The sequence below is a fragment of the Meriones unguiculatus genome, chromosome 12 (assembly GCF_030254825.1).
Source record: "Meriones unguiculatus strain TT.TT164.6M chromosome 12, Bangor_MerUng_6.1, whole genome shotgun sequence".
NCBI lineage: Eukaryota > Metazoa > Chordata > Mammalia > Rodentia > Muridae > Meriones > Meriones unguiculatus.
The window spans coordinates 52,442,570-52,496,765 of NC_083360.1; the positions used below are offsets into that span (position 1 = coordinate 52,442,570).

Here is a 54,196-nt window from a genome sequence, read left to right on the forward strand (position 1 = left end):
ACCTATGTATAATATATCATTATTGTTTCCTGTATAAAGTTACATCTTTATACATATGCCTGTATCTAATTGTAACAGACTATATTGTAAATAAGGACAGTTTCCATGAATCTCTATTTCCATTCCAGGAAGCAGGTCACTCAAGACAGCCCTAGAAGAAAAATGATAGACTAGACACTAGAGACAAGTCATGACACTCTCCCTCAGTTCCATCCATCCCCCACTTTGGAGAATGTATTTCACTTTTGGTGAACTCCTGATCAAAATGAACCTTGGTGTTTTGCTTGTCCTATGTGTGACCTGTTGTGAATTCTTCTCTTTCAGGAAGACAAGAAGCAAAACTACTGCCAAGCTTGGGATCTGGTAGAAGACAAGAGGAAGCCTCTTCATCCATTTCAATAAAACCTTCATCTCAGGACACATGTCATAAACAAAGAAAGAAATCAGTCTAAGTTTTTTGAAGTGGGACTTGTAGAGTAGATGATGTCTTAAATTTTAAGACTTGGAGATCTTGGATGTAGCAAGAGAGCAGAAAGCTACACAAACAGATTTCCAAAAGGAATGTTGTTTCACATTTAAGAAAGCACAGTAACTGGTTATCTAATACCAATGATCAGCCCTGAAAGCATACATACAATAGCATTATGCAAAATGAGTATGTACTTACAAATATAATATGTATATATGTATATACATATACATACACATGCATACCTATACATCTGTAACAGTAAATAATGGGGGGGAAAGACAGTGAATTTGAAAGAGAACATGGAGAAATATATGGGAAAGTTTTAAGAGAGTAAAGGAAGGGGAAATGGCTTAATTGAATTATTTTTTAACTTTTTATTGATTCACATCATGCACCCCAGTCCCACTCACCTCCCCATCCCCTCATATCCACCCTCTGCCCTTGCAACACCCCCCCCAAAAAAAACACAGAAATTAAAAAAAAGAAGCAAAACATAGCACAGAAAACATCTCATCATGGAAACTGTAGTTTGTCAGTGTGTCCACGGTATATTCCTCACCCACACATATTCACTTGCAATATTCAGTGCAATGAGTAATGATTGGTTTTGTTCTAGGCCTCTGGCTTCTGTGACACCATCAATATTGGATCCTCACCAGCACTCCTCGGGGTTACGCTGTTGTTTCCCTGTGCCATGAAGATCTTGCAGCTTTGGACCTACGGAACCAGCTTTTTCACATGTCCTAAGAGTTCAGAGATGAGGTAGATTTGGGGTTGGGCTAACTCAAAGCCCTGAATATGGGCCAGGTTGGTAGCTGAGCTGGTTAGTCTAACAGCTTTCCCTTATGTGCACCACTGGGGTGGGTGAGCTCTTCGGCACTGTTCAGACTACACCACCGCAACTTGCCACCATTGGTAGAAGGCAAGTTCAGCTCTCCTGCTCTCATGCCCTTGGAGCTGGTGCAACTGCACCGGTGTCTCCAAAGCCAGCTCCACTGTGCTGCCTAGTCAAGGCGCAAGGACTACTCTCCCAAGTGCTGCAGTCAGTGAGGGGCTCTTGTGCTCGCAAACCCTTGGAGCTGTCTCCCTGGTAATTTCGCCATCAGGGCCTGCTCCACTGCGTTGCCAAGGTAAGAGCTCTCTCTTTCTCCCAAAGTGAGGGGCAAGGATAGCTCTCCCACTCTCATGACCTTCGGGCCAGCTTTCCCACATACTGCAGGTGGTGAGGGGGGTGTGTATGGGATCACCTTCACCCTCTCCACAGCAGATGAGTGGTGGGACCAGCTCTCCCATGCTCAAAAATTAAAAGAAATAATTTTTAAAAAATAATCAAGTATGTGTTTGGAACTGTAGGAGATAACAGTGAATGACCCTGCTTATAAAAATTGGTGCTGTTCTAAAATGACAACAATGCAAGAGATTTCATTGTAGTTTTTTATTTCTGATTTGGACATTTTTATGCTATCAAATCTGAGTTAATTTTTAGAATAAGTCTGCTTTTTATTCCTATTAGGCTAATTATTTCCTATCTCTGCTCCAGTTTCTCAAATATTTTTTTATCCTCAAAATCATCTTCTTTATTTAGGATTTTAGTTTATAAGTTATGTTGAACTTAAGGGTTATACGCCACTTATGCGGAAATACCTAAAAAATAAATTAAGGCTCACATCAAAGAAAGATCAGTTGAGCTTGTGAGATGCAGGGCCCATGAGGCAGAGCCTGGAAACCTAAGTTTGGTCCTCATAATCTATGTGGTAGAAAGAACTCCTGCAGGTTTTCTTCTGACCTCCACATGAACATCATGTGTATGTGGGTGAATGGGTATGTGTATATTCCCACAAGTACACACATATACACAAGTAAAGTTTTGTTTTCTTTTGTTTTTTGCTTTTGCTTTTTGTTTGTTTTTAAAGAAACAAAGGCATTGTTTGAACAATAGAGGCAGTAGAGGAACATGCTAGGAAGTAGTAAGACCTTGACCTTTGTAGGCTTTCCTTGCAACCTTTCCCCATTTCCTTCCTACCATCATCTTTGCCTCCTGTCTAGAATTCACTTCTTTCCATCCACTCATTTACCATACTTCATGCATAAAAATCTGTGTGGCTGAACACATTACCCAACCTCCTAACCACCTGGTCTCAGATTGTGCCTAAACAACCTTTTTTTTTTTTTTAATGAAATCCCAAGAAACAAAACAACCCTTCTAGTTCCTGCCCAAGCTAATACAGTTTCTAAGGTCAAACACACTTTCCAATAACTAACTCCACCACTTTGATTTACTGATTTCCAGTGGGAACCTATTTGCTACTCCCTTGCTTCTCCTAATCAAGAGTACTCACAAACTTTGCTCATCATTCAAGCACAGGACATCATGCGATTGAGTTTCCAAATTTATAAGAGGGGCCACTGCTGAAATACCAATAGCCTTATCCCTAGAATGGATATCAAACAGACCTGTATGATGAGAGCAATGGCTCATAACAAAAGAAAAAAAATGTAGACACTTGAACAACTGATACAAGAGATGCTGAAGGCTCAACATATAAGAGTTTTCAAGCTCAGAGAATTGCCCTGTGTTTGTTGTAAAAAAGAAATTTAAAAAAAAAAAAATGGAAGACGATAATGGATTCAAGAGCAGTGAATAGAGTCAATAAATGAGGCCTTTATAGCCTAAAATTTCTTTCTCTTCCTTATTACCTAGGTCATGGCCTGTAATTGTAATTGACTTAAAAGATTGTTTTTTACAATACCCTTGCAAGAGCAGGATAGGGAAAAGTTTGCTTTCTGAGTACCTACCTATGAGAGGTTCAAAAACTTAGAGTTAATTCCTGGGACTAGGGTAATATCACAGTCTTTTCAGAGCAGAGGTCCAGCAGCAGTCCCCCACCCAGATTAACCTTAGGGTGTGACTAGGGTCAAGTAGTCCTAAGAAAGCCCATGGAGTGTGTTAACTCCCCCTCCCCTACAGCCTAACCTGCACATAGGGTGCGGGGGTCAGGTGTCCTCAGGTAGCCAGACCTAACCCTTTGCAGTTTTGGTGCCTAAAAATAAACCAATCATTTTAAAGGTCAGCTCCCCTAGAGACTCTTTCACCCAATCCTGTACCGACAAGACCTGCATTTCCTTCTTGTGTTTTGTCCCCTTAAAAACCCTGTTTCTGATTGGCCTGCTCTTTGATCACCCTCCCCCTCCCCCGAGGGGGGAGCAGCCTTACCAGGCCACAGAGGAAGACAATGTAGTCACTACTAGTGAGACCTAACAGGCTAGGATCAGAAGGAAGAAAAAGAAACCCTCCCGTACCAGTGGACTTGGGGAGGGACATGTGTGGAAAATGGGGAGGAAGGGACAGATTAGGAGGGGAGGATGGAGAGAACTAGAGGGGGGCTACAAAGTAAATAAAGTGTAATTAAAAATAAAATTAAAATTAAAAAAAAAAAACAAACCCTGTTTCCCCGGAGTTGGGGGTCACTTGCCCCTTTGTTCTTGTAAAGGGCAGCCACCCAGCTTGAGTTTGTAATAAAGGACCCTCGTGTGTTTTACACTGGACTCAAAGCCTGTCCGTCGTTTGGGGACTCGAAATCTGGGTATTTCATCTACTTTTAACAATGTTGTTCCAATAAAGAAATACCAGTGGAGGGTTTTCCACAGTGAATGTTACATAGTCTAACTTTATGAAATATTTTGTGCAACAACGGCTAGAAATAATTCATAGGTAATTTCCTCAGTATATTATTTATTTTTACATGGATGATATTTTGTTGGGTGATTCTGATCAAGATACTTTAGAAAAAAGTTTAAGGAAACACAAAGAAACATACTGGGGTTACAGATTTAAAAAAAAATGGAAAGGAGATTCTATTAGCAATCTGGGTTAAAAATAAGTCAACAACAACAACAAAATTCCAGCTGTCACTCCCAGCACTTTTTCTTTCCATGCCTTCTTTTCTGCACTTAACCCCTCCGACTACAATCCCTACCCACCCCTAGTCCACTCATTTGCTTGTATCCTCCATTTCCTGGGAAATCCATGTGTTCCACTCCTAAAGCTCTTCTCTTTACCTAACCTTTGTGTCTGTGGATTGTAGCATGGTTATCATCTACTTAACAGCTAATATCCACTTATAGGTAAATACATATCATATTTGTTTTTCAGGGTCTGGGTTACCTCATTCAGAATAATTTTTTTCTAGTTGATTCCATTTGCCTGAAATGTTCATGTCATTTTTTTTCTTTATTAATTACACTTTATTCACCTTACATCCCCCCCCCCGTGGTTCCCTCCCTCTTCCCATCCCAACCCTTCCCGTCCTCCACCCTCTGCATGCACACCCCCACACAAGTCCACTGATAGGGGAGGTCTTCCCCTCCTTCCTTCTGATCCCAGTCAACCAGGTTTCATCAGCAGTGGCTGAGTTGTCTTCTTCTGTGGCCTGGTAATGCTACTTCCCGCTCAGGGGGAGGTAATTAAAGAGCAGGCCAATCAGTTCATGTCAGATACAGTCCTTGTTCCTATTACAATGGAACCCACTTGGATACTGAACTGCCATGGGCGACATCTGTGCAGGGGTCTTAGTTTATCTCCATGCATAGTCCTTGGTTGGAGTATCAGTCCCTGGAAAGACCACTGTGCTCAGATTTTTTTGGTTCTGTTGCTCTCCTTGTGGAGTTCCTCTCCTCTCCAGATCTTACTGTTTCCCATTTCTTTCATAAGATTCTCTGCATTTTTTCTTAACAGTGGAGTAATACTTCATTGTGTACATGTATCACATTTTCTTTATCCACTCTTTGATTGAGGAACATCTAGGTTCTTTCTATTTGTGGCTATTATCAGTAAAGTCACAATGAGCATATTTAAGCAAGTATTCTTGTAGTAGGATTCCTACCTTGTGGTAGGATGGTATGATGGTAGGTATCACTCTTAGGCATTCTCTGGACATATGCCTAAGAATGGTAAACCTGAGTCTTGAGGTAGATTAATTCCTAATTTTCTGATGAACTGCCATATTGGTTTTCATAGTGGCTGTACAACTGTGCATTCCGAACAGAGTTTAGAATATTCCACATTCTTGCCAGTGAGAAATGGGACCATCCCAAATTAGAAAGAAAAACAACTGGACCTTGAATAAGGGCCAGCTAAGAAGAAAGAAGAACAAGTCAGGCGATTTAGGGGAGGACTGTCCTTGAAGCTGTAAGCGGCCCGCTACAGAACCGAGAGATGGGAGAAGAGGGGAAGACTGTCCTTGGAGCTGTGAGCTCCCCGCTACAGCTGCCAGCCCGCATTACTGCTATCTTTTCTGCTGACTAATCAATGTAAAGGCCTGATTTTTTTAGGAATAAAAACTCTGTGCTTAGTATGCTCGGGGTCGTCTCCTGCTTTGAAGGGACGACCCCCATCACGATCGGAATAAACTGCCTCTTGCTTTTGCATCGAACAGCAGTCTGTGAGTCTCTTTGGGGGAGGGAGCGGTACGGACCCTGCACCGGGAGTGCAGGTTTTGCACCAGCATAAGTTGTCACTTGTGTTATTGATCTTAGCCATATGGGTGGGTATAAGATGGAATTTGTTTGTTTTTGTTTTTACAAGAACCCCCAGTTATGAGACCTTAGGTATTTTAGAAAGAGTGTCTAGTTTTAAAGAGACTGAATATCTTAAAGAGAATCACATCTAAAGAGGATGGATTTTTAAAGACTATGGGATTTTAAGAAGTTGAAATGTTATATTGTGTAGATGATTTTATTTATGGGCAGGTGGTGCTGGGTTGTATAAGAAAACAGGCTGAACAAGCTTCAGGGAACAAGAGAATAATCAGCACTCCTCCATGACCTCTGCATAAGTTCCTGTCTCCAGGTTCCTGTCCCAATTTTCTACCTTACCTTCCAATGATGATGACTAAAAGCCAAATGAATTGTCCTCTCTCTAAGTTGTTTTATTGTCTTAGTTTTTTTTTTTTTTATCATAGTGTTGTAAACCTAAGCAAGACAGACATATTATATGGTAATTCTATGCCTAGGGAACAATGCATTTACATGGCTAGAAAGTGAACATTGGCATTATCTGATTTGTCACTTGAAGTACCAGAAAGTTAGCCATCGGGAAAGTCAGGATGATAAGACAAGATGCAGATGATTCATGTCAATTAAATTAGAGTAGACTGGTACCAGAACACTGAATTTTTAACTTCTTCCAATGAATGTAGCTGGCAAATAGTTTTTCTTGACTTTTTTTTTCTTTACACTGAAAGTTGATTTCTTAGAAAGTCAATGATTAGAATCATAATTCTGTGGATAAGAATCAAAGTGATTCATATTAGCTAGAGAAGGTACTGGAAAGTAAAATGTGTGTTTTGATAAATACTAACCACAGAAGATATCTCTTAATTTTGTGAAGTATATTGCTTTGTAAACATAAAAATGTTTTTGGTGACCTTTCCAAAGAGATATTTGAAGTACCTAAAGGTGCAAAATAGGATTGTATGGTTCCAGCCAACCCTCTATTATGACTGATTCCTAGTGTCTTTTCTCACAGCTCGAGGTTGTAAAAACCCTTGGTGAGTGACAGACCTTGACTCCCAAGCCTCAACAAAGATAGGTTTCTATATCACTTCATTGTTGTAAAATTGGAAATTAAGACTGAAGTATACCCACTATAATGTCACCATTTCATTTATCAGTATGTAAAAGACACAATTTCCAGAAGAGGGTTCAAATCAGCTTTACTAGAGAATGCAAGAATAGAGCTGAAGCCTGAGGCCCAAGTGATGTTTCTTTCTTCTTAGTCTGGAGTTTTGACATCTCATCTCCCCTGGGCTCACTCATGAATTTATCTACCCAAACAGAAACAGAGGCTGGAATGTGGAAAACAAATCTTGAATGGGTCCAACATGAGCAGGTCTTGCTGATTCTGGTTATGGCATAGATACTGGAAGTCCAAGGCAGGTTCAAGACAGACAGGGAAAGAGAAAAGAAACAGAAAGTAAGCAAAGACCTTAAGTACGTATCTTTCCCAAGGAGAGAAATTTGCCCAAAGACATTCACGCCCCATCAGCTACAACAATCCCAGGACTCACTCCGGAGGTGAAAGCCTCTTTGAATACTTGCTCTTTTTTGGCAATGTTGTGAGAGAGCCTTCTACTTTTCTTTTCTTTTCTTTTTTTTTTTTTTTTTTTTTTTTTTTTTTTTTTTTGAGCCTTCTACTTTTCAACTCAGCAGATAAAAAGAGAAGTCTCATGGACAAGAGGACAGAAATAAGGGTCTGATTGTTCTTGCTGTCATAAGAAAGATATTGTTCTGCCTAGTGGTGGTTTTGTTTTTTTGTCTGTGTTTTTGTTTGTTTGTTTGTTTGTTTGACTGACTGATTGATTTTTTTTTCAAAGGGGTTGTTTTGTTTTGTTTTGAAGGACAGTTTCTCTGTGTAGCCCTGGCTTTCCTGGAACTTGCTTTGTAGACCAGGCTGACCTTGAACTCGGGATCCACCTTCATCTTCCTCTGCCTCTTCAAATGCTCTGTTGAAAGGCATGCACCAAAATACCTGTCTTGGAATATGGCTTCAATGTTCTTATTTTCTGCAGTGTTCATATCGCTGGTTATACCTCAATAGATTCACCAGAATGTGAATGTCCTTTATTACCTAGGATTCCGTTTAGGCTATCATCACTAGAAGTAAATGTATTTTATTTCCTGATCCTAACACACATCTTCCAACATTTTGCAACAGATTGACTCCATGGCTTTATCTTAAATATAACTGAAGTATTAAAACCTTCTTTACCCCACAATATATATTAGGCATTTTGCCATTGTATCAATATATTAAACAACTGAATGAATGTTAAGACCAAAATGAAAATTTTACTATACTAAGATAAAGCTCTAATCACATTAATATGGCTTTAATATCTTTTCTAAACCAGTGAAATTGAGTCATTGTAAATTCTTCCCCCAGGGTTCAGGAATATTAGACAAACTACAAAATATCCTGCAAATATATAACATTAAACATGATTCCAGCTAAGAAGACAATATATAATACTTTACCCACATGATTCTAGTTATGTAGTTTGTAGTATTTCTAAATACATGTTGTGGTTATATGTCCTAGTTCAGTGTATGTATGTATGAGTGTTTGTAGGGGACGTAATTTCATGGAAATTTTAAATCTTTGATGATATAGGCTTTTTCAATATAATATTTAAGAGAAAAAAAAACAAACAAGCATAAATAATTATATGTGAAAATCTTATAGGATGTGTCTAAATACATGTATCATCACCTAAATGCCCATATATCCAAACTATGGAATCTAATATACTCTCACACATTCCCTGAACTGTGAATTTTATTATGCAATATACTGACCAAAGCTCTCACTATATCATATACTAACCATCTTTTGAAGCAAATGATTTCTCTTTATTTGATTCAGGCAAGTGCTTACTGCCTTCTAAAAATACAGTGAATATTTTTTAAGATTCTGATTTTCTGTCCATGAAATAACATTTTAGGGTTCCAATGTTACTTTTGATAACTGTTGAAGTCATCAGGACCTATTGTTTTCCTTATCTATTACCATTTTTAAAAATAGTACTCAATTTGTATTTATAATGTGAAATATATTACTTCCAGAATTTTAAAATATGAATATTAATATTTTCTAAATGTGAAGGCTACATGATTTACCTGAGATAAAACTGCAAAGAAAATAGGAATTAGAAGAGGGACTACTTTGAGTTGACCACAGGAGAAGCCTTATATCAATAACAATGAAATTACTTCATAGTCATATGAGAGAAAAAAGGAAAAATTAAAAGTTCACTAAAAAATTTTTCTTTCAAACTTCCAAAGTAAAATTTTTTTCAGGTTGTATAGAAGGTAAATGCATTTCTGTATAAATCACGAAATGCCTTGGAGAAGAAATCTCTGCAGATAAAATAGCAAGTGGCAAAACTACAATGCTCTTGAGCTGACTGAACAAGGCAGATTGGAATGCCCACTTTGGAAATCAGTTACTGATAGTGTTGGAATTTTAATACAGTTAGGAGGCTATTATATACTCTTATAACTGAAGGCGCTTGAATATTTTAATATAGGTAGAATCCTACATTCTATGCTGTAAACTCAGTACCATTATTTTTCTTTGTTCAGACAGAAAACATAAGGCCCTTTTGTTTGTAAATTTAATGACACAAAGGAATGTGTTGGAGAATTTCTTCCCTCCCTTATCTTCTTTTCCTAAAGTGAATTTGTATGTCATCTTTTCAATAGAAGACCAAATTATGAATAAGATAAAATAAGATCTTAAGGAAAACCAGGAAAGAAAGGCATATATTGCCTATCATGAAAATCAAGATGATATCTATTGTTTCTCTCTCCCACCCCCACCTATTTTTCTATCATTTCCTTCACCACCCACAAAGACACACACACAGAGGTATAATCAGAGACACACAGACCCAAACACAGATACATTCAAAGTTACATACACATAAACAGACACAACATAAATACATGCAGAGACACACATATCCACACACATATTCACAGTCATATATATACCAAGACATACACAGACACACGTATATACAGCCCCGCATACATACATACATACATACATACATAATTGTGCACACAAATACACATACATACATGTGCAGCTATATACAGATACACACTCACAAAAACAAGGAAATTCACATATACAGCCATAAACATAAATACTGACATGTATCCAAACATATACACTCATAGACATATAAACACAGAGACACACATATAAACAAACACTGACATATATGCAAATATAAACACTTGCATACACACAGACATGCACAAACATACACATATATACTCATAACCACCAACACATACAATTTTGAATTTCTTTACACAGATACACAATGAATGTTATAAAGCATCAATTTTTTTAATTTAGTTATTCACTTTACATCTCAATCATAGCCCTCTCTGTTCCTCCCTCATCCCACTCTCCTCTCTCCCTCTGAGAAAAGGAGAGCCCAACAACAAACCCACCCCAGTATATCCAGTCATATCATATTACAACTGTGCACTTCCTCTTTGACAATGTCTGGCAGGACAGCCCTGCCAGGGAAAAGTGATCAAAAAGCATGCAACAGAGACCATGTCAGAGACAGCACCTGATCTTCTTTCTAGGAAACCCATATGTAGGCTAAACTGCCCATTGTGTACCTATAGGTTGAAGGCCTAGGTCTAGTCCATGTGTTGTCCTTGGTTGGTGCTTCAGTATCCACAAGCTCCTCTGGGCCCAGGTTTTTTGGATCTGTTTTTCTTCTTGTGGCGCTCCTGTTGCCTCCTGATCATTCTGTCCTTCCTTCCACTCTGTGAATCTGTCAGTCTCAGTTTCTGTTTCAGTCTGCTGCTGGGCAGAGCCTGTCAGGGCTCCCTCATGCAAACACATAGAGCATCATCAATTGCATCAGGAATTGGCTTTCTCCTATGGAGTGAGTCTCAGGTTGGGCCTTGAGATGCACATTCCCTCAATCTCTGCCCTATCTTTATTCTTGTACCTCCTATAAGTAGGGTAAATTCTGGGTAGAAGTTTTATGGGTGGATTGATGTTCCCCTCCCTCCACCAGGAGTCCTGTCTGGTTAGAGGGTGAATTCTCCAGTTTCCATGACCCCCACCACCAGGGATCTCAGTTAGAGTCACCCTCCATATTCTCTCAGAAGCCCACCCTGTTGCAGGTCACCAGCAACTAAGAGATACTCTTTCCCATGTTTTTTTTTTCTCTCTGAAAACCCTTTTTCCTCCCTCTCTCCCTATATCTGATCCCCACCCTCATTACCTTCAGTGTTCCCTCTTCTATCCTGTTCCCTCTATTCAACCACTGACTATTATATTTCCCTTTCTGAGTGAGATTCGAGCAGCCTCCCTTGGGCCCTATTTTGTTATTTAGCATCTTTGGGTCTGTGAATTGTAATAGGGTTGTCCTATACTAAATGGCCAATATCAGACTTTAATTGAGTACATACCATGTTTGTCTTTCTAGGTCTGTGTTACCTCAGTCAGGATGATCTTTTCTATCCTCTTGTCCACAAATTTCATTTTAATAGCTGAGTAGTATTCCATTGTGTAAATGTACCACTGTTTCTTTATCCATTCTTTAGTTGAGGGACATCTGGGTTGTTTCCAGTTTCTGGCTACTACAAATAAAGCTGGTATGAACATAGTTGAACAAATATCTTTGTTGTGTGGTGGGGCATCTCTTGAGTATATGCCAGGAGTGGTATAGTAGCACTATTCCCAATATTCTGAAAAGGCACCAGATTGATTTCCAAAGTGGTGCACTTCCACCAGGAATGGAGGCATTTTCCCTTTTCTCCACATCCTTGCCAGCATGTGCTGTCACTTGAGTTATTAATCTCAGCAATTCTGAAAGGTGTAAAATGGAATCTCAAAGTCATTTGCATTTGCATTTCTCTGATGACTAATGATGTTGAACAAGCATTTCTTGAAGTGTTTCTCAGCCACTGGAGATTCATCTGTTGAGAATTTTCTGTTTAGATCTGTACTCCAATTTTAATTAGATTATTTGATTTGTTGTTGTTTAATTTCTTGTGTTCTTTATATATTTTAGATTTTAGCCTTTTGTCAGATGTTAGATTGGTGAGACTCTTTTTCTAATCTGCAGGCAGCCATTTTGTTCTGTTGACAGTGTCCTTTGCTTTACAGAAGCTTTTCAGTTTCATGAAGCCCCATTTCTTAATTGCTTATCTGTTTACTTTAAGGATGTTCTACTGTCATTAATCACTGAACTGTGTTGTTGTAGCCTGGAAGAATATATAAGCAGTTTCTTATGTTTTTGAGTGTCCTGAATCACTATCACTTCTGCTGAGAGGCTGTTTTCCCATAAGTGTCAGCAGGGTTCTTTTTTGATGCCTTCCATATGTCCAACCCACCTTCTTTAACTACAATTACTGAACAATATGCAATTAGCTAGTGTATTTTTGTAGTAGTTCTTCTATAATTTTCACTTTATTGTCAAAACATCCTGCATATCCAGGCTAAATGCACTGGCATAACACAAATGAAAGTATAAGATTACCATGTCTAAATGTTGCAAGATGCCCTCACATGCCAACTCAAAATTCTCTGTCTATATATCCAGTTCCAGCATCTGTTTATACAATTCACTACAACTCGCTTCTACTAATTTTTCTATATCATATGGAGATAGCTATAAAGTATTGGATATTTCAGCCAAACATGTATTTTATAATAATTGGTGCCATAATATTAAAAAGATACTGATGCATCTTTGTGACCTAGATTTACAATACGTAGACTTAAATAATTCAGTGGGACTTTTGCAAAAAAATTTACCGAAATTAAAATACTTTTTAAAAACTAAAAGTAAAAAGTATAAATTTAGCTGTATAAACATTTCTTAAAAAATGCTATTTCACCACGAATTGTATTGAAAGGTTTTCCCTTGGACTTTGACTAAAACTCTAATTATTAGCATTGTCTTTCATAATGATGACAATGACAAAGAAACAGGAAATGGTAATTCACTCTGATGTAGGATAAAAAAAAATCTACAGAGCAAGATAAATAGAATATCTTCGGTTACTTATAGGCGGATTTTGTAACATATAACTAAAATAACCTTATTTGATATAAACTGGAATTAAGTTCATTGAAATACAAAAATCCAACTTAAGGGTTTGACATAGAGCTTTATGACCCATGAACATTTGAAATATGGTATCTACTAAAAAGGATTATATTCTTGTCAGGGGAAGCCAACATGTAGACAAAAACATTTATCTTCCCAGCCATCCACTCCTTTCGGAAACAGTAGTATTCATAGTAAAACTGCTCAAGTTCCCATTTCTGCACAAGAGGGAGAGATCAATACCTGACTCCAAAAGAAGAAGGATCAGGGGAAATACAAACAGCAGCAGTCCTAGGCCCACCACCAGGAGCCTGGAACAACGCTTGAACAGAGGATTGACCCAGATACGGCCAGTCAGGATGGAATAGCTCCATGACAAAGCTTGATGAGCTTCCTTCAGCTCCTCCTCTTCAGCCATCAAAAAGGCATGTTCATCTGCCTCTAGTTCGTCAAATGAATCTGTGTCTTCTCTTTCTAACTCCAGCCTAGGTGGACAGTCAAAGAGCACATCGACTTCATCATCATTCACTGGGGTAGGGAGCAGGCTGGTGCTGGAATTGTATGCTGGTTCAGAAATGGTCAATGGGTCTTCTTTTACTTTTTTATCTTTCTCTTCACTTGGAGGATCTGCAGCACACTGTGCTCTCTTCACTGATGAGCTGGCAACCAGGGGCTCAGAAACATCAACTTTAGGCAATGGCGTACCTGAAAGAAATATTATTTTATAAAGTTTAATTTTCAGATTTTCCCAAAAATTTGGATGTAGAAACAAATGGAGTTCAAGGAATACATGAAACTGTTCTGTAGAAATGTTGACTTTAAACAAAATATAGGTTAATTTCTGATCCACAAACCCAAAATCTGTAAGGTTATGACATTCAAAACTTTTGAACATATGAATGTTCAGAACTTTAGTACATAGAAGTTTTTTAATTTCAAAGAATTTGAAATCTCATGTTTCCAGTTTAAAGATAGTCAATCAGTAAACAATAAGAAAAGATTGCAAAATCTTGGCAAACCCTCTGAAATCTGAAATACTTAGATACCAACTAACTTGTATATCACTTTAGTGAAGGATATTTAACCTCTAATTGTAGCCATACTGTGTGTACAAAGTCACTTTTGTTCTTTACACTTAACATTTAAGTTTAAGGAAAATAATGGGTGTATTTCATCATGGTGTATGCAGGAAGAGAAGGTGGTAAGTGCAGTCTCAGTTTCCTGGTCACTTCCACTTAGTACCTGGGGGAGACAAAGAAGCCAGTTTGGTGTGGACTCTTCCAGGAGCAAGGACTTGGAAAGGGGCAGGGAGGAGAATAGGAAGGGAGGGTGGGATTGGGAGAGAATGAGGGACAGGGCTACAGCTGGGATACGAAGTAAATAACCTGTGATTAATATAAAAAATTAATAATAACAAAAAAGGATAATGCTCCAGTTGGGCTGTCTTTTAGGATCCCTCCCGGTCTCCATTACTTCCCACCTGCTCTTCAGAGACCTCCTTGGGAAACACCACTGTGAAAGTTAGAGGTACCCAGCCCGGAGGGCCAATCCCAAAGGCAGCTTACATTCAGCTCCCTTCCATGTTTTCTCAGGAACCCAGGTCCTACCTGTCTGGGTTGACCCTGAATCCCAGCCCTTGGGCTGGGTCACACTCCTATTAGGAGCAACAGAGTATGCTTCCTGGCCAGGGGCACCCCTCGTGACAGCCTCAGGAGTGGTCCTCTATTCTTCAGACCTCTATCTCCTTTGATATATATTTTCGAAATGGTAAATTCTTCCTGACAGCTTGTAATTTGGTCCTATATTAAACTAGTAGCCTCTAATAAAGCCTTTTTAAAAACAAAAAGAAAATTTAGGTTTAAGCATTTTCATGTTGAAATCTGTGCTTCTGTGTTTTGTTAGCACGGAAAATTAGTTGTTCTTAGTCTAGTTGTAAAAAAAAAAATGTCCCAGAAACAATCTTTACATATAAAGTTTATTTCCATTTTGTTTCAGTCCATTTCCCTTAGAGATATGTCCAGAAAGCAAACTGCTTGGTCAAACGGTATGTACTTTTTTTTTTTTTTTTTTTTTATATTGGGAAAGATAAATGTGTTTCTCAACACATGGGAAATACAGTTACCTCCTTTCAAGTGTAGAGGCTGGCTTACCTAATTGAGTCTTAGGTTCTTAATTAAAACTAAACAAAGGGAGGGCGGGACAAGATGGCTGCGCCAGGAGAACAGGGCGTCTGAAGAGCCAGAAAACATTTCCTGTACAGCGACCAAGAAACTGAACCCTGGGCCCTAAAACAACAGCGATCGTGTTTTTCAGGTGAGAGGAAACCCCCACAATGTGGGAATCGGTCTTGACCACTCTCAGGTCCCCCAGCCAGAACCCAGAAGAAATCCCCAGGTCGTGCAGGCACTAGGTCCACAGACCAGAGTCACATGCCTGCGTGTCCTGGTCACCTTCCCAGGCTGATCGGTGGGCACAAAAACCACCAGAAACTGGGATTTCCTGTCATGAGAGAATCCACAGGGAAGGAAGGTAGCTGTACTGACTTAAATCACCCAGTCCTTCCCTGGAAAAGTCTCTCAGGGGAAGTTGCAGCCAAACAGTTTGTGGCCTTTAGAAAGGAAATGCTTATATCACTGAATGAAATAAAAGAAACAGAGGTTAGTTTAAACAAACAGCTGAAAGAAGTGATGGAAAAACAGGAAAATACAGTCAGACAGGTGAAGGAAATCAACAAAATGGCTCAAGATCTGAAGATAGAATTAGAAAAATTAAAGAAAACACAAATGGAGGAAATTGCAGAGAGCAAGAACTTAGGTAAGAAAACAGGAACTACAGAGGTTAGCATAACCAATAGACTACAAGACATGGGAAAAAGAATCTCAGGTGTGGAAGATACAATGGAAGAAATAGATGTATCTGTCAAAGAAAATGTTAAATCTAAAAAATTCCTGACACAGAATATCCAAGAAATTCAAGACAACATAAAAAGACAAAATCTAAGAATAATAGGAATAGAGGAAAAGGAAGATTCCGTGCCAAGTAACATATAATAGCAAACCCATTAGAATCACACCTGACTTTTCAACAGAGACTATGAAAGCCAGGAGGGCCTGGACAGATATCATGCAGACACTAAGAGAACACAGATGTCAGCCCAGGCTACTATACCCAGGAAAACTCTCACTCCTCATAGATGGAGAAAACAAGATATTCAATGTCAAAAACAAATTTCAACAATACCTACACACAAATCTAGCGTTACAAAAGATACTAGAAGAGAAAATACAACCCAAGAAAACTAGCTACTTTCAAGAAAACACAGGAAATAATTAACCTCACTACAGTAAAACAAAAAACAACCAAGCACACAACCATATGACCACAGCCAACATCAAAACCAAAGGATCTAACAGCCACTGGTCATTAATCTTTCTCAACATCAATGGACTCAACTTTCCAATAAAAAGACACAGACTAGCAGAATGGATACACTAACAACATCCAGCAATCTGTTGCATTCAAGAAACACACCTAAGACACAAAGATAGACATTACCTGAGGGTAAAGGGTTGGAAGACGATTTTCCTAGCAAACGGACCCAAGAAGCAAGCAGGAGTAGCCATTCTAATATCTGATAAAATAGACTTTCAACCAAAATTAATACAAAGAGATGGGGAAGGACACTTCATACTCATCAAGGGAAAATTCCACCAGGAAGACATCACAATCCTGAACATCTATGCCCCAAATACAAGGGCACCCACATTTGTAAAAGAAACATTAATAAAACTTAAACCACACATAGATCCACACACACTAATAGTGGGAGACTTCCACACCCCACTCTCAACAAAGGACAGATCAACAAAACAGAAATTAAACAAAGAAACAAGGTCTCTGACAGAGGTCATGAATCAAATGGACCTAACAGACATTTACAGAACCTTCTTACACCCAAACACAAAAAAATTTACCTTCTTCTCAGCACCCTATGGAACTTTCTCCAAAATAGACCACATAGTTGGTCACAAAGCAAGCCTCAACAGATGCAAGAAGATTGAAATAATCCCTTGTATCCTGTCTGATCACCATGGAATAAAGCTGGACCTCAGTAACAACAGAAATAGCAAAAAGCCTACACACACATGGAAACTGAACAACTTGTTACTAAATTACAGCTGGGTCAGGGAAGAAATAAAGAAAGAAGTTAAAGTCTTCCTACAACTCAATGAAAATGAAGACACAAGATACCCAAACTTGTGGGACACAATGAAGGCAGTGCTAAGAGGAAAGTTCATAGCACTAAGTGCCTTCAAGAAGAAATTCGAGACAGTGCATTCAAGCAAATTAATGACTTACTTAAAAACCCTAGAAAAAGAAGAAGCAGACACACCAAAAAAGAGTAGATGGCTGGAAATAATCAAACTCAGGGCTGAAATCAATCAATTAGAAACAAATAAAACAATTCAAAGAATCAATGAAACCAAGAGCTGGTTCTTTGACAAAATCAACAAGATGCACAAACTCTTAGCCAAGCTAACTAAAAGGCAGAGAGACACCATCCAAATCAACAAAATCAGAAATGAAAAGGGGGACATAACCAAAGACACTGAGGAAATCCAAACAATCATTAGGACTTACTTCAAAAGTCTATATGCCACAAAACTTGAAAATCTAAATGAAATGGGCAATTTTCTTGACCAATTCGACTTACCAAAACTGAATCAGGACCAGGTAAAGCAATTAAATAGCACTATATCCCCCAAGGAAATAGAAGCAGTCATTGAAAGTCTCCCATCCAAAAAAAGCCCAGGACCAGATGGTTTCAATGCAGAATTCTACCAGACCATCAAAGGAACTCCAATTCTATCCAAACTATTCCACAAAATAGAAACAGAAGGAACACTACCAAACTCATTCTATGAAGCCACAGTCACCTTGGTACCTAAACCTCACAGACCCAACAATAAAAGAGAATTTTAGGCCATTCTCCATTCTGAACATTGATGCAAAAATACTCAACAAAATACTTGCAAACTGAATACAAGAACACATCAAAGATATCATCCACTATGACCAAGTAGGCTTCATCCCAGGCATGCAGGTGTGGTTCAATATACAGAAATCCATCAATGTGATCCACCATATTAACAAACTGAAAGGGAAAAAAAAACATGATAATCTCTCTAGATGCTGAAAAAGCATTTGACAAAATCCAGCATCCATTCATGTTTAAAGTATTGGAGAGATCAGGGATACAAAGGCACATATCTAAACATAGTAAAAGCGATATACAGCAAACCTACAGCCAACATCAAACTGAACAGAGAGAAACTTAAAGCAATCCCACTGAAATCAGGGAAAAGTCAAGGTTGACCACTCACTCCATATCTCTTCAACATAGGACTTGAAGTCCTTGCTAGAGCAATAAGACAGTTGAAGGAGATCAAGGGGATACAAATTGGAAAGGAAGAAGTCAAATTATCACTATTTGCAGATGATATAATAGTATAAGTGAGTGACCCCAAAAACTCTACCAAGGAACTCCTACAGCTGATAAACACCTTCAGCAAAGTGGCTGGATATAAAATTAACTCAAAAAAATCAGTAGCCCTTCTGTAAACAAAAGACAAAAGGGCTGAGAAAGAAATTAGGGAAACAACACCGTTCACAATAGCCACAATTGACAAAAGTACCTTGAGCAACCCTAACCAAGGATGTCAAATATTTGTATGAAAAAAATTTCAAGTCTCTGAAGAAAGAAATAGAAGAAGATATCAGAAGATGGAAAGATCTCCCATGCTCATGGCTAGGCAGGATTAACATAGTAAAAATGGCCATCTTACCAAAAGCAATCTACAAATTCAATGCAATTCCCATCAAATTACCAACACAATTCTTTACAGACCTGGAAAGAAAAATTCTCAACTTCATATGGAATAACAAGAAACCCAGAATTGCTAAAACAATTCTCTACAATAAAAGATCTTCTGGAGGTATCGCCATCCCTTATCTTAAGCTGTACTATAGAGCAACAGTTATAAAAACTGCATGGTACTGGCATAGAAACAGAATGGTGGATCAATGGAACTGAACAGAGGACCCAGAAATAAACCCACACATCTATGGACAACTGATCTTTGACAAAGATGCCAAAACCATACAATGGAAAAAAAGATAGCATCTTCAACAAATGGTGCTGGTCTAACTGGATGTCTACATGTAGAAAAATGAAAATAGATCCATACTTATCTCCTTGCACAAAGCTGAAGTCCAAGTGGATCAAAGACCTCAACATAAAACCATACACACTAAATTGGCTAGAAGAAAAAGTGGGAATACCCTTGAACTTATTGGCACAGGAGACAACTTCCTGAATAGAACACCAACAGCACAGGCTCTAAGAGCAACAATCAATAAATGGGACCTCATGAAACTGAAAAGCTTCTGTAAAGCAAAGGAGACCATCATCAAAACAAAATGACTGCCTACAGACCAGGAAAGAATCTTCGCCAACCCTTTATTTGACAGAGGGCTAATATCCAGTATATATAAAGAACTAAAAAAGCTGAAAAACAGCAAACCAAGTAATCCAATTAAAAAATGGGGAACTGAGCTAAACAGAGAACTCTCTGTAGAGGAATATCGAATGGCAGAAAAACACTTAAAGAAATGCTCAACTTCATTAGCCATTCGGGAAATGCAAATCAAAAGGACCCTGAGATTTCACCTTACACCCATCAGAATGGCCAAGATGAAAATCTCAAGTGGCAACACATGCTAGAGAGGTTGCAGAGAAAGGGGAACCCTCCTCCACTACTGGTGGGAATGTAAACTCATACAACCACTCTGGAAATCAATCTGTCGCTTTCTCAGACAACTAGGAATAGCACTTACTCAAGATCCGGCCATACTACTCCTAGGCAAATATCCAAAAGGGGCTCAAGTACACAATAAAGACATTTGCTCAACTATGTTTGTAGCAGCTTTATTTGTAATAGCCAGAAGTTTGAAACAGCCCAGATGCCCCTCAACTGAAGAATGGATGCAGAAATTGTGGTACTTCTACACAATGGAGTATTACTCTGCAATGAAAAATAAGGAAATCATGAAATTTGCAGGTAAATGGTGGGACTTGGAAAGGATCATCCTGAGTGAGCTGTCCCATAAGCAGAAAGACACACATGGTATATACTCACTCATATAGACATATAACATAGGATAAACCTACTAAAACCCTGAACATCTAAAGAAACTAATCAAGAGAGCGGACCCTGACTAAAACACTCAATCCCCATCTCGAAAGGCAAAGAGGATAGACATCAGAAGAAGAAGAAAACAGGAAACAACCTAGGAATCTGCCACAGAGGGCCTCTGAAAGGCTCTGCCCTACAGACTATCGAAGCAGACACTGATGGGCAAAGTGCATGGAATCTTAAGTAAGACATGGGAAATAGTAAGATCTGGAGAGGAAAGGAACCCCACAAGGAGAGCAACAGATCCAGAAAATTTGAACACAGGGGTCTCCCCAGGGTCTCATATTCCAACAAGGAACATGCATGGAAATAACCTAGAACCCCTGCACAGATGTAGTCCATGACAGCGTAGTATCCAAGTAGGTTCCATAGTAATGGGAAGAGGGACTGCCTCTGACATAATCTGATAGGCCTGTTCTTTGATCACCTCCCCCTGAGGGGAGAGCAGCCCTACCAGGCCACAGAAGATGACAATGCAGCCATTCCTGATGGGATCTGATAAACTAAGATCAGAAGGAAGGAGAGGAGGACCTCCCCTATCAGTGGACTTGGAAGGGGCAATCGAGAAGAAGGGGGAGGGAGGGTGGGGCTGGGAGGGGAGATACAACGTGAATAAACTGTAATTAATAAAAAATTAAAAAAATTTAAAAAACTAAACAAAATATCAAAGGTGTTCTATCTAGGATAGAGCAACACCAAAACAAACAAACAAACAAACAAAAAACACTGGTAAATATCAATCAGAAAATAGTTCATAATTTCATTGTCATTAAAAAGTGTAGGAATGAGATTTTTGCTTTTTACTTTTATTATTTAAAGCCAACAGATATTTTTTTGGTACTTCTGACCTAAGAACAGCGTTCAGTATTAATTATAGAGACCACAAGAAATAATCCTTGAGTTGGGAAAAGTAGCACATGCCTATAATCTCAGCACTCAGAAAGGTAGAGGCAAGCAGATGAGTATCTGTGAGTTTGAGACCAGATTCTACAAAGTCCAGGACATACAAGACAACACAGAAAAACCTTATCTCGAAAACTCTAAAAGAAAAAAATAAAGAAAAACAAAAGAAATAATCCTTGAAAACATATAAGCCAATTATACAGACCTCGTAGGAACACACACACACATAAACAAGTAAAGAAAAACTGATTAAAACTTTGAAAGAGATTGGTTGGGAGGGAATTTGGATGGATGAAATGGAAAGAGGATATACTATAATTGTATTATAACCTCAAAAAGTTTAAAAAGTACATATGCTAATGATCATTAGACATCAGAAAAAATGATCAGCATCATAAATCATCAGGGCGCTACAAACCAAAAGTACAACATCTTAGAACTTCAGGGTTACTTGGATGATATTTCACTTGTTGGTGAAAATATTGAGAAATTAGAACTTTGTACATTGTAAGAAGAAATGCAAAATGCTCAATCACTATGTAGAAAATTCTAGTGGTTTCTCAAAGTTAAATGTAGAATTACCTATCATATGACCCAGTAATTTCACTCATAGGTACATTCTCAAAAAAAAAAATTGTTATAGACAAATGTTCATGGAAAGGCAACACGAATTGTTAGAAAGCAAAACTGCCCTGTGTTTCAGTGGATGCCTGTATAAAGAAAGCGCAGTCTATTCATTCAACAAAATATTGTCAGACATACAAAGCAGCAAAGTACTGATCAACAGTAAAGCATAGAACTACATACAAAGTGAAGGAATCCAGACACAAAAAGGTCTCCTAGTGTGTGCTTTCCTTGAAATAGCAAATATACGAAAAGTCACAAAAACAGAACACATTATGGTGGTCAGCAAGAACTGTGGGAGGAAATGAATGAACAGTAACTTTAACAGTAACTGCTTAAGAGATTCAAGATTTCCTTATAGGTGATAAAAATGTTGTGACACTACATAGAAGTATTGGTTGTCTATCAATGTGTATGTCCTAAATGGCAGTGAATTATTTGTTTAAAATAGTGCATACTTTAAGTAGACTGCATCTCAGTGGAGGGAAATAAAAGGTTATAAACCATAAATTTTCTCCTATCAGATAATGTTTCATGAAAATTGAAGTGTATATATAAATACAGATCAAAATGTTGTGGCTTTTAGGAATGTGTAGCATCTTTTAATGAGAAGACTTCTCCCCAGCAGGAGGTCCCTGGACTCTACTGCTAAGTAAACAATGAAATCCTGCATTAATTTGAATAGTTCAGGCTCTACAAAGACTGCCCCCTCTTGCTTTATTTTCCTCTCAAAAGTGGCGCATGCTTTTTTGTTGTTGTTTATAAAATAATTTTTATATCCTCTTCAAGTATTCCACTCTTATATCTTTTGCTTCCTGTATCCCACTACCGTAGCCAGGATAGGGGATAGCTTGATTTTGTAGACTACAGCATGTTTTGATGGCACTCCCATACTCTAGTTGCTCAGACCAAGACCTTTACTCTCTTTACTGACACTCACGCTGGGCCTAGGAGTGGCTTTTGTATACCTGTCTTCAGAATGTGCCCAGAATCCAATTTCCAGGAATTCTTAATCTCTCCATTTGAACACAGCTCAGAGCAGATGGCCTTTCTTATATAGATTCTAGCAATAGTTTCCTAACACCTTGTCTCAGTCTTTGCCCACTTAAGGGTTACTACAAACCCAGAAACTCCAAGTTCTTTGGAAACATAAGGCAGATCAGGCCACGAAAAATAGTCCTTTATGGTTTGTCTTCTGCAAAAGAAATGCTAATTCTTTACAGCTGTGCCTTGGGTCCACAGAAAGTACCCTCCTTTGCACTGCTAACTTCTCTAATTTTGCTTCCTTAAAGCCTGTCCCCACAGTCTGACTAAACTTAGTATCAATTGCAAGGGTTAACACGTAGTTTTGGTACCTGGAAAAAAAACTAAACAGATTTGCTACATCTAATAGCTTTAAAATCCTATTTTTACCAAAGATCTCTGGAGTTCACACAATATATATTGCAGTTTTGTAGAGTGTATAGTCTACTACTCATAAAACTTAAAATTTATCATCTAGATTTCTGATATTTCAATTTATCCAAGAATTCCAGGCAGCTGTTCCTGATGACAGAAGAATTCACTTTTCTTCCCCTAAAGAAGGGGTTAATTAGGGATTTGCTCCTGACCCTGTCTGGATCCAAAATCTAAATTATTTTCCATTCTTCTCTGTTGCTGAACTAGTTTTGTTCACTAAAACCACAGCTTTATTACACAGAGTGACCACTCATATGTGCCTGTTGTTTCATACAATGATAAAAATGCTCCTTACTCTCAATCAATTTTACAACTATTTCATCTGATGCCTTATCACTTAATACTGTATCATAGACAACATGGGACCAAAGTAATAGCTAATTTGCTATTGGTATTTACAGCTTAAATCTGGAGTAAAGTAAACTTTAAAATTTTACTATATAGTGCTTGTGGCATCAGTCATATAAATGTTTTCTATCCATAGTAAGCAGTCTATAGTTTAATCTTCAAATGAAATTCATGATCCATGGGTTTAAATTAAAAATTCCCTTGACTTTCTCAATGAGTATTTTTCACTTTCAATTGGACATTTCAGAATATCTCATACCAGACATGTCCCTGAACATCCTCAGAATGCAGCTTGTTTATCCTAAGTTAAACCTATGAAAAATTATCCTTGTGATTCCAAACAGGATGAAAAATGGAAACTTAGGCAAAAACACAAACACACACAGCAATCCTAAAGACTTTTTTGTTTCTGTACCTACTGCCTTTTAGGAAGGTGCTAATCTCCCAGTAGCTCAGCATTTTGTGTGTGTGTGTGTATGTGTATGTTCCCTTTACTATTCCAGGGAGCTTCATCTGGCAAAATGAGTTCCCTTCTTATGGTGGTCATGAAGTAATGACTTCATGGTTTCACCTCTGTTCCCATTGACTTATTTGACACCTAGAGTAACATCTTGTTTTGTTACCAATGTCTAAAACTCATGAGAACTTATGTAGTCTTTTTTCCTGCATATCTAAATCATGTGCTTTTCTGCATACCGCCTACGGAAATGACTTTCACCAATGACTACGATGTTGCTAAAGCCAGTGTGTGTGTGAGTGTATTCATTCATTTTCTGTCCTCATCACTCAGCCTTCATGAGTCAACAATATTTTTGCATTCACTTACTGGCTTTAGCTACCTCAGTCCTGAGTTTACTCAAGACTGAGTTTACTCAATCCTTGTAGTGACTTCAGTACTCTTTTTCTCATTCTACCTTCTTCCTGGAAAGTCTCAACCATATGTTTGGTTTTATTATTCTGATTAAGACTTGCTCAGCCTGAGACTACCAGTCACTACCTGAAAATGATGCCAGCTTTTCTTCAGAATGAATGTTCTTGGTCAAAGAAGTTTGGGAAATGATGCACCCTTATTACCCACTTGGACATTAACATTGACTTTAAGGATACCAGTTCTGACATCACTTTGCTGGACTCTTGACTTTTTACTAATTTGATGAGCCAGTTACATCAATTGATATGTTCTTACTTCCTATATATAAATTAAGAGAAATTTTAGGTCATAACTGTACAAGATATCACAGGCAAGGGGACATACATTAATGTATGTCAGGATCCTTTCATATGTCAAGGACTAAGTGCTATTATGATTAGCATACTAAAACACTTGAAAGGTTCAATTCCAGTGTACCAGTCAGACTTAATAGAAATCAACATTTGGAAAAGCTCATGAAAATGGGACTTCTGAGAAAGGATTTTGCTTCTTAAAAGACCCTCGAAATGTAAAGACTCTGTACTAGTTAGGACTTCTATTGCTGTGATAAAACAACTTGGAAGGCAAAGAGTATCTTTTCTCTTATAACTCTCAGGTCACACTCTGTCACTGTGAGAATTCAGAGCATGAACTCAAGTCAATAACTGAAGAAAAAGTCATGGGCAGGGGTATGGGGGTGCTGCTTACTGGCTTATTTCTCATTGTTTTCTCGGCCTGTGTACTTATGCAATTCAGAACCACCAGCTCAGTAACAGCACAGCCTACAGTGGGCTAGACCCTCCCACATTAATCATTGTCAAGATAGTCTATGGAGGCATTTTTTTAAATACAGAGTACTACTTCCCAAATGGCTCTAGCTTGTATCAAGTTCACACAAAACTAACCAAAATTGATTATCTTGACAATGTTGAAAGTGAAGGAAAAACCAGAAATCATAGCAAAATTCACTCTATTAAGGTGAATCCCTGCCAGTCGGAAGAGTTGGAAAGAGATATAAAAGGAAACTTATTACGAATAAAGCTGCTATGAACATAGTTGAGCAAATGTCCTTAGTGTATACTTGAGCATATTTTGGAAATATGCCTAAGAATGGCATAGCTGGATCTTGAGGTAGAACCATTCCTAATTTCTGAGAAAGCATCAGATTGATTTCCAAAGTGGTTGTACAAGTTTACATTCCCATCAGCAATGGAGGAGAGTTCCCCTTTCTCCACATCCTCTCCAGAATGTGTTATCACTAGAGTTTTTTATCTTAACTATTATGTTGGGTGTAAGATGAAATCTCAGGGTCCCAGATGTCCCTCAGTGGAGGAATGGATACAGAAATTGTGGTACATTTACTCAGCAATTAAAACCAAGGTCATCATGAAATTTGCAGGCAAATGGTGGGATCTAGAAAAGATCATCTTGAGTGATGTAACCCAGAAGAGGAAAGACACACACGGTATATACTCACTTATAAGTGGATATTAGAAATATAATATAAGATAACCATACTAAAATCTGTACACCTAAAGAAGCTAAGCAAGAACATGTATGCGAATAACCTAGAACCCCTGCTCAGATGTAGGTAGCCCATGGTAGCTCAGTATCCAAGTGGGTTCCCTAGTAAGGTGAACAGGGACTATTTCTGACATGAACTCAATGGCTGGCTCTTTAACCTCCTTACTAGGCCACAGAGGAGGATATTGCAGCCAGACCTGAAGAAACCTGATAAGCTAGGGTTGGATGGAAGGGGAGCAGGACCTCCCCTATCAGTGGACTTGGAAAGGGGCAGGGAGGAGATGAGGGAGGGAAGGTAGGGTTGGGAGGGATTGAGGGAGAGGGCTACAGCTAGGATACAAAGTTAATATACTATAACTAATATTTTAAAATAAAATAAAAAAGAAGCTAAGCAAGAAGGAGGACCCTGGGTAAAATGTTCAGTCCTCACTCAGAAAGGAAAATAGGTTGGACATCAGAAGAGGGAGAAAACAAGGAACAAGACAGGAGCCTACCAGAGAGGGCTTCTGAAAGACTCTACCCTGCAGTGTATCAAAGCAGAGGCTGAAACTCATAACCAAACTTTGGGTAGAGTGCAGGGAATCTTACGAAAGAAGCAGGAGATAGAAAGACCTGGAGGGGACAGGAGCTCCACAAGGAGACCAACACAACCAAGAAATCCAGGCCCAGGGATCTTTGCAAAGACTGATACTCCAATCAAGGACCATGCAAGGAGATAACCTAGACCCCTTGCTCAGATGTAGCCCAGAGTATCTCAGTATCCAAGTGTGTACCCTAGTAAGGGGATCAAGGATTGTCTCTAACATGAACTCAGTGACTGGCCCTTTGCTCATCTCACCCTAGGAGGGAGTGCAGCTGTACCAGGCTACAGAGGAGGACAATGCAGCCAGTCCTGATGAGCCCTGATAAACTTGGATCAGATGGAAGGGGAGGAGGACCTCCCCTATCAGTGTACTGTGGGAAGGGCATAGGAGAAGAGTAAACTGGGTGAGATTGGCAGGGGATGAGGGAGGAGATTACAGCTGGGATACAAAGTGAATAAATTGTAATAATCAAAAAAAAATAAAATGTAAAAAGAGAAAACTTAATTTCACCATTTGCTTCTGGAACTTATCTTAGATTAAAAAAATTATCTTATTATTTAAGCCAGTGTCAATTATGATTCTCTGTAAATTGTTCTCAAGAGCAACTTAAATTCACAGCTATCATTCCACCTTGTAGAGCATTATAAACAAAAACCATACTGTTCTGTGCTTTTGTTTAGGCCCCTTTTCCATTAAATCTTTACCTCCAAAAATGCAAGGACTTGAGATTTCTACCAAAGAAATAACTTAACTACAGTTATCTACAAATTTTCAGAAACAATAAATGGGGAAATATTACAGGAATAATTAAAAATAAAAATTACAGTAATAAATATATCCAATTAAGTCATATAATTTTGTGTTGAAATGATGTTCTGGATAAATCTTATATATTTATGGGTGAAATAGAAGAGTCTGCATCTTATCTGACTTCTACTATGTTGCTGCCTGGAAAAGATGACGGAGATTTTTTTTTTTTTTTTAATGGCTGGCAGTGGTTAGTAAAAACAATAATTATGAGAGTAGAAAAGATGATTTTAATGAAAATCTTTTTTTATAATACAGCACTGACATGTACCTGTGCAGATTCATAGCATGTACCAAGGTACACCAAGAGTGAACCCTAATATAAACTGTGGGTGCTATGCAATCACTTTGTGTCATCTAGAAAAATATATCATTCTAACCAAGGATGCATACAAGGAAAGACTGTACTTCTGTTTTCAGGTAAAGTAAAAAGCTGGAACTTTTTTTTTTATAATCCCTGGTTTCTAAAACTTACGACCTAGTAACGACACAAGGAATGACTCTATCACTGACTTACATCCTAGGCATTTTGCCTCCCAAATGCTACGTACATGATCCTAATAGATTTAGTAGTCATATGGAGAGCAAACATTCTCGTACCTACTTTGTTATTGTCTTTTAAAGATAGTTGTATCATTTCCATAAAGTATGTATTCTATACCCAAACAAATATTCTTTTAGGAATCATAGAGAAATGCCTGTTTCCAAATTATTTTCATGACTATCCTTGATGACCAAAAACCAAGAAATGCTGACTTCCAAATATTATTTTGTGATTATTTTGTAATTATAATTTTTCTACATTACATAGTTATTCTATATATTATTTGGTCAGTTTTCATAAGGTTCACAGTAATACATATTAATGTGGGAATTCCTTTGTCAATCATAAGTTTAAAATGCATTATAAAATGCTATAGCTATCTGACATGAACTCAGTGGCCTGCTCTTTGATCACCTCCCCCTGAGGGGGGAGCAGCCTTACCAAACTACAGAGGAAGACAATGCAGCCACTCCTGATGAAACTTAACAGACTAGGATCAGAAGGAAGAAAAAGAAACCCTCCCCTACCAGTGGACTTGGGGAAGGGAATGCATGGAGAAGGGGGAGGAAGGGAGGGGTTGGAAGGGGAGGAGGGAAGGAACTAGAGGGGGGATACAAAGTAAAAAAAGTGTAATGAAAAATAAAATAAATTAAATTTTTTTTCTCTTTTTTTTTATTTTTTTTTATCAGTTACATTTTATTAACTCTGTATCCCAGCCGTGTCCCGATCCCTCATTCCCTCCCAGTCCCTCCCTCCCTCCCTCCCTCATCTCCACCGTGCCCCTTTCCAAGTCCACTGATGGGGGGGACCTCCTCCCCATTCATCTGATCCTGTTTTATCAGGTATCTTCAGGACTGGCTGCAAAAATAAATTAAATTTTAAAAAAGGAAAAATGCTATAGCTAGAAAAATTCTATGTCTTAAAAAAAAAACACTGCTTGTGGTATTTTCAGTTTTCCTAACTTATTACTGAGAGCATTAATAATACTTATAAATAATTAATAACATTTTCTATACATTTGTGCTTTTTAAAATAAGAGGAATCTAATGCTTTTATAAATAAATCACACAATTCATGAGGTTAGAGGAGGATTGTGAGTTCCCAGGCACCTTTGTAAGACACAGTTCATACTAAGTGAATTTTGTAATTACTACTCAGCTATGACTAATTCCAGCTATTTTCTAACATAAATTGTATTATAATCAGTTGCTAAAACACACACACACACACACACATACACACACACACAAACATAGGAACATATATAATTTCAGCAGCATTATGGATGATGATCTGACTTAATAGGCATATATGCTACAATATCATTATGGCTGTGGATATGACTTTAATTTTCTATTCAATTTCTATTTTACTTTCTCATATCATGCAATATCATAAAACATGATAGTTACCAGGAAAAGAAACTGACATAACATCATCCTGATTGTAGTTATTTAGCTGATTATTTTTATTCAATTTTAATTGTACTCAAGTGCATGTTTCTCTGTATGTGTGAGCCCTCGGAGACCAGAAGAGGACCTGATACTTTGTTTTAATAAAGTTCTACTTTGCAGATTAAAAAAAAAAAAAAATGGGGCTCTGCCTCATACTCAGAAGCAGACCTGAGATCAGAATCTTTCATAATGAGAAGCAGAGAAGTGTTTTAATTGTTTATTATGCCTTATCAGCATCATCTCTCACTACTGAACAACCTGGAGGAACACAAAACAGCCCTCCTCCTCCTCTTGTATCTGCTGAATAAAGAAGGTAATCTTTATTATTTTCTTGCGCAATACAAAACTTGGCTTCTCAATTCCTTTCTCACTTACTTGTTTACACTCATCAGTACCCTTCTCTACTTCTCTCCCTCCTGTTTTCTCCCTCTTTCTTCACTCCTTCACCATAGTGAGCATGTAGCTGGAAGCAGTCACACTTATCTAGGCAGAGAAAGACAGCCAGCCAAAGCCAAAGCACATACCAGCATTTCGAGGTATGACCTTGGAGCCATGTTTCAGTAGACGGACAAACACATTACTGTTGCAGTGATTCATCATGTGCAGATGGAGGCTTCGTTGAGTCCTGATCTTGACCAAGCATTTTGCCATATTTAATATTGTGATCTTCCTCAGTCTTTGTTATCAGTCATGGCCCTGTACATATGCAACCAGCAACAACAGCTTTGACCTTTGCTCACTGCCCATTCTGTTTCAAAGGACCAAGGCAGGACACACTGAGAATGAATCAAATGTCAGGTTCTTAATGTAGCCAACAAAAATAACTCATGAGGGATAGACATTGGGCAAGGAGGAGGGAGGGGATGCTATTTATAAACTCTCACCCCTCCTCTGATGAACAATAAAATTTTATGCATAGTCCTTACTTAGCTTTTTCTATTCCATCCAGATCAGTGGTCTTTGCCAAATGTCAAAACCCCAGAGTAAAAGAAATATTTTCTAATTTTGCAATGGAGGAAACAACCTACTTTTATTTCTTTTCAAACATATTTAATAAGCCTCTATTATGTTCTAGGGCAAGTTTGCCCAATTAAAAATAATGCAAGCCACATCTTTTTAAATAGAAAAAAATATTTAAGCAGTAAATCATAATTATTTTTAATAAGGTGTCTTATTTGAAAACAGGGTATCCTAGTTTTGATAGTATTGCTTCAACATGAAATGATCTGTTAAGTAGTTCACATTCTTCAGTGTGACTTCTTACACATGTGTACGAAGTTTCAATTAGGACCTGCCACACTGCTGGTGGTATTTAGGGGCCATATGGGGCAGGCATGTGCACTACTCTCACCAGAGAAGTGAGTTCTCTGAATAAAGCTTAATTAATAAAAGTTAAAAAAAAAAAAAAAAGAAGAGAGTTCTCTGCATGCCTCCTCTCCATCCACATCACCATGCCAACACTTCATTCATTTTACAGGCAAGGCTTATAGAGAAAATTGTCCTGGACAAATTCATAAAATTAATAAGTAGCAATGCCTTGTGGAACCATGTCATTCAAATAATAACAGCTGACTAAAATATAAATCTCCATATTGACAGCTGTTGGTGCTTGAATTGCAAGCTGTAATGTGTCTTAAATATAGGAGTCAAGTATCACATTCTCTTTACACTTTGAAACTTTTGCACTTGTGCATGTCACAGAAATATGCTTATATTCTAGCATATCCTACTAAAGGTACAAATAGGCTTTATAATTGAAAATGTTAACCAATCAATAAAAATACATAGAACACTTTCACTTATATGTTTTTGCTGACATTTTTTCTACTGATTTCAGAATAAAAGTCTTTGCATTATATCATCATGCATCCATATATTTTTTGGCTTCTAAGTTGCTGACAAACAAAGATTGTATAATGAAAGTGGATTTTTATTCTCTCAGGAGACAAAGGATTACATTTAAAACCATCATTTGAGATTCTGCTTTGTTATATTTTATTATGAGACTAAAATTAGCAGCATTTACAGAAAGAAGTTAAATAAAACTTATGGAACTTTACAAATATGTCATTCCCTAAATCTAAAATCCAATTTCAGAAATTTATTATGAGTAAACAGTCAGAAATGTTGATAAACATGTTCATCAAGGCATGACTTATATCAATAAAAACATTAAATTTCCAATGAGAATATTATTCGATATATGTAATAATCATAGACATTAAAATTTGTACATATAGAAATTTAACAATGTGAGAAAATGCTTGCAATATACAGCTAAATGAAGAAAGTATGTTTATATAAGCAGAAAAAGTTCAGCCATGCAATTCATACCCTTCAGAATAAAACAAGAGACAAGCAACAATCCTGAAAGAGGACACAGTGTACTGTGATAGGGGGTAGAGGAGGTCACCTCTGCAGACATCACAGGGCCTTCCTACTCCGACTCATGGATTTGTAGTTCCAGGAACAGTACAATAAGTCCTGTCCCCATAGAATGAGACACTTTTCAAATTTAAGCCATGATCCAAAATTTTCAAAATTTCAGACCTCAAATTGTCAAACTGTAAATTCATAAATCTTCAATCAATTTCAACTCCATCTGGGTACAATTCTGAGTAAAGTCCCCACATACAAAATAAACCTATAACAAAAATGTAGGGCCTAGAATATTAGCCCTTCCTCATTTTTCACCAATAATGATACCTAAAAGATATTATTTAAAAAAATTACACACCATAAATGATTTTAATGGTTCAAATGTTTATTTCACATATCATCAAAAGATGTTTTATACAAGAGTGTTATACTTATGATTTAAAACATGTATGACATAGTACTTCCTGCACATTTTTCATAATACTATGTGACTATTGATTTTGAATCTTATTAAGGATTCTTAAATTTTTATTTATAATGTTCTTATAGTAAAGTGTAATTTTAAACTTAAATGCAAAAAAATAAAGTAAAATGCATCAAAAATTTTAACAAATTTAACTTGAAATATTTTTAAATTAAAAATAAAGTTTGAAAACCAATTTTGTATGAAGTTATGCCTTTTAGTAAAACATATAAAGATTATCAAAGGATTAATAAGAACTCATTTGAACAGGCAGCACTCAGTAATGAGAAATTATCTCTTTGATTTCTTTGGAAAAAATTAATAAATCAAATATTGCCTCTATACTTATTTAAATTGAGACTAAATTCTGCCAATAGTGAAACCTAATTTGATATACACTTTTTTTAAAAAAAGGTCTGAGTCTCAGCAAATTGCAAGCCAGCTGTTCTGTCCATGTTCTTGTAAGACAGATGTGAGCTGTAATCAGTCAAGTTGTCTCTATTCACTTCTATTTTGTGTGCTTACGTCCTCTTCTGTGGTGATAAAAATAGCCATTCTATGTAGTAAGCCAAAGAATTCTGAACTATTTTTGGTCCAGGCTCCCAGCTGATTCTAGAATCCCAAAGCCAATTAATATCTGCAAAACTTTGTTGCAACGCTGACTTCATATACATCATTACACCTCTCATCATATTAGAACAACATGTGATCTCATACATCACAGGAAAGAAGCATACTTTCCAAGAAACAAAAAAAGAAAATAAAACATGTGAAGACAATTATTGCCATACTCCCTTTCCCCCAGTTCTCAAGCACAAAATTTCACCGTAGTTTGCATACTTTCTTTCTTCATTATGTTTATTATTTTTTCATAAATTATGATTTTTAACTAAGGTTTGTTAAGTCTGAAATCACTGCAGAGAGACCATCATTCACATATGCAATTGGCAAGAGTGTTTTATTTTGCAAAAACTTGCATGCAAGGGTCAGACCATTTTAAAAAGGGGCAACCTAGACAAAGGCTCACAGGTTTTTTTTATAGGAAACTAGCAAGTGTTAGGTAATCTAAAACCTCATTGGTGGGTGCCAAGGAAGTTACAATGGTCAATTCTTAATTGGCTGGCAATCAGGTGGTCTGTGGGCTGCCTTACTGTGCCATGAATGTTTAACTGCAGCATGAGATAAGGCTTCCCAGCACAGATGGCCTATCCTGGGATAAGTTATTTTCCCATTCTTATGGTTATTCCCAGGCTATTCCTTGGATAGGGGATTTTATGATCTGGAATTGGTGACCAGTTCCTGGTACTGATGACTTTTCTTTTAAAGTAAGGCCTGGTCCTAAAATGAAGACAAAATAGAATTTATGTCATCCTCTCAGGTACATGGCAATATTTAACATTTACTACATATTTCATTCAATCTCTCAAATTTGAAAAGTCAATTCTCTGCTGTACTTTTCAGAGTTGTTAAGTAGACAGATAAGTAATGTCCTCTGAGAACATTTATTTAGAGGGAAAGCCAACAAGGCTGACTTTCTACATTGTCCTTGCTACTTTTCTTCACCTTTTTGGACTCAAGGCATATATGCAGCTGTCTTTTGGAGAAAGAAGAAAAGAGAGGCAGAGATGTGAAGCCATTCCATAGACTCTGCACACATTCTTGTTTGGAGCACAGTGCTCCAAAGGACAGTTTAAATAGCACAACACTCAGATGCCCTTGATAAGAAAATTCTTATTTGATACATTTACTTGAAAATTTTGTTATTCATCTTCATACAATGACAAAGTCAGAAAGCAATATGTTATTTTCTTCACTGAGGCCAAGTACCCAGTAAGAAGCAACTTAAGGGAGCAGAGTTTATTCTGCCTCATGGCTTAGAGAATGTAGTCCATCTTAGCTGGAGAAGGTGTGGAGGGAAAATACAGCAACTTCTGTCCACTTCTCAGTGAACCATTAAGCAGAATGTGATAAGTCAATGGAAAGGCCTTCCTCTTTCAACCATAATGGTCCCCTGAATGCTACATTTTAGGTCTTGTATGACTTCCTGGAGATACATGAAAAAAAAAAAAAAAAAAAACCTAAGTCTAGCTTTGTGAACTAATGAGGTTTTTTTTTGGGGGGGAGTATTTATAGTGTGGATGATGAAGGGTTACCCACAGAATCTTGGAAAAAACAAAGGTAACTGAATTTCAGTAAAGCATATCCTAGTGAGGCAGTCTAAGAGTCTTGATGAGGTACATCTCTGCTAAGGAATTAAATGGCAGAAAACTCGGCAGTGCAACAGGTAGCAGCAGAGAAATCCCCAACACTGGTGACAACAGTAGACAGAGTTAGCAGTTGAACAAAGGCTTTTATTGGAGTGAGGAAATATACAAATTCAATAGACACACAGAAAAAAGATTCTCAGCAAAGCAGAGGGGACTTTGGAAGCCAAAACCTTCAGTCTCTTCTCCAAGGCTGAGTTGGTTTTTTATTTGTTTATTTGATTTGTTTTTCTTTTAAGTCTCTGAATTTCCTCCCCTAATTTAGTGCTTATCAGTTTGAAGAAAGATACGATGGTTTATTGGCCCACAACTATTGAGTAACTGTCCTGACCAGGCCTTGAACCTATTAAGCTAACCCATCAGCAGGTGGACTGCTTATGGAAGAGAAAAGGCTACATGGACTTTGTTTTAAATGTCAGGATTTTGTCTCAGGTCAGGAAGATGAGAAAAAAGCTGGCTCTCTTGGAAATTCACGGTTTATATCCTAAGCCATGGCCTGTCTAACTGCCTACCAGGGAGCCTGTGCTTGGAAAGGGTAATGACTCATAAAATCAGCATTGCTGGGGATTCCTACTGGTCAAAGACACTTCTCTTTGAGAATTATTACTATTTATATAACCTTGCATAGGGGGTCTTATAAATTTTGTAACTTTCAGCAACCACCTAACCTTGTAAATTTCTTTTACTTCCTGAGTCCTGCATGTTTTATTTACTTCTCAAGTCCTTTGAGCTTCCATCTAGGAGTGAATGCTTCAATTCAGAGGAAATAACTTATAGCACTAGCGTTTGCCTAGTCCACAGCTACAAACTCTTGTTCCAAATGCTGAAGAATGACATGGTCAGGTTTCTCACAACAAAGCAAAGATCCTAGCCTTTGGCATCAACGTTGTGTTAGTTTTGTTTTTTTTTGTTTTGTTTTGTTTTTCATGGCACTATAATCAAACACAGACAAGAAGCAATTTAATGGAAAAGAGTTTATGTTGACTAAGATTCAGGGAAAACAGTTCTTCATGATTGGAAGTAGGGTAGGCAGTAGAATGCGGTAACTGCTCTCACCTCAGTGGACAATGAAACAAAGGTCAGAAAGGGAGCAAGTTCAGTCTTTAAAAATCAAGACCACCAAACACCTACTTCTTGTAGCTAGGCCTACCTTTTAACTTTACACAACAGTGCCACAATCCAATGACCAAGTGACCAAACACATAGGTTTATGGGGGACATTTTATATCCAAACCATAGTGCAAGGATATTTGAAGGAGAAAGTTGATTTTTCCATAACCTGATGTCAAAAACACTTTTAAATCAGAAGGAAACCAAAGAAGAGGTACCTAACCCAATGATAGAAATAAGAGTTGTTCGTGGGCCTGAATTCCATATGTATTGTAGCTATGAAATCTATGACATATGCGTAGAATAAGAATGTCTATGTTTTGCTGGTAACTCAAACTCACCAGACACTTAGGGTGTTGGTGCTTCCAATTATAAAATGAAAACTAAGAATCCTTCTCCTGGTTTGTTAACAAGGAAATGAGGTAAACATATTAGTGCCAGTCATGGCGCTGCTTTCTGGCTGGTAAACCAGCCCTCACTAAATGGGTATGGAAAATAACGCCTTAAGCAAAGGCTCCAATGACATCCTTGGCTGCTAATCTTGGCTTCCAATCTTGGCTTCCAGGGTGCACCACTTTTTTTATCTCTCATATTCTCTTTGCAATGCTGCAATATGAGCCTTGAACAAACAGTTTGTACCTCCAACAGTGGTTGTTATGTTTGAATAATATATGGGCATAATCACTCAGATCATTGCCGATCATTGCCAGGTAGTAAATTATTAAAAATATGTAAAGATCATTTTCAAAACATAATCATTTATTTATTTCTGTTAATGACACAAGAGAATATAGTGGTGATAAACAACTGTGTTCTTTTCCTTCTATAACCAAGTCCATATAGCATGTTATTCCTTCTGCCCAAAAAATAGTAGAACAGTTTTCCTGGGTTTTGTGGATTAACCTGACCGGGTAGCTAACTTGGGAAATTTGTGTCACTCAAATTCACTTGGTCCATATTTTACCTGCAAGTTGGTGATAACATTAGTACTTGCATATACTGTATTGGGTGTTTGGTAACTAACAGATTTTGCATGTTCAGTAGATTTATACATTGGTTAAAATACTTATATGCACTGAAATTTTAACTTTGGATTATATTCAGACGATATCTTTTTTTGACACATATACAACAAAATGTTTTTCTCTCTCTCTTTCACAAAGCAAAAATTAAAAAAAAACACCCTTATTCAGTGGCCCAGGGCATTTTTAAATCCCATGAATAAGAGTACTGTTTAAGTATGTACAGCTAGCCCCACTGTAGAGAGAGTGGTAGGAAAGGGTAATCTATCACGGGCATCTGCCTTTCATGAAGCTAAAATACCCTAGCGAAATACCTTAGCGAAAGCCACTTGAAGGAGAAATAGCTTATTTTGATGTATAGTTTCAGGTTATAGTCTATCATAGTGGATGTTGATGCAAAACATGGTACCCAAAGGGAAAAACAGACAGTTTATTCCAGAGCCATAGCCTAGGAACACGATTTAGGTTATACTAAATTTCATGCTCTAATATTCAGTTTTGTAAAGCTTTTGTAGTAACAGAACAAACAAAAATGTTATGAATCAAGACTTTTGTTTTTCAAATACACTTGTGGAAACGCCAAGACAAATAGGTTACAGCCAACATGAGAAAACTGACGTATAGGCCTCATGTGTTATCTGATAGCATTTTTAGTCCTTTGCTTGGAGGATCACTGCATTTATCTTAAATTAATCTACTCCAAAGTTTTTTATGTGCTTGTGAGGATTCTCAGTCTAACACAGAGGAGGGCAAGAAATGACTCTTTAGGCAGGTAAAAGTAGCCCAAAGATAAATTGTATTTGGGCTCTGAACCTGCAACGGTCTAACTTCTCCACATCACAGGAGTGGACTAATCAGTTAGTCAGCCTTTGCACACACAATTTTTTTCAGGAATTCTTGTTCACATGGACAAGATCTAGCAGCACACAGTAGGAGCATTAAGGAATGGGTCCCATCTTACCCACAATCAAGGACAGAACAATGCATGTACACCAGTTAGTTCAAGGGTGTTGTCACACTCACACACAAACACACAATGCTGCTGTACTGACTAGTTTCATGTCAGCTTGACACAAATAGAGCCATTTTGGAAGAGGGAACCTTAACTGAGTAAATCTCCCACCCCTCCATATTGGCCTATAATGTATTTTCATGATTGATGATTTATTGGAAAGGCCCAGTTCACTGTGTGCAGTGCCACCCTTTGGCTTTCGGTCCTGGGTGCTCTAAGAAAGAAGATCAAACAAGCCATGAAGAACAAGCTAATAAACAGGAGTCCTCTGCAGGTGTCTCCACAAATGCTACAGCAGGCAGAGAAATAATATGTGTGAGGTAAGAAAGAAATCCAGCTCAACACAACTCATTTAGCCAGTGCTAACTCCTAGAGTCTGGACCCAGGTAGTTTATTTTAGATGTATTTAAATACGGTATAATTGTGTGTGTGTGTGTGTTTTAAGTTTCCTGGTAACAATTATCTTAATGCATGTGCACTAGAAAGCTTGAAGCATAACTACATCAAAACTCTTTTGCACAGTACACATGGCCTCTACCATGAAGACAGGCTCTATAGCTTAAGTGCTAAGGATCCAGTGTGGTCTCAGTCAAGTGGTCTCCAGACTATAAAGTACACATGACTAAGGATGAGTTCTATTTACTAAGAAGCAATGCTCAAGATAAAGGCCAGGGGTGGCAGAGAATTTGGAATAAATCATAATAGTCTAGGGGACTCAGGTATTATCCAGCCCTACAGATAGCACAGATTAGCAGGCTATTAGCAACATCCATTCCAAGCCTGCTAGGTAGGCAACAGGTATCCATATCACTTTCATTGAAGACAGAAGCCTACATGCTTAACATTCCTGGTTTCTCTAGTGCTTATTTGGGAACATGAAGATTGTACCTATACCTCTCCATAATCTTTACATCAACCCCAGGATCCTGCCATGTTTGAGTTCCTTCCCTGACTTCCCTCAATGATATTCTATGCCAGGGAACTGTAAACTGAAATAAACCCTTTCCTTCCGGGGTTGCTCAGCAATAGAAATCCTAACTAAGTTGCTATGCTTCTGACTCCAATTAGAACAGCCTTCTTCAGTTTTGACTCCCTGCCTCAATAAATGGTGGATTTGTTTTTCCTTCATTTCTGCTTTATTAATTCTGTTAAAATACAGCTCACTATTCCAAATAAGCTACTATTCTTTGAATTAAAGCAAACAACGAAGACTGTATAAATAAATGAAATATTAGGGATTTTTTTTAAATTCTTCTTAACATTCTGGCAGATGGTCTGATGTTGATGGAGGCTTTCTAGAAGCATGCCTTGTTTGTATTGCTATTGACCCATGAATTCAGGATGGCAACTAGTTACATATGTCATTCTATAGCACTCTACCTACATGCTGAGAAAAAGAAAGACAAATGGCATATAAACATGAGAACAATCTCCAACAATGTTTGGTTTTGGTTTTGAAATTATTAAATATTTTTAAATTACTTCAGCCATTTTTCTTTTTTTTTTTTCAATGCAGTTTATTCAGGAACCTTGAACAATCATCAGACCCTGGAAAAAGCCAACCCACAGCTTAAATAGCCTCCCGGTAGCCAACCCCAGCGTGCCACGTGGGCAATGCAGATAGGTCCACATACATGGAAGCAAGCCAGATCCTCAGCCTTAGCCAAATGTGGAATTGTTCGTGACAGAGAGCACTCACCATCGGGAAGGTGGAAGGCAGAAACCAGCTCCATCTTTAGGGCACAGCATTCCGCAGCTCTCTACAGTTCCCCCTTTTTGTTTTAGACGCATCAGGCAAGAGGAGAGGTCTGATCTCTGATATTAGAAATAAATTGGGACTTTGTACTGATGTTCATTTAGGTGTCATCCACCCAAAGAGCATCAGACCCGACCGATACAGAGGCGGGACCTGGGGCATCAACCCGCATGCAATCAGACATGCTCTTCTCTGGGTCCAAAGCGGCTGACCCTGAGTGCAGTGCTTAGCCTCGCATCCTGAGCGTAACATTTTAGCTTTTTATGGTAGCCAACCATGCTTGGGGAGACTGTCCTGCTTCAATGGCTGTAAAGGTCTGAATGATCATGACTGCATTACGCTGTTGTGAGACTCTAATCTTGCATATACACCACAGGCAAACCAAGGAGACCAACACCAGAAGGCCTGCTAACGTTCCCATGCCTGCCCATTCCTTCAGATGATTCATGGCTGCAGCAATCCATGATGATAATCCTGTGGCTAGTCCTGCGTCCACTCTGGTAGAATTTACCATGACAATGGCCACTCTCAGCTGCTCCATCGTAGTATCGAATTCTCCAGTCCAATTACCTAAAATATAGCTAGACAATTGTTTAGATAGATTTGCAGCACGGGAAAAATTCTCATATTGTATGCTAGTGACACAAAGTCCAGCATACTTCCATTGACAGCCAAGTTGAGCGATTTGCCATAGGGTATCAATTTGCTCCTGCACGAGGTCAATCCTCTGATTGAACACCATCAAGTCTGCTTTTAGTTGAGCATTAATTCCTTTTTGTACATCTAAAGCATGAGCTACATTGGCTAAAAGATAATTTAGGGTCTGAGCAGTCTGCACACTATGACTCCTGGCTAATGCCCTGGTGGTAGCTCCAACAGCCGCCAATGAGATGGCAGTAACAATGGCAGCTGTAGTACCAAGATCCCTTTTCTGTCTGAAGAGAGTCATAGCGTGAGGGGCATCAACGGGCACAGGCACCCAGCAAGGCATTAAAGTAACCAGGGCATACCTAAATTCACTAGCATTCCAGCATTGGGCAAAAAAGCAAGTATCATTACCACAATTACTTGGCTCTATCTGGTTAATAATGAATAAAAATGGGGGATATAAACAAACAGGTATGGGCTTATAGGAAATATTATGGGAAGCCTTAACCCCCTCGTTGTAACATCCTGCATCAGTTCTAGAACTAGCAGTGGTGGTGTCCAAGGTCTGAGTAGGTTCAGGAGACCATTGCCCCCAGGGGCAAGACATGCTCCATGTAAATTGACTAACTCCATGTTTTCCTCCACTTTTGAAAGTCATTTAAGGTTTTTAAATTATTTTTTTCTCTTTATTTTTTAATTTTTCATCAATTACACTTTATTCATTCTGCATCCCCCCATGAGCCCCTTCCTCTTCCCCTCCTAATCCCACCCCCCTCCTCCCTCTGCATGCATGCCACTCCCCAAGTCCACTGATAGGGGAGGTTCTCCTCTCCTTTCTGATCTTAGTCCATCAGTTCACATCAAAAATGGCTGCATTGTCCTCTACTATGGCCTGTTAAGGCTGCTCCCCCCCCATGGGGAGGTGATAAAAGATCAGGCCAATCACATTATGTCAGAGGCAGTCCCTCTTCATATTACTATGTAACCCAATTGGACTCTGAACTGCCCTGGGCTACATCTGTGCAGGGGTTCTGGGTTATCTCCATGAATAGTCCTTGGTTGGAGTATGAGTCTCTGGGAATTTCCCTGTGTTCAAATGTTCTTGTTCTGTTGCTCTCCTTGTGGAGACCCTGTCCTCTCCAGCTCTTACTATTTCCCAGTTCTTACCTAAAATTCCATGCACTCTGCCGAACAGTTGCCCATCAGGCTCAGCATCTGCTTTGATAGTCTGTAGGGCAGAAGCTTTCAGAGGCCCTCTGTGGTAGGTTCCTAGGTTGTTTCCTGTTTTCTTCTTCTTCTGATGTCCATCCTCTTTGCCTTTCCGGATGGGGATTGGACATTTTAGTTAGGGTCCTCTCTCTTGCTTAGTTTCTTTAGATGCACAGGTTTTAGTGGGTTTGTTCTATATTGTATGTCTATATAAGTGAGTATATACCATGTGTGTCTTTTTGCTTCTGGGACAACTCACTCAGGATGATCCTTTCCAGATCCCACCATTTACCTGCAAATTTCATGATTTCCTTATTTTTCATTGCTGAGTAATATTCCATTGTGTAGATGTACCACAATTTCTGCATCCATTCTTCAGTTGAGGGGCATCTGGGTTGTTTCCAACTTCTGGCTAATACAAATAAAGCTGCTACAAACATGGTTGAGCAAATGTCCTTTTTGTGTACTTGAGCCTCTTTTGGATATATGCCTAGGAGTGGTATGGCTGAATCTTGGGAAGCACTATTCCTAGTTGTCTGAGAAAGCACCAGATTGATTTCCAGAGTGGTTGTACAAGTTTACATTCCCACCAGCAGTGGAGAAGGGTTCCCCTTTCTCCACAACCTCTCCAGCATGTGTTGTCACTTAAGTTTTTGATCTTGGCCATTCTCATGGGTGTAAGGTGAAATCTCAGGGTTGTTTTGATTTGCATTTCCCTAATGACTAGTGAGGTTGAGCATGTCTTTAAGTGCTTCTCTGCCATTCGTTATTCCTCTACAGAGAATTCTCTGTTTAGCTCTGTTCCCCATTTTTTAAGTGGATTACTTGGTTTGTTGCTTTTCAGCTTCTTTAGTTCTTTATATATACTGGATATGAGTCCTCTTTCACATAAAGGGTTGGTGAAGATTCTTTCCCAATCTGTAGGCAGTCGCTTTGTTTTGGTGATGGTCTCCTTTGCTTTGCAGAAACTTTTCAGTTTCATGAGGTCCCATTTATTGATTGTTGCTCTTAGAGCCTCTGCTGTTGGTGTTCTGTTCAGGAAGTTTTCTCCTGTACCAATGAGTTCTAGGGTATTCCCCACTTTTTTTTCAAGCTGATTTAATGTGTCTGGTTTTATGTTGAGGTCCTTAATGCACTTTGACTTGAGTTTTGTGCAGGGTGAGAAGTATGGATCTATTTTCATTTTTCTACATGTAGACATCCAGTTGGACCAGCACCATTTGTTGAAGATGCTATCTTTTTTCCATTGTATGGTTTTGGCGTCTTTGTCAAAGATCAGGTGTCCATAAGTGTGTGGGTTTATTTCTGAGTCCTCTTTTCAGTTCCACCGATCCACTATTCTGTTTCTATGCCAGTACCATGCAGTTTTATAACTGTTGCTCTATAGTACAACTTAAGATCAGGGATGGAGATACCTCCAGAAGATCTTTTATTGTAGAGGATTGTTTTAGCAATTCTAGGTTTCTTGTTATTCCATATGAAGTTGAGAATTTTTCTTTCCAGGTCTATAAAGAATTGTGTTGGTAATTTGATGGGAATTGCATTGAATCTGTAGATTGCTTTTGGTAAGATGGCCATTTTTACTATGTTAATCCTGCCAAGCCATGAGCATGGGAGATCTTTCCATCTTCTCATATCTTCTTCTAATTCTTTCTTCACCGACTTGAAATTTTTTTCATACAAGTCTTTGACTTCCTTGGTTAGGGTTACTCCAAGGTACCTTATGTCATTTGTGGCTATTGTGAAGGGTGTTGTTTCCCTAATTTCTTTCTCAGTCCTTTTGTCTTTTGTATACAGGAGGGCTACTGATTTTTATGAGTTAATTTTATATCCAGCCACTTTGCTGAAGGTGTTTATCAGCTGTAGGAATTCCCTGGTAGGATTTTTGGGGTCACATAGGTATACTATCATATCATCTGCACATAGTGATACTTTAACTTCTTCCTTTCCAATTTGTATCCCCTTGATCTCCTTCAACTGTCTTATTGCTCTAGCAAGGACTTCCAGAACTATGTTGAAGAGATATGGAGAGAGTGGTCAGCTTTGTCTTGTCCCTGATTTCTGTGGGATTGCTTTAAGTTTCTCTCCGTTCAGTTTGATATTGGCTATAGGTTTGCTGTATATTGCTTTCACCATGTTTAGATATGTGCCTTGTATCCCTGATCTCTCCAATACTTTAAACATGAATGGATGTTGGATTTTGTCAAATGCTTTTTCAGCATCTAGGGAGATTATCATGTGGTTTTTTTCTTTCAGTTTGTTAATATGTGTATCCCATTGATGGATTTCTGTATATTGAACCACCCTGCATACCTGGGATGAAGCCTACTTGGTCATAGTGGATGATATCTTTGATGTGTTCTTGTATTCTGTTTGCAAGTATTTTGTTGAGTATTTTTGCATCAATGTTCATAAGGGAGATTGGCCTGAAGTCCTCTTTTTTTGATGGGTCTTTGTGAGGTTTAGGTACCAAGGTGACTGTGGCTTCATAGAATGAGTTTGGTAATGTTGCTTCTGTTTCTGTTTTGTGGAATAGTTTGAAGAGAATTGGAGTTACGTCTTTTTTGAATGTTTGGTAGAATTCTGCGCTGAAACCATCAGGTCCTGGGCTATTTTTAGATGAGAGACTTTCAATGACTGCTTCTATTTCCGTGGGGGATATAGGACTATTTAATTGATTTACCTGGTCCTGATTTAGCTTTGGTAAGTGGAATCGATCAAGAAAATTGTCCATTTCATTTAAATTTTCAAATTTTGTTGCGTATAGACTTTTGAAGTAAGTCCTAATGATTGCTTGGATTTCCTCAGTGTCTGTAGTTATGTCCCCCTTTTCATTTCTGATTTTGTTGATTTGGATGGTGTCTCTCTGCCTTTTAGTTAGCTTGGCTAAGAGTTTGTGCATCTTGTTGATTTTGTCAAAGAACCAGCTCTTGGTTTCATTGATTCTTTGAATTGTTTTATTTGTTTCTAATTGATTGATTTCAGCCCTGAGTTTGATTATTTCCAGCCGTCTGCTCCTTCTTGGTGTGTCTGCTTCTTCTTTTTCTAGGGTTTTTAAGTGATCCATTAAGTTGCTTGAATTTGCTGTCTCAAATTTCTTCTTGAAGGCACTTAGTGCTATGAACTTTCCTCTTAGCACTGCTTTCATTGTGTCCCACAAGTTTGGATATGTTGTGTCTTCATTTTCATTGCGTTCTAGGAAGATTTTAATTTCTTTCTTTATTTCTTCCCTGACTCAGCTGTCTTTAGTAGCAAGTTGTTCAGGTTCCATGTGTGTGTAGGCTCTTTGTTATTTCTGTTGTTACTAAGTCCAGCTTTATTCCATACAGGATACAAGGTATTATTTCAATCTTCTTGTATCTGTTGAGGCTTGCTTTGTGACCAACTATGTGGTCTATTTTGGAGAAGGTTCCATGGGGTGCTGAGAAGAAGGGAAATTCTTTTTGTTTGGCTATAAGGTTCTGTAAATGTCTGTTTGGTCCATTTGATTCATGACCTCTGTTAGAGACATTGTTTCTTTGTTTAATTTCTGTTTTGTTGACCTGTCCTTTGTTGAGAGTGGGGTGATGAAGTTTCCCACTATTAGTGTGTGGGGATCTATGTGTGGTTTAAGTTTTATCAATGTTTCTTTCACAAATGTGGGTGCCCTTGTATTTGGGGCATAGATGTTCAGGATTGTGATGTCTTCTTGGTGGAATTTTCCCTTGATGAGTATGAAGTGTCCTTCCGCATCTCTTTTGATTAATTTTGGTTGAAAGACTATTTTATCAGATATTAGAATAGCTACTCCTGCTTGCTTCTTGTGTCCATTTGCTTGAAAAGCCGTCTTTTATCCCTTTACCCTCAGGTAATGTCTATCTTTGTGATTTAGGTGTGTTTCTTGTATACAACAGATTGCTGGGTTTTGTTTACGCATCCATTCTGTTAGTCTGTGTCTTTTTATTGGAGAATCTAGTCCATTGATATTGAGAGAGATTAATAACCAGTGGCTGTTAGATCCTTTGAATTTGATGTTGGCTGTGGTCATATGGTTGTGTGCTTGGTTGCTTTTTGTTTTACTGTAGTGGGGTTATTTATTTCCTGTGTTTTCTTGAATGTAGCTAGCTTTCTTGGGTTGTATTTTCCCTTCCAGTGTCTTCTGTAATGCTAGATTTGTTTGTAGGTATTGTTGAAATTTGTTTTTGTCATTGAATATCTTGTTTTCTCCGTCTATGAGGACTGAGAGTTTTGCAGGGTATAGTAGCCTGGACTGACATCTGGGTTCTCTTAGGGTCTGCATGATATCATTCCAGGCCCTTCTGGCTTTCATAGTCTCTGTTGAAAAGTCAGGTGTGATTCTAATGGGTTTGCCATTATATGTTACTTGGCCTTTTTCTCTTGCAGCTTTTAGTATTTTTTTCTTTGTTCTGTATACTTATGGTTTTGATTATTATGTGGCGGGAGGATTTTCTTTTCTGGTCTAATTTATTGGGTGTTCTGTAGGCCTCTTGTATTCTTATTGGCCTCTCCTTTAAGTTGGGGAAATTTTCTTCAATGATTTTGTTGAAAATATTTTCTGGGCCTTGGTGCAGGGAATCTTCTTTTTCCTCTATTCCTATTATTCTTAGGTTTTGTCTTTTTATGTTGTCTTTAATTTCTTGGACGGTCTGTGTCAGGAATTTTTTAGATTTAACATTTTCTTTGACAGATACATCTATTTCTTCCATTGTATCTTCCACACCTGAGATTCTTTCTTCCATTTCTTGTAGCCTATTGGTTATGCTAACCTCTGTAGTTTCTGCTCTCTTCCCTAAGTTCCTTCTCTCCACAATTTCTTCCATTTGTGTTTTTTTTTTAATTTTTCCAATTCTATCTTCAGATCTTGAGCTATTTTGTTGGTTTCCTCCCCCATCTGACTGTATTTTCATGTTTTTCCGTCAAGTCCTTCAGCTGTTTGTTTGAACAATCCACTGTTTCTTTTATTTCATTCAGTGATTTAAGCATTTCCTCTATAAAGGCCACAGTCTGTTTGGCTGCAGCTTCCCGTATTTCTTCACGGATGGCCATAATCTCCTTGTCTTTAATTTCCTCCATTTCTTTACGGATAGCCATGATCTGTTTGTTTTTATCTTCCTCTAATTCTTTTCGTATTTTATTTGTTTCCTCTGTTATCTTCTTCATGAGCATAGATGTTAGGTCATCTCCTTGAATTTCATTTATGCTGGGGTGTCTAGGGCTATTTGCCCCTGGATAACTGGGTTCTGGAGATGCCATATTGCTCTGGCTTTTGTTGGTTGAACTTTTATGCTGTCCTCTACCCATTGGGCTATCTTAGTTGTTTGAATTTAGTTTCTGGTTGTTCCTGGACTCTTGTAGTGGAGAGAATCCCTTTGGCAGGAAGATGGTTTTTCCTGAAGGAAGCCTTCCCAGCTTTTTGGGTATAGTCACTGGATATCTGTTGTTTTTCAGGCATTGCTACAGCTCACCTCAGGCATAGAGACCTGGGTAGTAACTGTGGTCCTGATTAGTCGAGAGGGCTCTCCTCTCACTGGGAGAAGTCCTAGAGACAGCTGCCCTCCTTCTGGGTTTCTTGCTGTAAATTTAGTGATCAGCTGCTGTAAACAGTGTGTCCTGTGGTTTGGTTGGTTTTGTTAGGGATAACTGGTTGCCCCTTGGAGCAGTATCTGGGGGTTGATCTCAGGGTTCCTGGTCTTTTGTAGGTCTGAGGTTGGGGCTCTGTGTCCCAGAACCCAAGAGGTAATCTGTGGCGGGTGAGTACTGCTCTGGTGTCTTTTGGCACACAGTTCTGCCTGTAAGGTGTAGTTGGTACAAAGCAGGCCTCTGGGCTGGTGGAGCATGCGCCCACCTGCTAGTCTGCAGGAGCTGAGTTTCCAATCACTCTGTGCTCCCTGTTTGGGCCCAGTTCTGTGATGGCTGGGCGTACTCACCTGTTTGCGATCTGCAGGCTGCTAGACTTTCCCTAGGTGACCCCAGCAGCACGGTTTCTTCCTTCCCTGTGGGGTCCTCTCTGGACAGGGGTTCCCAGTCCCTTTGTACTGGGGCGTGCTGCTTGTCTGTACCACTGAGCTGAGCACACAGCTCTCTGCACGGCAGGAGCTCAGTTGTGTTGGCGGTGGGTACCTGCGGTCCTAGAGACCTTCTGGGGAAAGACTGGGTGACCCGTGATCAGACTGGCAACTTTGCTTCCCCGTGGGGTTTTCTTGCGACTGGGACTCCCAGTCTCAGGCACCCTTGTGCCCATGGATCAGCCTGGGAAAGTGATTGGGACACGCACGCTTGAGGCTCCAGCCCGGAGACACAAAGCCCGCATTACCGGGATTTCTTCCAGGTTCATGCTGGGTAGCCGTGAGTGGACCCGACTGATTCCCACGCCGTGGGAGCCTCCCCTCACCTGGGAAACATGATCGATGTAGTTTCAGGGCCCAGAGTTCAGTCTCCTGGTCTCTGCATTGAGAGTGCTGTCCTGCTTCTCAGATGCGGTGCTCTCCAGGCGCCGCCATCTTGGCTCCTGTACCTGCCCTTCACTTCAGCCATTTTTCATAGAGTACAATGATAAATATTCTTGAAAATAATATAATGTGTATGTGTATGTGTTGTTGAGCATGCTTTTAGTGTAATGTGTGCACATGTGTGTATTTATTTGTGTCTAGATGCCTAAGACTGACATCAGGTATCTATTATCAATCATTCTCTCTTTGTATTTATTTTTCATCATTTATTATTAGTTTATATATGTTTATAAATTTACAAGTTTATATTTCTTTATGTTATTTATTCCTTTATTTATTATTTGTGTAAAAAAGTCAGCCCAATTGTTTATTTTGCGCAAATAGAAAGGAGAGTGGAAAGGTTAGAGAACAATTGCAGAAGGGTTATATTAAAAGCTATTTACCCCCAGTAACAGTACGGAAAGAGATGTATGTGCTACAGTACTGTGAGACAGAATAAAATGTGGTCTCCATAACAGCATATGTTTGAAGAGTTGGTCCCCAGTTGGTGGAATGTATGAGAAAGATTAGAAGGTATAGTTTTGTTAGAGAAGTGGGTCACTGAGAATGGGCTTTGATGCTTCAAAAGCCTCTCACCATCCCTATTTCAGTCTCTGTCCTTTGCTTGGAGTTCAAGATGTGAACTCTCATCTGATCCCTGCTACTATGTATTTGTTCCACCATCAAGAATTCTAAGCCCTAGGATAAAAACCCAATTAAACTTGTTATATTATAAAGTTCCTCCTCAGTTGTGATGTTTTATCACAGAAATATAAAAGTAAATTATACATTTATCTTTCAGAATGGTTCTGAATCCAAGTTTCTTGTTATCATAGTTAGCAAACCATGAATAGAAATCAAAAGCATATTATGAGTTAAGCATATGAGGATGCAGAATTTCTTTGTACTGACTAAAGACCACATACCTATCCTTAATAATTATCTCAATATTAAGAACAATCAACATTGTGTAAAAAGAAGTAGGCACAGTACAGTCTTGATATGTACTGGCTTATGTGAAGAGAATTAGCCAAATTCAAATCACAGAAGCCCTGATATAAATTTTTGGATGCCATCTTGTACTCTTTGATAATGGCCCCATCAAAAATTGATAGGATATTTATCCAAATTACTAATTTAATATTACATAGTTGTGAAATGACCTTTCTTTACTGCAATTTCTATAGCCCTAACCAGGACCAATCTCAAACCAGAATGAAGATAACTGGTTGTATCTTGGCTGGAGTCACAATAAGAGAAAGAATTTCAGTTTAAGAGGTTCTGTCACAAGACCTGAAGGTAAAAAAAATAAAATAAACATTAGGACAAGGCTAACCCTCTTCAAAGAAACTCTTCAAGGAACCTACTTTTTGCAGTATATTGAAATTAATAAGAACCATAATTGATCAGGGAACACAGAATAAAAAACTGCAGAACTCCAGGCCCTAAACAGGAACTCTATATCACACCACCTCCCCACTAGCCTCAGAGATCATGACAGAGAAGATGTAAGTATTATTATAAGAGCCAAAAGTAGTGGAAGTTCACGTGTAGGTTTTTTAATTTTTTTATTGATTACACTTTATTCACTTTCTATCCCTTCTGTAGTTCCCTCCCTCCTTCCCTCCCAATCCCTCCCTTCCTCCCCCTTCTTCATGCATGCTCTTTCCCAAGACCACTGATAGGGGAGGTCTTCTTTTCCTTCCTTCTGATCCTAGTCTATTAAGTCTCATCAGGAGTGGCTGCATTGTCTTCCTCTGTGGCCTGGTAAGGCTGATCCCCACCTCAGGGGGAGGTAATCAAAGAGCAGACCAATCAGTTCATGTCAGAGACAGTCCCTGTTCCCATTACTATGAAACCCACTTAGATACTAAACTGCCATGGGCTACTCCTGTGCAGGGGTCCTAGGTTAAATCCAAGAATGGTCCTTGGTTTGAGTATCAGTCTCAGGAAAGACCCCTGTGCTCAGATTTTTTTAGTTCTGTTGCTCTCCTTGTGGAGTTCCTGTCCTCTCCAGATCCTACTATTTCCCACTTCTTTCACAAGATTCCCTGCACTCTGCCCAAAAATTGGCCATAAGTCTCAGCATCTGCTTTGATAGTCTGTAAGGCAGAGCCTTTCAGAGGCCCTCTGTGGTAGGTTCCTAGGTTGTTCCCTGTTTTCTCCTTCTTCTGATGTCCATCCTCTTTGCCTTTCTGCATAGGGATTGAGCATTTTAGCAAGAATTCTCCCTCTTGATTGGTTTCTTTAGGTGTACAGATTTTAGTAGGTTTATCATATATCATTTGTCTATATGAGTGAGTATATACCGTGTGTGTCTTTCTCCTTCTGGGATAGCTCACTCAGGATTGTCTTTTCCAGTTCCCACCATTTACCTGCAAATTTCATGATTTCCTTGTTTTTTATTGCTGAGTAATATTCCATTGTGTAGATGTACCACAATTTCTGTATCCATTCCTCAGCTGAGGGACATCTGGGTTGTTTCCAGCTTCTGGCTATTACAAATAAAGCTGCTACTAACATGGTTGAGCAGAGGTCCTTATTATGTACTTGAGCCTCTTTGGGATATATGCCTAAGAGTGGTATAGCTGGATCTTGAGGAAGCGCTATTCCTAGTTGTCTGAGGAGGCAGCAGATTGATTTCCACCTGCAGTTTTTGAGACAGTGTCTTTGTTTTTTATTTATTTATTTATTTATTTATTTATTGAGGCAGGGTTTTTCTGTATAGCCATGGCTATCCTGCACCTGCTTTGTAGACCACACTTGCCTTGAATTCGTGGAGATCTGTCTGCCTCTGCCTCCCCAAAGCTGGGATTAAAGTTGTGTGCCACCACACCCTACTGAAGACATGGCCTTTCACTTCTTTCACTGAAGCTCATAATTTTGGAGAGACTCAGTGTCATTTTGAGGGATTCACGATTTCTGCAGTCCCTAAAGCATCTAACGTTACAGACATGCACTTAGAGGCCTGGTTTCAGCTTTTTCTTCTTCTCCTTCTTTTCCTCCTCCTCTTTTCCTCCTCCTCCTCCTCCTCCTTCTTCTCAACACAGAACAAAAATTTATTATCACCAATACTGGTACATTAGAATAAATGAGTATGATTAAAGAAAGGGGGAACAGCTATAAGGAGGAGGGAGGGAGAGAAAGAAAAACATAGAGAGATGGACTTCTCAGTTTGTTTAAAACTTTCAAAATGTTTGGTAGCATAATAGCTCATAAAGTATTTTATGTATACAAGTAGACTTTCCTTTGCTTGATAATTTTCACATGCAGTTCTTACAATCTTAAGTCCCATTTTGGTTTTATCATCTCTCAAGAGAAAAAGAGCAAGCAAAATTTTCCTAGTATAAATAGGTATTAGGAAGTTTATCTTTGGGCATTCCCATGCATTTTAAAACATGAGATTTAAACTTTAAAGTTTAAAAAGATATGATATAGCTGTTGTTTTTTTTTTACTTTAAAAATCATCATAATGAATTTTCCCAAGTTCTATATCACAGTAGCTTTATAAACCATAAAAATACATGTGCAGTTAAAATTTTTTATTTTCTTAAAACACATTTTAAGATAATATTACATGTGGTAACATACACATCTATAGTTACACGCACTATATTGGCGTACTCTTTGGGGTTAACAGCAAATTTAACATTTGACAAGCATGATGTGTATAGACAAGAGAATAGAATTTAGAAAGTTAACGCTCCCATGCCCGCCCATTCCTTCAGATGATTCATGGCTGCAGAAATCCATGATGATAATCCTGTGGCTAGTCCTGCGTCCACTCTGGTAGAATTTACTGTGACAATGGCCACTCTCAGCTGCTCCATCGTAGTATCGAATTCTCCAGTCCAATTACCTAAAATATAGCTCGACAATTGTTTAGACAGATTTGCAGCACAGGAAAAATTCTTATGTTATATGCTAGTGACTCAAAGTCCAGCATATTTTCATTGATAGCCAAGTTGAGCGATTTGCCATAGGGTATCAATTTGCTCCTGCACGAGGTCATTTCTCATCAAATATTCAGTTAAAATCAGGGCTATCTTGTGAATATTTTTTTTTCCTTTTTCTATAAGTAGACTCTTGTGTTGGCATTTTGTCTTAATCATTATCTACCCTTGCAAAACCTATTTTACTAGCTTAACACACACACACACACACACACACACACACACACACACACACAAAGTTCTCCAATGGAAGGAAAAGCTTCTCAGTCGATAACCAGAGCCAGACGTTTCTCTAAGCCCCTTTCTTCCATGTTTCTTTTTTTCCTATCTGTCTATGCTAAATTCTACTATGTATTTAGAATGAACTCAAAAGACAGCAGGATGTTGAACCTCTCCCTCTCACATAGTTCCCTCCACTTTAGACAGCATTTACCCACAGTCAGTGATCTCATCAAAGCCAAGCTCTTCTGATCAGATGACTGACAACTATCAGAGAAAGCAGCTATTGGATAAAAGCTAAATGATAGTGGGGTCTTCTAACAATGCATGTGAAATCAGCCATCTGGGGATTTTCTGGAACACCTTGTTGGCGTCTTCAGAGTGGTAAAAATTAAAATCATGTGAGAGGCTAAAATACATTTATACCAACATTTGTATACCACAGTTAAAGATAGTTTTAAATTTTGTTTATTTTTTCCCTTTTGGCATTTTAAAATCATCTAGGATGGGGCATACTGTTTTTTTGTTGCTGTTGTTGTTGTTTCATGATAAAAAAAAAAAGAACAAACAGTCATGATAGCACAGTGAGCAAGAACTGAGAATCTGTGTCTACAGAGTCTGGTTGTCTGATTAGAACTTCACTACTATAGAGAGACTAATATTACAAGTCCAGAAGTTAATAATGTTATCTTGGGCAAGCTTTTGCCTTCATCACAGCCATTCCTTGACCACCTATGTTTGGAACTAACATCCTGCAACTTTATCAGAAAATGTCTTAAGTCTATAGAAATACTTCCCTGTGTTTTTTAAATGACTGTCTCTAATGTGTCCAAAGATGTAATTTAAACTTGCACTGAATTTCTTACATTGTTCAGTGAGTCTATAAAATTCATGAAACTACTTCTACATTAAGAGATGGAATTTGGGGTAACCTAAATCCATGCTCTTGGCCACATTTACTCAAAATAGCTCTAAAGGAAATTACATCTTATTCCTGTATTTTTGCGTTGAGCAGCACACATGTAATCTTAATACTTTGAAGACTGAAGTGGGAGCATTCTCAACTCCAGGCCTGCTTGGGATACATACTGCAAATCCATCTCAAAGAAAAAAATTTAAAAAAAACTAGAAGGGAAATGCTTAGCTTCTAAAGTAAGCCAGGAAATTATCTTTTTGGTATGATTTCTATTATATAATAAAGTGCTCACCTTTTTATACTGGAATCCATGCTTTGATTGTTCACTGAGTCAATAAATATTATTCAGTACCTACAGACACCTATTGTAGGAATCGGAGAGTGTATCATGAATAAATATGTGAGGTTTTTAATAGTGTCAAATGCTCTAAGGAAATAAAAGAAGAAAATGAGATAAGAGATATTCATAAAATTCTTCCAAAGAGCTGAAGTTTCAGCTAAGACTTAAAGAAAACTTATTTTGTTTTCTTTAAGACTTAAAAAAAAAAAACAAAACATAAAACCTATAGAAAAAGTCTTTTAGACCAGTGATTAATATAAGAAATAAAAATTAATAAAAAAAGAAAAAGTCTTTTAGCAAAGAAACAGTTTGTGCAAATCCCTTAAGGTGCCAATGTGCCTAGAGTATTCAGGGAAGAATGTTATGGAGGCTGTAACCTATAGACTCAATCTAATTTTAATTAAAACATTCAATGATTGGCTCTTAGCAGTACAACAGCCTTAAAGCTGAATGTCAAACATGTTGTGAAAAAGAGGGTTGAGGAAGAATATTTTCTGAGACAAAAACTACAAGAAGACCTACAATCTCTATGAAAACAAGCAAAAACTTGTCTGTTCTACCAAGTTTAAGTGGTTATGGTGACTCAAAACAATCTTTGGGTACCTGTGTAAGTTAAAGAAACCAAAAAAAGCAGTTAGTCTTATATCTTATCATTAACAGTTACGCATAAATGGGTGGGGAATCAATGAGTGAGGTTTTATTTCTACTAATTCATCTTTCTGGAATTTGGAGTCTGGGGCAAACAGTCAGTAGGAACAAAATGGGTTTTCTCTGGCCTTGCCTTTTAAGAACAGGAAGGCAACTGTGGAATGTGACTAAATCACTTAAATAAGTCTGCAAAAATATAAACAAAAAGTTAAATAAAATAATGAAAACAATT

At 38.2% G+C, this 54,196-nt stretch overlaps 1 protein-coding gene across 1 annotated transcript; it reads right to left on the bottom strand.

Moving 5' to 3' along the window:
* Positions 1-13,273: 13,273 nt before the first annotated feature.
* LOC110542004 (FERM domain-containing protein 3-like) lies at positions 13,274-30,188 on the bottom strand. The gene is made up of 2 exons (XM_060365234.1): positions 30,062-30,188; positions 13,274-13,830 (listed from the first exon to the last, which is right to left on the bottom strand). The coding sequence occupies exons 1-2, from the start codon at positions 30,186-30,188 to the stop codon at positions 13,274-13,276; spliced, it is 684 nt and encodes a 227-aa protein (XP_060221217.1).
* Positions 30,189-54,196: the final 24,008 nt, after the last annotated feature.

Coding starts and splice junctions, on each gene's coding strand:
- LOC110542004 (XM_060365234.1), bottom strand. CDS start 30,188: ATGGCAAAATGCTTGGTCAAGATCAGGACTCAACGAAGCCTCCATCTG. Junction 13,831..30,061: donor GGTCATACCTCGAAATGCTG/GTATGTGCTTTG, acceptor TATTTCTTTCAG/GTACGCCATTGCCTAAAGTT.